Raw genomic sequence first — 72,089 nt, 5'->3', positions numbered from 1 at the left:
TTAAACTAAGCCTAAATAAAAATATCGGAAAATTCTTCTCCTGCATTAAAGATACTAAAAGTTTTCTTTAATGAATTAAATTGTTAAGGGGAAGATATTTACTATAATATTTTATAATGGTATAATATCGTTTGGATTAAGTTGCAAAAGAATATTATCTAAGCCCAAGTTTTTAAAAATTAATACTGTCAAAACTGCTATAATCATTATTAATAATACAAAAAGTACATTAAGAGAGTTGTCTGAGAAGTTTCCGTGCCCACCGTAAAAATGGCAGCACTCGTAAATAAAAGCTAGTCAAATTGAAAGTTACTCATCAAATTTTCAACCATTTTGGAAATGTAATTTGTTATGCAACAGTCGTTTGAGTAAGTTGATGTGAGTGTTTTTGTGATAAAAATGTCTTAACTATTTATTTTATTTTTCAACTTAGTCTCCTTGTAACTCTTCACACTTCTCCCAGCGAAGTTTCAAACAAGACAGGGTACAGAGATGGAAAAATTGCATTTTATAGTATCACTCTCACTGCAGATTCCAAGGGCCTCGTAAATTTGAGGCTGCTACGGATTTAATGTTGTTTAGGCAACCGGCGGTGCCCCAACTTCCTGGATATAAATTGAGGTGGTAGGAGTGGTCTTTGAAGATAACTTATCTGATGTATCTGATATCTTATTGAATAAGAAAATAATATAATAAATAAGATTGTTTCATTTCTATTAACGTTAAAACTATTAATTTTTGTGGAATAAATTAGGTTGTTGAGAGGGCCCTAAAAATTGATTTAACTAATAGAGGGGCATTTTATCTCATTTTGGGACACAGCAGTATCCGAGATGGCCCTAAATTTCGAAGTATAAATGTAATATTTTCTAGTCGAGGTTCAGTCAGTCGACGTTTTGACCTACTGCCCATATTTTGATGTTATAACATTTTGGTTATATTTTATGAATAGATTTAGATTGTGAGGTTAGATTCTAATCCATAAACATGCTATTATATAAGAAATAATTTATGTATTCGTTTATACAAGAAGAGAAAATGACTAACAAAGGGATAGAATACATCCGAGTTTATGAAAGCCCAGTTGTATGGAGGAGGAATAATTTCAATAAATTTTCCAATGTTTCCAAGTTAGCTTGTCAATACTTTGCTACTACAGGTACATCAGTATCAAGCGAAATAATTTTTTCGACAGCTAGCGATATTGTGACTGTTTATTGATCTTGTTTATTACCGGAAAATGTAGATAAGCTCATTTTTTTGCAAAAAAAAAACAACATAAATAGTTCTTTAGAGAAATTAATTATTAACCTTTCTCTATTTTTCCTCATGGTATGAGTATTTTGCTCCAAACGTGTTGCCGATAAATAAACATCTTACTTATCATAAATGAACAATGAAAGTATATCTGATTAAAATATATTAAAGCCTTGGTTTCATAAAACGAGATTTGAGTAGTACAAATGAAGAGAAACATCAAAATAAATGCGTGTAATACACGGTACTAAAGAGAATATTTATTTAATGGGAAGATGTTTGGAACAAAATAACTCATATTATGAAGCAAGTTAGAAAAAGGTTGGTTAATATTGATGAAAAGAATATGTTTCAATTACAATCATTAATAAAATCAAAGTCCTTTTACTTTATTCAAATCAACAGATTGAAAGAAACAACATCAAAATTTTCTTTTCTTCGCTTTTTTATTAATGTTCGAATCAAAAAGAGTCCATGAAGGAACTTTTTTAGAACGCCTTTTGGATTTTAGTTTGTAACCCACTCATCTGATGGATGCATATAATACATTATTTGATAGCTATGTGCCTAGGCTACAAAATACTCTGTACATTTTTTTTTTTTTTTTGATAAAAAAAAATTGCTTGACATGAACATATGTATATTTGACCTTAAATATCTCAAAGATTATATCCTCTTACTTTTATAAAAAATTAAATACAACAAGATCAAATTAATATCTCAAATTAAAAAAAAAGTTATTGTAGTAGGTCTATGAGCATGGAATATATGAAATTTTTAAGTGGGTGGAAAGAAGCTTGTGAGGGTAGAGAGGCCAATTTTGACACCAGTAATGAAAGAAACACACCTCCTCCTCTGTTGCAAGGGTCTTTTGAATGAGTCTTTTATAATCTTTTATGACATTTTGGGTCCCTTTACAGCCCTAACGTTATCCCCTCGACTGCACCTTTTTGGTCCTTGTCGGGGGAAAGGCCTTCAGTGCCCTTCATCCAAACACGAAGGCCCTCAAAGCCAATGTCAGCAAGCATTGGGACTCCATGACAGAGAACTGCATCTGCTGTGGGTGAAAGATCTTCCACAGCAGCCCGAAAGCCATAATTGGTCCTGAGGACGGCTATATTAATGATTAAGCGAGCTCAAACACACATATATTTATAGTATTAATTTAGTTGAAATTCTATAATTAATTAATAAATTATATATTGTTGAATTTTAAAATTAAAAGTGTTCAGATTTTAATGGACTACTCGGCAATGCCTATAAATTCATACAAAGCTTCCGATTGTTTAGCAAAAAATTCTAATTATTGAAAAATTCCCTAATGTTAGTGTTTTGTTTTTTTGTTTTATTAATAATAGATGTAATAAAAAGAAATGATTTATTTATAATCGATTTTTTTTTTTTTTTGGTTAATATTTATCTCATTCGCAATCAAAACAGTGCTTACGACATGGTCCATTATTTTATCCACATTTTCCTCAATCGACCTTCCAGGAGGTGGCGCATCTTTGACATTAAAATTACTAGAACGGAATTTAAGGAACCAAAATTGCGCGGCATTGGCTGTTAGAGTATAAACACCAAAGATGGGAGAATTGTCTGAATCCTTGTGAGTGCAAATTGAAAAGAAAAGTATGGGTTGGTCACTTTGATAAAGAACATATCTACTCAAAAAAAATCACACAATTAGTTATCCTTTCTCAAAAATACGTTTGAATTTTCAAAATAGGGAGAAATACTTCATAAGGTCACTAATATCTTGCAGATTATCAACAATTAATTTTAACATATCCCTAATCATGATCATAAATACAATTCACATTTTACACCACCTGACTTTTGTTTTGCCTAATTCAAAGAAAAACTGTAAAATATCTTGTATTTTCTCTTTGTTGGTGCCCAACATTGATGTGTGCTTTTTTTAAGTGAATGATCTTATCTTTCTAACACCATATAGCGTAAACCATTCCCACTTATATAACGCAAGATACATATTATCTATTTGAAAATTAATGGATATATCTTTACTACACTAAATGAGCAGTTAAACCATTGGTTTTAGTAAGGAAATATTCTACTTTAACCATTCGTAACAGCAAATATTAAACTTTAATCCATTCATCCTCTAATTAAAAGAGAAACTAATCAAACTATTTATCAATTGATATAAAGATACTTTTTATATCATAATAGGTAGGAGAAAAATTAATTTCGTATTATTTCAATGCTTTATATTAAATGTAACAATTGATGTGGGTTAAACCAAGTCTGCCCTGTTCAGTTCAATAACTTCTTGCCAACGAGAATCCAACTTCACAATGCCCTTCTCGTAAAAGTACTTGTCCCTAGTGGCAAAAAAACTCAGACAACCAATTTTCACTGGCCTCTATTGAGGCCAAATTTGTACCCCCAAGTGCGTTGGCCATAGACATAAACAGGTAGCAGTTACTTGGGGCGACGTTTGGACTGTAGGATGGATGCATAAGAACTTCCCATCCGAACTCCTGGAGCTTTTGATTCGTCATCAAAGATGTGTGGGGTCTAGCGTTATCCTTATGATGACTTATCGTCTTCTATTCACCAATGCTGCCCTCTTCTGTTCGGCCGCCGGCTTCAAACGGTCGAGTTGTTCACAGTAGAGGGCCGAATGGAGCGGGGGGAAAATCGTTCAAACCACTGTTTTGCAACACAAACCGAAAGAGTATCAGCGCCGCATACATCGCAAATTTTCTTGTTCGATTTGAGCGCATTTTCCCCTTTCAGATAGTAAAAATGTAAAATATGGCAAATTTCTTCATTTCAGACCTCCGTACTCCATACTGAACTGTCGAAGCACAAAACTACGTTGGTAGTATACATTCACACCTTTACAACGCCTTATTCTATGATCCGATATGACCAATAATGAACAAGATATACTTTGTTTAAAAAGAGCGGGAAATACGGAATTAACTTTTTCCCCAATCTCTTATTTATCCCAAATGTTTTCCTTAACCTTCACGATAAAATGTTTTATTTTTATAAAAATTGATTGTTTAGGTCCCTAGATGATCTACAACAAAAATACTTTTGTCAAGTGAAAAAACTATTTTAGAGTTTTAATTAACCTGTATATTCATATAATCAAACATTTTGAATAAAGAAGTGCGACTTTAAGGCCCAATTGCACCAAATTGACTTGAGTTTAAATTTGGAACTAATAACGTCAATACATTAGAGCTGTCCAAAATTTAAGCTCGGCTTAATGTTAAGTCAGGTTGCAATAGCCTGCTCTAAATGGATCTTTTAAATACTCAATCAGGTTCATTCCGATGATTAATAAGGAAATTGTGTTCTAGCTAAAAGGTTTTTCCACCAAAAAAAAGAACCAAAAAACAGGAATCTAGAGGGATTTTTGAAAAGTATTGGCAGGCCACTAATTAATACTCATAATTACCCCCAAGTAAACCTATTACTAGGTATCAGGAAATTACATTTTTCTTGTTCATAAAAATAATGTGGGAAATATCTTTGTATCTATTTAATCATTATAAATTATACATAAGGAAGTGAAAATTGCCTAAATCGTTGTTTTCTAAATAAACAAAAATATATATATTTTGCCTACCTTGAAAGACGACATATCCCTTTACATCGATCACTATCGTTGTAAATCATAAGTATTTTCGGTATTTAAAATAAAACAGAAAATTAACATGGTAACCCTGACAACTTGAAAGTGTTGGATAAGAGAGAAGCTTAGCAGTCATGACATTTCATGAAATTTGATGTGAGATGAAGGAAATAAACACAAGTCCCATTCCGTATCAAGCAAAGATATAGGTAGAAATTACTCCATTTCCGATCCTCAATTCTGCTCTGAGTCCAACAAGGCCTCATACTTATAAGCAGTAATGGTAATCGGGAGCATTTTGGAATGTTAAAAAAATGATAATCATAATGGTAACTCTGACAATCTCAAGAAAATTTTGGAAGACACTTTATTAGATTAGCTACAAGCAGTTGGGGGATGGGGAGATCATAGGCAAGAATGACTCCGATGTCGATCTTCAATTCTACTCTGATTCCAAGAAGGACTTACAATTATAACTACGTAACAAATCCTCAGGGTTGTTTTCCGTCTTTTATGAGTACGTGTCATGGAATTAAATTTTTGGGACTGTTTTATTTGTTTTATATTTGGTTAACAATATCAATGCTGTGAGTAATGAAGATGAAGTATGTGAGCTCATTCAGAGTCATTAAAAAAGATATATATTTATTATGGGGATCGCTCTACCCCTTTTTCCAAAAAGTTACAGGATGTGATCGGCCTCGTCTTAAAATATAACTTTTAGATTAACTCATCAAAACTTGGTGAAGATTGGACAATATCTTACGTCGTCACATTCGTATTAAGCATATTGGATTTTTTTCATTTTATTCCATAACGTAAACATAGGAGGGTCGTTTGAAAAGTAAATGCAAAGTCGAAGCACTACTGGTGCTTATCAATCTCATTATGTTAAATTGTTAACATTTCTTGGAATAACACAAACCAATTTTCAGCCAGATCGGTCTACTTCTTTCTCTTTGGCATTCGTTTAAACGAGGGTGTGGAGTAATTTTCAAAAAATTTCATGTTTTGATTAAACATTACTTTATGAAGGCAAAACGCCTCAGGAGACCAAAAAGAAGCTTAATAAACAGTTTGCACCTTCAATTAGAACCGTTATAAGGGGTTTCAAAATATTGAAAGTAGAAATATGGACACAATTGACGCTGAACGTTCTAGACGCCTTGTTGAGTCCACTACTCCAGAAATTATTGATAAAAGTTCGGTTTTCAAACACTCCAATAAGGATGAATAATAGGCACCTGTAATGGGTTTACCTTTTTCCAGATAGGTGATGAGGAATATTCCTAGAGAATCCAAAAGACAATCTCCATAATCTTTCCCGCCGATTCCTCGATTCAAACGAATGCCAAACATAAGGGGAAAACTAATCTACCTGAAAGTTGGTGTGTGCAAATCTGAATAATTTCGTTATTCTTTAAATATACGTTTTAATCACATACAGTGAAATACCATCATTTATTATCAAATTGTTTTTTTTGCTTGCCTGGTATGCGACCACGACAATTATCGACTACTTGTAGTATACTTGTATCTCATTTTTTGATTTGCCTGTATAAAAATTGTAAGGCTTCACTCCCCTCTCTGCGGTATCATTTACAACAGATAGAGTTTCCACGATAGGTTAAAAATTAATATAACTACTATTTGATTTTCATTTAGATACAGGTGTCTATAAAAAATCAGAATTGATATGAAATATTCGAAATAATGACCAAATATCTGGTCCAATGAATTCTGACAAGTCACTTTTATTTTTTTAAAGTACAAGTGTAAATTTTGCTTTTTCCAAACCAAGTTCCCCATGTCTGTTTTTAAGTATTTCCATGGGTTTTCTATTTGGATAAATTTGATCGTAATCCTCATTTTTGCCGCTTCATCGATTGACTCTCTTAACAATTCTAATAGAACCAATTCTTCTGTCAAATGCCACATATGCAACCCCATTACTTTAATAGCGACTCCTGACAAAGTTTGTAGTACATTTTGATATTCTAGGCTAGTATGAATCAGAATTAAATGATTTAATGAAGCAGAAGTTGAAGATTTAGCAGTCATCCACAAAGAAATATAAAAAATTATAGGCTGGAGCATAACTTAAATTTATTTCTATTAGGGCTGGGATTGGAAAATTATTCCTGACGGCAGATTCAACAACTTTGGGATTTTTAAGAAAATCAGGAAGCCAGAACCCTGTAGCTCCAGACTTAACCATTCGACGATGTTTTCGACCTTGGCAAATAGCATGTAAAATATAATTTGAAAGTTTCTTATAAAATGACGTCATCATTGGTGCGGCCTAAATAAATTTCGATACTAAAAACTTCACTATAATGGTCAAAAGTTATGATAAAGAGAAAACAAGGAAAATATGATTTTTGTGCGAAATACGTAACACTGATTAAGAATAATAAGTATGTGCCAACACTAGATATTAGAAAATATACATAAATTGGTGAGAATGCCTCTGTTGCTTTACAAGGGCAAGTTTTTCTGATTGAATTATTCGAATGATTACCTCAATGATTAAATTAAGTATTTTTGTGTCACTTCTTATTTATCTCACCTATTCAAATTTTAGGACCGGTCCTATCAGTGCTTAACACTGGTCCTTTGGACTTTCTGTACAAGATCTGATTTTAAAAAAATAGAATAAAGTTGATTGAAGTCATCCAGGACTGAACTCTAAAAGTTTTACACATTATATTCAGGACTTGAGCGGACCGAGACTGAACTGGAGGGGACTGCAGTCGGAGGAGGGAGGCCCCAAATCATGTTGTATGAAATAGGAATAATTATCCTCGAGGCATTGCTGCGCGGTTCTGACCTTATGGCTGGGGAAGAGTCCTGCTGAAACACATAGTTTCCCTATGGGTAGTTGGACTTCACACAGGGCAAGAATACTCCCTTGAAGACTTCCTGGTAATTCTTGGACCCAATTTTCGGGCATTTCAGGAAATAATACGGGGGTATCCTAATTCTTTTCTAATGCCACGATTCACAGAATCATTGTGGATGCTGGTTCTGTTCCTATTTCTTATTCGTTAAACGTTCAGTCATTAATTATGTTCCGTTGCGCGTTCTGATCCTAAGGTTGTACGACCGCTACCTCTCCTACGCAGTCGATGATATGTAGCGGACGTACAAGCTTAAGATCAGAACGCGGAACGGAACACAGAACGGAACAGAATTAATGACTGAAAGTTTAACGAATAAGAAATATGAACAGAACGCCAAAATAGTGGAGCGCTAACAACCCTGGTATTTATTTGTACATATATATAAGATAAGTCATCCATTACGTCATAAAATACTTTCTATTAATATGTTTTTCAGTTTTTCTAATCCTTTATATTCGTTTATCTGTTACAAACCACAATGGACCTTAAATACTAGTTTTTAAAATATCCCAATTCCGAAAAAAAAATTATATGATTCGTTTGGTGTGTGTAGCTATGTCTGTAATGACAACTAATATATTTGTTTATTTTCCTTGTTCCATCCTTTGTTAGTATATTATAAAGGCTCTTTAAGTAAAATGTTGTGCGCCGAATACCTTTTTCTAAAGCTTTTGATTTTATGAAGTATATGCGTAACTAGAAGATAAATCTAAACCCTTTACAATTAGATGAACTATTCAAGATAATTTAAAAACAATTTTGTATTGATTTATCACTCACTCTAATTTGGCCTTTATAATAAACCTTTTGGAATCATGAAACTCGCTTTATGTTTCATAGACTAATGTTCTATTTTTTTTATATATATAAATAACTAATAAGTCATTTATGTTGGTGTAGATTGAAGGGGCTCTCTGTGTTATCATTTCACTAATACAATATATGGATTCATTAGGTTGGAAACCTTATCTCCGATTGGACTTGTAAATAATTAATTGATTTATCCTGCGTAAGTCCCTTAATGGTGAATGAATGGTTCTCTATTATTGAGTGACTAACAATTTATTAATTTGTCATCATCAAATCCAATTTATGATAATTTATAACTATAGTTTTTAATATATTTCGTCACTATTATTTGAATAAAATGTCAAATAACTTCTTGATTAATTGATAAATATTATGTATATTCCTGCTCCGGTTTTTTACTTAGATTATATTTCCAAGTAAAAACTATATTTGCTTTACATAATATGTTAAAGTAAAATATATGTTATTAATCAAATAATAGTCAATAGATTTGGTTTTTACATTTACTGCATATTTTGATATCTTATATTTACAAAAATGAATGTATATTATGTAATATATATATACCAAAGTATACACTCAAATTTACAATATGATTATACAAGGTGGACCTGGAATAATGTAAAAAAATCTTAAACTTATAAATCTAACTCATCAAAGTTTTTATATATCATTATAAAAATTTCCGTGGAAAATATCTGATCAATTGTCAATAAAGTGTTTAGAAAGCATTTTGTTTGTAATCTTACATTTATGAGGAGGAAGGCAAACTTCATCAAGCTTAACAACTCCAGGAAGAGCAAGCCAGAGATTTTTAAGACCTCAAAGGTTATGAAGTTTCACAAAGCCTTCATTAAAAGTACTGTAAACAGATACAAGGAGACAAATAGTGGTAAATATCGTCTTCGAAGTAGTTGACCATGAACAGTACGGACTACAAAGAATATACAAGAGGATTTTGGCGAAATCCTCCACAAAATAGACATGGATCTAGGCTTAGACCACACAACAATGAACAAACTTGGGAAAAAGGAGCTTGATATCTTATTAATGCCAGTGATTAGGCTTTTGCATTTAGGAATAATTCTTCATTTCTTGAGTTACTTCTTTATTTTACTATATACACAAGGTTAATATATATGTCACAGTAGAGATTGAAATCCAGTAGAATGGTTGATTCTCCTAGTAGAGATTACAATCCTATTCTCTCCCTGGACAAATTACAATTTTACTGAGGGAAATAGTAGCATTGAATATTTGAAAAAGTTGAATATTTTCGAAAATATAACGAAAAGTCATACCTTCTATGGTACCGTGCCCGGTAATTTCCTTCCCATTAAATTCAGTCCTTGTCTTTTCATTCGTAGTAATTTAATTCCCGATAAGTTCATTCCCATACCTTTCATTCCCACTTTGAAGAGGGATATTTAGTGGCGTAATGCGGTTTATGTTTCTACACTAGTTAGTAGTATTTGTGTAGAGCTGTAGAGAGAGGGCTTGGCACTGGGCATTACACACTGGAGATGAGTGATTAAGGATGATTAGTGATGGGTGGGAGACGGCTACGAATGATTTATGGTATTTATGGATCATAAATGACATCGTGATAAATCTTGTATAGTGAGTAGAAATGGAATCCCAATCCGTTGATATTATTTAAACCTTACGAAATTGAAGTAAAGTAAATGCCATCATTGCTCTTCCTCTTCTTCGACGTCTATTATTACTCACTCCTACTCCTTTTCATCCATCATCAATCATCAATTTCATCATCCTCTTTTCTCTTCCCTTCCTCTTTTCACAATTCACTATAAGCAAATTTCTCGGGCCCTAACTCCCTCCTCCAGGATCACTTACTCTCCCCTACTTCAAGCTCAACTCTGGATTAAACCCTACAAGTTACAACAATAATAAAATTTTGAATAATAATTTTTATTTCACTATCAAATTTACTGTTAATTATGAAATTATAAGGAACTTCATTCTGAAAGAGCGAATCCAAATAGATTATGTATATTAATTCTTGCTTTTGTAAATATAAATGATAAAAATATACATAAAGTCGTGATTTTATATAAACTATAATTATCTTAACGTGTGTACTAGAGTATCTCATATTTTGGATGATCTATTGGATATGGATGAAAAAAAGATGTCTGAAAAGTTTCAGTCTTCAAAAACCGTTTCTGTGACCTATCTAGTTATTTGAAAATGAAATTTATCAAATTGAATTTACTATTAGTTAAGGGATTGAGATGTTTTAATTTTAAAGTTATAATGCTGAATTTTAAAAGTTTCATTAAAGTTCCTTCCGCAAGTTGTACAAAAGAATATAATCCTTAATTTCCATTTTGAGGAAAACAAATTGTTGCACAAAGAACTCTTTCGGATACATAAGTGATCACAAACCCTGTACTGACCACCAAATTGAATCAAATAAGTATTTGTGTAGGTGCATAACATACATGGATAGGCTGTCAGAAACCTCTTTCTATTTTATAATGCTGAAAAATTGTGATATGTTAAACCTTTACTTCTACATATTAAAAGAAGCTGTATTATTATTTAGTTATATATTATATATAATAAATTGCTCAATAAATAATTTTATAAATATTTCATTATTTCTATTAAAAAACTTGGGGCATGACTCAGAATCATTTATTGATTCCACTTTGTTTTTTATTCAACTCTCCATTTCCAGAAAAAAGAATGAATCAAATTGATAATTAAAAAACCTGTATTGAATCAATATAGACAATTCTTAAAAATTTAATTGCAAAGTATTAAATATACATTTAAAAATATGGTGCATCATTGATTACTACACTACGGTATTAATTTGTATCAAACTGCATTGAATCTAAATTGGTATTAAGGAATACAAGCTTACTTTGTTTAGGCTCAATTCAACATTCCTTATATCCTAAAACTTCCATATTGCATACATAATGATATCACATCTTTAACTTGTCCTCTACTTAATCCAATATCCATATAAGCCTTTATTTAAGTTAATAACTGATTTACTATTAGTAAATAGTAAAGAAAACCTGCACAACCGGTCGCCCGGGATGTATTTTCGATATTATATGGAATTTATGATGCTCAGCTGTAGAAGATTGTTTTCATTCAATAGTAAGAGTAGACTTAATTGAACTGCTACCTAAATGTACGAATATTCTGTAAAGGGTTCAGTTCTTTTGATGATTCAGTTATTTTAGTGAATACTGTTCTTTTGTTAAAACAGTTTATTAGGTGGGTTGGTGGCTATACAATTGTTCGTGTGTGCAAATTAGAGTTTACTCAAAGTAACAAGCTAATGAACTACCATGCAATACACAAATATATGCTTCTTCACTTCAATATATTGATAATAACTTAATAAAAAAGTCAATGTGGATATAAATATTTCATTGAGGCTAAGTGATATATTCAATATATGGGAAACTTACGGTAGAAACGAAAGAATCATTCATGCAACTAAGTCCGTTCAGTACGTTCACTAAAAAGAATCGTCGAAAGAAACGAATTCATTGCGAACGACACAACACTAGTCAAATACTACTAGAAGAAATGCAATAGTAAATAAAATCAAAGAGGCAAATATGATGTAAATGATTAACTATTACTAGCACGAATAAACTATTTTAAAGATGAAAAATGGAAAGGATTTATTTATTTTTAGCTTATTTCTGTTAAAATTCTTAACCTAAACGATTTACTATTAACTATAATTATATAATAGGTAAGTTAGAGAAGATTACTTTGCGTCATATTTTCGAAAACACACAAATTATTCAAATATTCAATCTCACTATTAATATATATACGAAAAGTAGCTATTCATAAAATGTAACGCAACTTAACATACATAATTAAACACGCAACTCCTCAGAGCTAAAAATGTTCCCTTACCGTCTCCTTACGGACTAAAACAAAGATAAGAAAGTCAATCGAAGAAAAAAAATCCTCAGTCTGTTCAAGTTGGACATAGCTCCTAACATAATCTTTAGCGAAGACAAAGTTTTTTCTGTTGAGGCTACCTGAAACTCCAAAAATTATCATGTTTTGTCTTTAAAAGGATTTGATACGTCCTGTATAATCTTTAGGACACAATAACCACTTTCAGTGATTCTCTAGTGACCCGTCAGTAGATCTGGTAAAGTACCTCTAGTCTTTGTACCCTCAGGAGTCAAAATCAACATTTCAGAGTACGTAAACACCATCCTAGTGAAAGGTCTTCCATGGGCAAATTATCACTTCAAAGAAGAGACTTAGACCTCAGAATAAGATGGTGCTCCTTAATACATCTAATATGACGTAGGGGTTGTCCAAGCCTCATCTCTGTATCTTTGGAGCCGTTACTTTTGGACAATATCCAGTCCGGATTTGAACCCGATGGATTTTGGAAAACGGTCCCTTTTGGAATATCGGGTCTGGAAGAAACTTTATTCCAAATTTTTTACATTGATTCGAGGATGGGACAACATTACCATGAAAATGGCCCATGCCTACTGCGATGCTTTCCTTAACAGACTGAAGGCTGTAATTTCGGTATAAGGAGAACATTTTGAATAGTTTTTTTGTCACTTATTTGTAAGATAGTCGGTAATATTCATGTAAAATTTTATGTATGTAACTATATAATAATATAAACAAAATTGTTACATCAAATTATTCCTTTTACAGTACTTAGCGTCCACCTAGTTTTTGTTTTTCAAATATATGGTTAAGCACGAATCTTAGAACTCGATGCTAAGAAGAGTTATAAAGTTAGTATATTTCTTTTTCTTGGTGTTGGGATTCAAAAGGACAAAATAAGGTTTCATATTACTCGATACAGTAACCATGAAATAGTAGAACTATTGTCACTCATCTTTGTACCTTTTTTTAGAATTTCCAAGAAATGTTAAATTAATTAATATTGATTTATTATTAACTAGTAGTAGTAAACGACATTGACCAAAGTTATTAGGCGTTGACAAACATACAAATTTAGCTTTAATAATATAGAAGATAACTCCCCAAGAATTCCTTGGTGTTACTTTCCGTTTCTATGATCACACTCTTACTTAGTTACTGAATTTAAGGATGTGCTCTCTTCAATCATAATAGCATGATATGAATAGAATGACCTGGGGAGTTCTTTAGATTGTTGCTGAACCTCATATAAAGTCCTATATTGTTATAAAGTACTGCCCTTTTTTTCTTCGTTAATATCAGTTGAACCTGTGAAATTTCATTTATTTTTACATACCAGCGTTTCATATTTTATGTAGCTCTTAACACATACTGCAAATATAAATGTATATTAATTAGGATTTACATAGAGTTGAAATGTTTGTAACGAAAAAACTACGTTTAAAAATTGTATCGTTGAAAATAATTTTTTTTTAAATAAATAACTTTTACTTTTGGTTTAATTTACACAAGGGATAAAGATTTTGGATATTACCTTGACCCAGGATAATGCAGCCAATTTTAAACTTGCTATCCAAATAATGAGTAAGTTACATATTCCCTACATTGTCTATTTAACTCATTTGGCGGTGAGTCAGGGTTCAAGAAGAGCAGTTTCAACCAAGCAAAATATGGAGAAACTAAAGAAAATGGTCATTGCAATTAAAAACAGTCTTTTAAAATCCTTTAAATCAGAAAAAATATAGGAAAAGGAATACATAAATAACTACAGATTAGTTTCGTGGGTAGAAACAAGTTGGGACTCAGGTTGCTACATGGCAGAAAGTGCACTAAAACAGAAAAGTGTAATTTATATACTCTGTTTTGAGAGATGATTTTTTAATGTTTCTTTAATTAATCAGATATAGTTGCACTCATTAAGTATAAACAAACATTATCATATTGCAATTACCATTTGACTTAGGAATCGTCTTTGAAGTCCATATACATAAGTTATACTTCCTTCACTAGGAACGACCATGAATCGAACTTTTGCACATTGAATTCAAGATAAATCATATATACATATTCGTCATATTTAAGTTTACACTTAAAGAAATGCTCACAGGTCGAGTTTTGAAAGTAATTTTTACAAAAGTGGGGTTTTGTTATATTCTAATAATCATTTATATTTGTTTTTAGCCGTATCTTCAAAAACGACAACATGGAAGCCAAAAGAGTTCTTTTGATGAAAATGTGCAAGAAGACCAAAGCTGAGACTGGCAATGACCTATTCCTAAAAATCCAGTGATGATAATTAGCAATATGGCCAAAAAGATTCATGTGAGTGAGGTTACGCTCCAAAGATAATTCAAAAAATATTTGGGAGCAAAATTAAGAGTGATGAGGAAGAAACATCTTATTATGACAGCCACAAGGGGGAAGAAATTGTATAGAGCCAAGCTTTTTTTTTTTTTTTTTTAATGTATCCTAGAACATGTGGCCTCCTAGCTCCCCTGATCTTAGCCGTTTGGATTATTCCATGTATCCAAAGATCGGTGGAGCAACAACCCTGTTTGAGATCTTTGATGTCTGGCATCTGTGCCGAATGGGATGACTTGTCAGAAGAGTACATCCGTAAGGTTTGGTCAAGATGTGTATCCTGTCAAGGAAACAACATGTGTAAAATTTTAGACTTGTGAAGTAGCGAGGACCCGTTTGGGAGTCCCTCAAAATTTGGCCCCCTTCAAAACATATTGGAACTTGAGTAAGCCATAACTCCATTTATACCGATTTCATTTATTTTTCCCTGAAAATATTTTTAAGAATACTTGCTTCAATTCCTATCTTATAAAAAAGTTGCATATGTGTATAAATATTATGAAAATATTATTGCAAAATATATAAAATGACGCCCCAGCCATGCTTCATAATTGATTGTAAGAAGTTTGACTCCCTCATATTCTATAGTCGTGCAAAAAATGAGAGCGGGATCTCAATGGGATCACCTTCATTCAGGCCTATAACTGGAAAAAGGTATAATCGCCATAATATTAAGTTCCGTCTTTTTATTTAAAAACATATGTAACTCTGTGTTATTCTTACTTTCTATCCCCTCTAACTTTTAAATATTCATATTCTTGTCATCTATGTAATTTGTATCATTTATCATATTTATCAAAATAAAATGTTTTATTATTTCAAAGGACTTAAATATAAGTTTTGCTAATTGTATAAAATTATGTAAAGCAGATTTTTGATTTTAATTCTCCAGAGTAGTATCCTGTATGAACCACTTACTCCACTCTTGACTCAGCTGCATCGTTGTTCTCCCTGAACTCTAAGGGATTTATCTGTTTCAGATATAAATCCATGAAGTTTCTGGGTACCTGATATGGTTTTCGCACTGTTCAACCTCTTCATTAAAAAAAACTGCTCAGTTTTGTAGTCAGCATGTTTACAAAATTCACACTTCATTGATTTGATTCTCGTATGGGCGGCGAAGGCCCTCCGACTCCATCCGCTGGCCCTTTGCCATGACTAGTGGCGAAAAATCCCACTCAGCAGGGATATAAAAATCCTTACTCCTTATTAAGAGCATCAAAAAAGATTCCCCCCCCCCATTATTTATGCTTGTATAACAGCATACTATTATCATTAAGGATACCCACAATATCTAATTATAATGCACCCACTGCAACTACCCCCTTTTGTGACCATTTAAGCAGTTGTTTTTGCCTTTTATGAGTTTTCTGACCACCTTTTCTTGGAGCTTATCAACCATAGCTAATCCTTAAGTGATAAAAAAGTAATATTTATTGACTATGTAATATTGGAAAACCTAATGATCACGCCGAAGCTACTACCCCCGTTGCTGTGACCAATTAAGAAGTTGTTTTTGCCATTTAATGAGTTGTGTATTATAATTCTTGATATTTTTACCTAACATTGAATCATATTTTATGGTTAGGTTTTTAAAAAAATGAATACTTAATGTTAGATAATACAAAATTCAGACTTCCATTTCGAAATTCATAAATATTTTATACTTTTTACTGATAACTTTAATAGAAATTTGGTGTGGATGACTCTAAACATGCTGAAAATTCTCTCAACTTCACAACTTACGATGGGGATATTTCCATAAATTTTTTGAACGTAGAATGATTTGAAATGGATTAGGGTATATTGCAAGTAATAAGGATCTTTGTGAGATCAGAGTGAAAGTCTGACGTGATCTATTCATCATTAACTTGATTTGTTAAATGAATATCCCTGCTCTTGATATGAGATGAGGATAATGAGTGACGTTTAATTCTAGACGGGGAACAAAGGCACATTTGTATCGACAAATCCGACAAGCCATCTCTATGTGTTTCCAAATTCCTGGGCCTCCATTTCCAGAAATCCATACAGAAGGCGACGTTATTTTAGGCATTTCATTCAGTTTTCTATCGACTATCAGTGTCTAATATTATATTAATATTGAATAATAAAGGTGGGATTTGATAACGTTCTTGATAGAGGAAAATGTTTATTATTTTAGTCAATCGAGAATGATACCATAAGTATTTCTTCCCTTGTCCTCGCACGCTTTTGTGTTCTGACCAAATTTATCAACCTTAGATATACGTCTCAAGAACAGATTGAATGGAAACTTTACAAGATACTATATAAATAAATGTTTTAAAGTCCATTATAATTTATATTTAATCCATGAAACCCAATTTGCAAATTTTGAATGCTATCTTGAGATAATTTATTTTCCAGCAAATGGCCCAATTCAACCAAGCAATGAAAAACTAAAAAAATTTAGACTGGGTGAAATATTAAGAATTTATGTACATTAAATATAAGTGACATGAATTTGACTTCTCCCATTTAAGTAATGAATGGGAATCCCCAAAACACTTCTTTACTTCCGTGTACGCCTCTTGCAACTTTTTTTCTCTCCGTAAATCGACATATTGAAACATGCCTACTTTATTCACTCTATCTTTGGGGAAGGTATTACGTTATATAATTTACACTTACATATATAGAGATTTTCGTCGTGAACTCCAATCCAAGGTAATTAATTTACTGGAGCTCCAAAACACTATGAAATTAAACCGTCATATATTTGGGAAGTTACCCACCAATAATTATTTAATAAACTTAGAGAGAAACATATGTTTTTAAGGCCCAGTTGCTTACACAGCTTGATGAATGGGCTTAGTAAGCCGTGGAGGATTTATTATTGTAATATTAAACTCAAATCATTTGTCTTAAACTATAATTTGAAGTTGCAAATCTTTGAGTACCTACATAATTATATTCGATTTTATAGCTTTATCTTCGAGTTAGTTAGTTTAGCTACTCATTTGTAGACCTTAGGCAAAGTCAGTTGAAAAAAAAGCGAATGGATGACGTTTGACGCTTCTCCCTACTCTTGTTTTTTTTTTTTTTGTAGTTCAACTTCATTTATATGGTATTATGATCAACCCTTCAATCAAACAGGGCCAATCCGAATCAATTTGGCCCCCTATGCAAAATATTAGCCAAAAATATGTATATTCAATATTATACTGTTACACAAATCTGAATATACTAACTGCATTAGACATTAATGCCAATGAAAATATAAAGCTAAAAATCCTCTCACACGGCAAGCCCACCCACCCCCTTCTCCACCCTAAAGTCTTGCATTAATTTTCTCTAACAATAAATAGTAATAATAAAAACAGAACCCACCTGTCTGGAGATGTTGATACTATAGACAAACTAGGACCACTTAGGGAATATCAGAGATGAACTCACAGGAGAAATTTAGAACCTCTTTAAAAAATCGTAAAGTATGTAATTAAAAACCAAACAGAGGCCTCTCCAAATAAAAATCCGCCCGAAAGTAAAAAAAATGAAACACGACTGGGTCTTTAAAGACCAACTAAACCCTAGTTTCATGGGTGCAACTTGGTCCAACTACTTATAATGTTGGAAAAATTAAGCTCGGCCCAAAAGTTGGGCTAGATTCGGGATCACTTTTTTTTTTTTTTTTTTTTTTTCACACGCATTATGGTACCCCTGAATGAACCGAATACGTAGTATTTGCCAATTTTGTCTATGCTACGGGTCAACCTTTCCACTAAATAAGGTAACTCAAAAAAAAATTGTCGGTTCAGCTATTTTATAAAGGAGGGAGGCTGTTGATATAAATTGGAGGTTGCCTTGAATTAAAGTAATGCCTCTATTTTGAGGATATTAAAAAAAAAACAATTTGAAGAAATTTGACACCATTTTATAGAAATTGAAGGTATCATTTTAGGACCCCTAGGATTGTCTGTTATGCTTTTAGTAAGCTACACCCTTGAGGCTCATTTTTATGTATTATCAAACAAAAAGGGATCTACATATTAATGAGTATTTTTTAAGGTTGTACTTTTTATAATAGATAAATATTAAATGAATAAATAAAAATTCAAAAATGAACGATTGAACGGAAAAAGAGTAAATGGGTACAAGCCTGATTTCATATGCTTTAAATGAATACCTTTTGTTCTTAAACCGATAAAAAACTGAATTTTTATTCATACCCATACAAATTTTTGTATTAGGTATTACAAAAAAAAAACATTTAAAATATCTCAAATAAAACAATTATGAGTAAAAGAAAAATTAAAGTCATGGCCTTGCATTTTTTCTTTGGCTCAAGTACTTTTAACGCTAAAACAGGGCCTGGATTCAGTTTAAGATACTTAAACATAGGGATTTCATTTATCATTGTTTTCTACTATAAAAGAAGATCAATTTAATTTATATTAATTCCTGCGTTGAGTGTACGATGGCGGGCGATATGTATTCTCTTATATTTGTAAGATTTATATTTATTACGTCAGAAAATCGGGCGTGTTCTCAAGTTTCTTTTTCATGCTAACATTGTTTCTGATAAGTAGGACTGGGCAAAAAGTAAAGATAAATAATATCTGAATAATGAATTCCCGTCTACTTTTGGTATATTTATGTTGTTCAATGCTTAACAAGACAATAATATATATCTTCAAATATTATTTTCCAATATTTTCCCGGGAATAATGCTAATATAAATGTTGATGCTTATCCTTTCTATAGCAGTAGATGAAAATCAAAAGGCAACAGAGGCCTTTCAATGCATCATCTTCACTTCTGTTGGCGATATAAACTAAATATCAACATAAATAACGAATTATGATCTAGTTGTCAGTTTATTTTTTCCCATGAGCGTTTCATGTTAAGAAGACATAATATCCCTAATTGTTAATACATATAATTGATTTCTTTACTATAATGATTGTTTTTTATTATAAAACTATGCCTAATATTAAGATAATGGTGGAGATCCCTATCTAAAGAAAATTGAAAAATATTCACAAATGAGTACATGCAGTTGTGAAACGTTACAACTACAAAGCAACAAATAGTAATAGTTGTCTACTGTGTTATATTCATAAACCTACTTTTTTTCATACCTACAAGGGTAATTAATGAAAATAAAATGTAATTACCTTTATATAGTGCCAGGCCCAGTTTGCAAGTAGTAAATCTTACATTTTGAGTTGGATTCTTTGTAATCTTAGAGCAAAATACAAGTACGGTCCAGCGTTTTCCACACATATATGACGTCATTAAAATTAGGTTGCTTACTTCAGCCCAATTATAAAAGTCGTTAGTGAAACACCTTTATTATCTACTAGCATGGTTATAAGTGTCTTAAAGTAGAATTGAGATTTGAAATTAGAGTAATTCCAACCCTTTTTCGGAATTGGTAATCTGGGGAATGAATATTATTTTCCTCAGCTGATATAATTATGATTAAACTTCTGAGTGTACGAGAGTAAACCTGAGGATTTGTTGTAGAGTTATAATTGTAACCCTATAGCCCCCACTAATATTCAAATTCCAAAAAAATTAATTCTTCAAAAAAAAAAATCATTTTTTTTTCTAAAAATTTAATTTTCTATGAATAGCTATGAATTTTGGAAGTTTTATTGTAATCATTTTAGTACGCTCATTTTTCACAACTTTCGACGTGTCAAAACGTTGAATTGATGGATATTCCGCCATACAACCCTGACTTGGCACCCAATGACTTATTTTTATTCGGTACATCAAGAAAAAAGATGCGTGGCCAACGATTTTGGTTGCCAGAAAATGCAGTTGAAGCATTCAAAAACCATGTTTTGGAGGTGTCTCAACTCATCGGAGTGGAAAAATTGCTTCGGAAATTGGTTTGAACGCATGTAAAATTGTAGATCTAAATCTTGCTGGAGAATAGTTTGAAAAACAATAAAATCATTTTTGATAATCAATATTCGCATTTTCATTATTCGGCCAGAAATGTATATAGCAGCCTACGTATACGTTATAATACTTTAATTTATAAATTTACTAGTAATTAATTTTTTTTTTTAAACCATTTATTGCTACACTTCATATAAAACATACAATCAGTACGGGCACATGTCAAAATAACTTTAACTTTTGGTGCAATAGTTTGCCGGATTAGGTATCCAACTGCAGTCCGTTCTGAAGGTATTCTAGGGATGAGGCATTTGTTTAGCCAGCCCCGATATTAGAATTCATTAAAAAAAAATAGAGAGGCTGGAGGCGGAATGTTTAAATGTACTAGTAATCTACTACTATGGATCAAGTGATCATCATAAGTTTCATAAGTAAAGGGTTCCAGTGGCACATAGCCCTGGGAGGAAAATCTAGGGGGTAAAAGAACGGGATGTATGTGTCTTGTTCCCATATCCAATGTCGGGTATAACATTTAGTTATATTTAACTTTAAAAAGTTGTTTTATTGCACAAAAAATAACTAAAAGAGTTTTGCAAGTTAATAATTTAAAGCTTATAGTACATATTTATAAAAAATTTGTTTGACTGGGAGAGTATTATAAAATGCTTCTAAACACAGGTCTATGATACATTGTTTCTGGAGCTTATGAATTCATAATGATAAAATAGAAATAGGAAAGGCAATTTTTAAATATTAATATTTACCTATCTTTTTGGAGGAGAACTGTTTTATGCTTTCACAAGTTTCAAAACTGCCATTAAATTATAATTAAACGAAAACCTTCTTCTGTTTTAGGTATCCAAGGATGTCCGCCGGATCATATTTTGAGGAGGGCTTGGTTCTTGGAATTTTTTTGAAAAAAAATCAAATATTACATTTTTGAAAATAAGTATAAAAAATCTATAGCTATAACTACGAAATATCTTAGATCCCTTTAAATTTATTCATAATTACCGAAATATGTGTGTGAAGTGTGTATGTCAAAAATTGTACAAAAAATATAATTTAATATTTTATAATAGGCATATACATATATCCCAATTCATTTTTAATTTATATTTCAAATCAAAGGTAATGAGGAATTAAATTGCATATCCGAATTACCTATATGTATGCATATGTTTTAGATTAATCTTGATTACTTAGACATTTTTTGTTATATAGCCTATGGCAACCTGTCTCGACTTATACAGGGGGGGGAAGGTAGTGTAAATCTTACTGTCTCTATAACATTTTCAATTCAAAATAAGAATAGCCAAGTACAAAATAAGAATATTTAAACAAGAGATGTATTGGTGACATAATTTTCATGTCCGTCCAGTCTCGTCCTAAATCTGAACGACATTTTGGACGCAAAAGCTGTCCCATGGCATCGGTGTTATAATGTATTTGCAAGTAACAAATTATGTAATAATTAGAAAAGGGTTACTAGGCATTGCTCGGGCCAAGAGTGGAGCAGGAAATCACATTGTCAATGTTCCATATTATTTCTTCTCAATGTTTACTCCCCTTCAGTGTGGCGAGCATTGTAATTTATAATCATACATGTAAATCCGTAGTGTTTTTTAACCGGCCCGTTAATTTGTAATTGATATTATAAAGAAGGAATTTTCTTTTCCTTAGTAGATGTCATTATTATTTAATTCCTGAGTAGTGAACATCCTTTCCTAAATATATTCAATTATATTCAAAACCTGATGGAACGTTCGTGGAGACGGAGAATACCCCTGAGGATTTGTTGCAGAGTTATAATTGCAAGTCCTTGTTGGACTTAAAGTAGAATTAGGGATTAAAATCGGAGTAATTCTAGGAAATGACCTATTTTACATTCTTTTTTCCTTCCTTTCTTGTCACAGCTGATTGTAGCTGATCTAATGACACGTCATGAGTATTATTCTTTCTCTCCTCCAAATTGATAGGGTTACCATGTTGATTTTCGGTTTCTTTTTTTGATATATATGCCCATTCCACACCGGATTAACACCTTTGCATAGGTATAACTAGCAAGAATTCCCGGTGTTGTTTGGGCCAAGGAGGGAGCGGGTAATCCCATTGACAATGTTTCATATTTTTTCTTCTTAATGTTTAGAACCCTTCAGTGCGGGCGAGCATTATAATATATGTATAACCAGCAAAGGATTATCCAGCATTTTTCCGGAACAAAGGGCGGAGCGGGAAATCACAATGACAATGTTTGATGTTATTTCTTCTTAATATTTACTCTCGGTGCGTGTGAGCATTATAAAATAAATATAATTTTATTGTTTTCTTCATTTCTACTACTCAATTCTAATTATTTTATTATGAATATCTAATATATTTTTATCATATATAATTTTATTGTTTCTTTATGTCAAATAAGAAATCCTACAACAGATATTTATAATTTTGTACCACAAATACTATTTACTAAGAAACACGGTATTTTATTTATCATTTCTTCGTTTCTATGGTTGTTGTTTTTTTCTTAAATACATGCATATCTTTATATTCTAAAAAAATGACATTTTCCCATTATTAAAAACGGAAACTTTTTTTTCCTTTTTGATTACAACATTCAGCAGCAAAAGTGGGTTAAGAACAACATATAATTTACTTAATTGAATAATTTCTTCTCATTCCAAATATTGCCTTTTTTTCTTAACTAGCTTCATTTCAACTTGAAAAACGCAATAAAATTTTGTTATTTTTGTCTATTTTAAGATTCAAAGCTTTTTTTTAAGCGCTTCTTGTAGAAGATAGGAATAAAAATATTTCAAAGCCTAATATTAAAAAATTCCAAAACTATTTTTGAAATGTGTTTATGATGTTTATAATCCAAAATATATTTGTTTAAAGTTGAAAATGGATCTTTTTATATTCAGAGGCTCAGAGCTTCTTGAAGAATACCTTTAGAAAGTTATAAAATATCTCATTTGATAGCTGAAAGTCTGAACTTTTTTTTAACACGCAAAATTGTTAAAGGGAATCCTCGGAGCAGACTCCAGCCATGAGCAGTTCAGTGGAGATTTCATTGCAATGAATTTCTTCTTACACATGTACCCTTTTCCGTTGATGAACACCGATCCTAAAGTTGGGATCCCACGCTCAAGAGCAATTTAAATTTTAATTCGACAGTTATTGAGCTTGACTGTGTTCTTTCGCTTTCTTTCTTTCTTTCAATTTATTCCACTTTTCTTCAATTGTTCCTAGCAATGGAACTCAAATATATGGACTTTTCTTATAAGATCGATTCAAAAATGAATTTTATGCTTGAAATATTGCGGTTACCTTACCTCAGATTGACTACTATATAAAGCATTTTTGAGGAGACTTTTATTCAATAAATATCCTGTATCTCAATTTAACTCAATAATTTTTAAGGAACAATTTTTCAAAAAATTTTTTTCGACATGTGACAGATTTTCAAATCAAAACGCTTCCATGAAGGACATTTGATGATGATAATTTTCTTATATATATTGATAAAATTCAAAATTAAAAAGATCATGTAATACCAATTCCTAATTTTTGTCATTAAAATATCCTCTAATGTACTTAAATAATGGGAAATAAATCACATAAATTACAGCAGCATATTTTTAAATATATATAAACGTTCTAACAAAATATCCTTCGGCAAAATTAAGGCGAAATGCTTAAAGGCAAAATGGCCTGAGGCAAAATTGTTTAAGGCAAAACTACCGGACATTTGCTATAAGAAACTCATTTTTGAGTACAGATAGCTGACTGATCTAAGAAATAACAATACAAATGAGCCTACACAATTTATTTATAAAAAACAATATTTGGATAGAATTGTACAAAAAAAATGTAAAAATGAATGAAATCTCGCAAGTATTTAGGTCAATTTACAGTAAAAAAGATGAAAAAATGGGAAGTATTTTAATTCAATAATAATTTTAAAAAATGTAACTTCAAATGAGATTTAGCAAACTAAAGTACTCCCTGGTGGCTCATCACATCTTATTAAATTTGTTTTCAGAAGATGTTCATTTTATTCTTTCATTTTTGTGTGGATAATATCTAAGTATTGAGTAACTACGAGTGGACGTGCTCATAAAAACGGAAAGTAACAGTGATTATTTATGGGGGAGTTATTATTTATATTTTTAAAGCAAAGTTAGTCTGTTTGTCGACCAATAAAAACTTCAGTTACTACTGCTAGTTGTCCAACAAATATGATACTGGACATATGTGGTATTTTTAAGAGGAATTAAGTAGTTAGAAGTGTCATTATATATTATTTAAAACATTTTAAAATTAATTTTTAGTGTAATACTAATAGAAAAGTGGGACTTTATGTATTGAAACTATTTAAAAATATTTCTAAAACCAAAAAAATTTCCTTTGTAAAAATTGTTAAATATTTATTAATTAAAAACTTTTTTTATTTTTAGAGGGCCGCGGACAGACCCCCTGATTCTCAACAGTTATTTCATGTACATGTATATATTATATATTTTGCATGAAAATAGATAAAAATTGCCCTGTCCTAGAACAAATTTCAAACTCCGCCTATGCCCAGTCGGCATTTCTAAATGATATACGTACAGTGAAAGAACATTCATTAGGGACACCATATTTTGATTTTCTAAGCAATTATCATCAGTGTCGATTGTCAGTATTAGAGGTTCATATTTTGAAATAAGTAAAATTTAGATCAGTGTTTCTCAACAAATGTGTCGCGATCCAGAAGTAACTTAAAAAATATTATGAAACTAGTAAAATTTAAGATTTTTTTTAAATTTTTGTTTAATATGTTAGTTTTTTATATGCACTTTTTTGATTTTGATCTTTCATTATTTTAAAAATTACTGTTACTATTTTAAAATCGTCTTAACCCATAAACATAACATTTAATTTACATGTAGCTATAATTTTTGAAAAGTCCCCGGGCTCACAAGATATAAAAAGAGGGGATGTTCGAGCAAAAGGGGCGATGGATAGTGTTGTGTCAGTCCTTATTTATTCGGTCCAGTCCTAGGACCCGTCCTATCAGTCCTCAGAAACAGTCTTTAAGACAGTCATTATTTTTTTTAAATGAAGAAATAAAGATTGACGTCATCAAGGATTGAATCTTATAACAGTTTATGACTTATATACAGGATAACAAATCCTAAATAATAATAACCTTAGCATTTATATAGGAACAAAGGCATGAAAAGTTAAAGAGAAGATAGAAATCACTTTTTATGGTTTAACGTTATCCTGATCAAAGAGAAATAGTGTAATCATTCACAGAAAACTATGTTCAAAAAATAAAAAATCAAATCACGCTCAAACGCCTTCATGACACGCCTTGTTTCATCATGGCAAAGGCATTAATTTGAATCAAACCCAAATACAAGGATTTTGTAGGCCTATTCTATTTAAGTATGTTGTAGTATCATAAATATTATTTAAATATACATATCTAAGATAAAAATCAGACTTCAATCCACTTGATCTAGTTGTATAAAATTAAAAGTGGAATCTTAAAATATGTATACATATTGCGTAAGGGTCTGTAGTTGGTATACATAATCATGCATTATTAACGAAAAAAGGAGGAGAGCTTTAAGTATCTAGGGCTTTAAAAATACACACACATTGAGATTATAGTTACTTGATAGGCGTCCTGAAGTTTGTTACTTAGTAAGAGAAGTTTATTGTTGCTTAACAAAGTTGGCATACGCAGGAACGTAAAAATATAGAAAGACTCGCCTGAAAAGTTTAAAAAAAAAAAAAAATAGGTAAATAACAACAAAATTAAATAAGGTAAGTGAGTATGTGCTGAAAATATCCTTGAGACCTTCGATGTTTTTTGTTGTTATTGTTTCTTCATGTACGTGTGAACATGTTTAGTGACGTGAAATAATCAAATTCGAATAATATATAGATATGGCACAGAAAGTAGCAGTCATTTTATCTGGATGTGGACACCTAGATGGATCTGATGCAGCTGAAGTGTCTCCAATATGTGTTGCACTTAGTAGAGCTGGAATGACTCCGGTTTTCTATGCTCCTTACGTAACAATGACAATGGGAGTGAATCATGTCAATGGAGTAACCTGTGATACTGATAGAAATGTCCTTATTGAATCTGCTAGGCTTGTGAGAGATCCAGTTCAAAATTTGCAGGCAAGAGGCCATCCAGGGTATTTTTTTTACTTAGATTTATTATATGTATCCTTTTTTTTTTATCAAAGTGATGACCTGAAACCTTTAGATTTTTTTTTTTTTTTTAACCCGTACACTGCATTGATTTAATCCTTCTTTTATATAAATAACTAATAAGGATCTCAGTGCTGAAGACGAAGATATAATAGCATTAATTATGCCTGGTGGTAGTGGAGTATTGAATAATTTAAGCAATTTTGCTACGTCGATGAAATCACCTACTGTTCAAGAAGATGTTGTTAGAGTTATTAGTGAATTTAAATCTGCAAATAAGCCAATCGGATGTACTTCTTATGCTAATGTACTTATTTCATTAGTTATTCCAGAAATCGAAATAACATTAGGAGGAGATGGTTAGTACGTTATTCATGACTTCACATAATATGCTTAATTAATGGATAACATTTTTGTGTTGAAATGTTTATATTTTTACAGATGAAGAGGACTACCCTAATACACCACTTCTGATTGATAATTTGACTGCAAGAGGAACTACCATCACATCCACTGAATTTGGAGACATTTGCGTTGATTCAGAGAATAAAATTGCTTCAATTGCTTCCTTCCTATATGTTCCTGCCAAATATGATGAAGTGGCAGATTCAATAAGTCGCTTAGTTGATGAGGTGTTAGATCTAGCCAACCAATAAGTATTAATAGTAAATTTTAATGAAAAAGACTTTAAATTATATAAAATAACTATTGATTTAATTATTCTACTTAATATTACAATAATCATTTTGAAATAGTAACATTTCAACTCCTTCATATTATACATTTTAATGGATGTGAAAGTTACTATAAATTAAGTGTTGTGTTTTAATATTCTTTAATAAAATATAATATGAATCTCTACATATAACCTTAACTTAGAACAATCTAATTTTTTTTAATTTTACATTACTTACTTAAAGTCAAATGATACGGAACAGGTGAACACTTACATGAGATTAAGAATTTAAGGGAAAAATACATTTTTTTTTCTAATTTTATTCAATAATTAGCACATTTTATACTCCAGAACAGAATGTATTTTCATAATTTATAGACAAGACCCAATTTATCATGATTAACAAAAAAAGATATGACTCCTAAATTGCTTCTGGTATACCATGTACATCTTGATAGCTTAATCTACTTCATATTTACGTGTTTGTGTAGAATTTGTACACTCAGAATATTTATCCGTGAGATGGCTCCTAATTTCACCATGGTCAACAAACATTTGAATCATTCGCTGAAAAAGATAATTACATAAGTTAAGAATTCGGCAATCATTTTTTGATATATCTTACTTCCTTATTCCTTTGATATGGCTCATTTCGTTTTAAATGAGTTTCCCAACCAGGAAGTCGAGTATAAAATGGGGCTGGAGTTGGCCTATAGTAGGGCATATGTCCTTCAAATGAGATCTAAGGAAATATCAAATTGGAATATTAGTGTAAACAAACAATATTGAGCCTTACCATTTCAAAATCCAAAATTTCATTTGGGAGAATTTCCGCTTTAGTCCTTACAGAGGATCCCTCTGGTGTTGCGACTAACTAAATTTCATTATAAAAAATAACTTAATGATTTAAAATGTTAAGATATTAAAATAAATTACTCTAGGAAAATTTTCATTTTCTTCACGAAACTCAACTAAATGCAATCTTTTTTCATTTGCCAAGTCCTGGTGGGTCCTTTGACGAATTAACCCGATGAAAAAAGCTTTAACAATATGCTGTGGATTTATACTTCCCTCAATTTTAGCATACAAGTCCTTAATTCCAACAACTTCACATATAGCCTTTATAATTCTTTGAGATTTAATTCCATGGCCAGGTGGCTTTTGTTTAACAAAAATTTTTGTTGCACCAAATCTAGTAAAAAAGTCATGATACACAGTTCTATCCTCGTACCTGGGAATATAAGTGAGCTTTTTGCCAGCTTTATCCACTGCCCTTTGAACAGCATTTACACTTTTATTCAATGCCGGTATCTTGTACAAAGCAAAGCCAGCAAGGCCATCCTTGTTTCCGGTTACAACAAGAGTTGATGAGTTTCTAAACCGGCCATGAAGTTTTGTCATATGTTGAATATATTTACTTTCCAGAATGATACTTTCGAAGTTATCCAGAGGAGTGCCATCTTGAGTAAGTGGTGGTCCAACTTTCTTACCTTGGTTGCTTCCTCCCGTCCAACCTCTTTGAAGAGGCGAAACTCTTTTTCGTTTCCTACCAGAGGTCATCTGCAATCTTTTTTCTTTGAGCTTTTCCTTATATTCACTAAATATGAGGAAGTAAAAATGAGTTATTGAATTTAAAAAAAGGAAGCACAAACGAGAGTAGAAAAAAAAAAGAATTACTCATAAGCCCCTTCCGACATTTCCTTGATTGTATTCTTGGATCTCAGATTTGTATCTGAACTACGTTGAGTTATATCCGAAGTAAGACCCGGCCAATCCATGCCTAATTTTCCATATCCTATCTGTTGATAGACATTCAGATTTTTACGTCGAGGAAGCCCCTTCGCACGTCCTCTTTTTTGTCCTTGGGTAGAAACACTCGTGTTCGTTTTCCATAGAGTATTCTGATCCACTAAAAATGGAAAAACAAAAAAATAACCTCAGAAAAATGCCCTATTCAACTTGTTACGTGTCCGAAAATAGGATTTAGACCGAGTGGTTGTCAAGGAAATTTGGGATATCCATGGGGATTTAGTACCAATCGAAAAAACTCCCCGGATCAAAGCAGCCATTTCGTAAAGATGACGTCAGACGCTATATTTAGTTATTTACTTTATTTGATGACGTCATTACGCATGTACAAATATTATTAATAACAAAATGGGTAAAAATATGTCAATAACTAGCTGAAAATAATGATTACTTATCACTTCCTCATCATGAATTATGAGCGATCATTTAAAGGAAAGATGTTGTATTGGCTTTATAGCGTGATCAATATTAAATAGTAAACAAGGTTTAAAAGGCAAAATTATGGGATTAATATATATTACAATTAAGGACATATGAACCACTAGAGAAAATATAACTATAAGATACATTTACGTATATTTCCCTTAATGCATGTCAGGCCCTACGCATAGTGCTAAATTATTAGTCATATTAAAAGGCTGATTACCTGTTTACAAAATAAGGAGGAGTCATCCTTTGATTTTAATCAAGAATGTATTATTATGTTTATATATTTCAAAAATTAAGTAACAATTTTAAAATCAAATTTTTAAATAATTATAGCACGAAGTTAAATTAATTATAATTGTCTGATGTTAATCCAAATGTTGTAGAGGTGGTGGGAAGGAGAACAAATATTCGCTTTAAACACACCCACAAGTAAAATAAGATTGTAGGATACTAAATTAGTTGAGCTTTAATTAACCCCAAGTATGATTTACTAGATAAAAAAATCCATTTCAATTATTATATTTAATTTAAAAGGCAATCTAGATTTATGAAACTGAAAAAAAAACAGTGTAATTTATGTTGGTATACATCAATTATTAAGAATTTAGTAAACTTATAATTTAAAAAAAAAAAATAGCAACCATATCGCATATACATGAGATCGTGTGCCCTTAAAATGTTATAACGGAATGGATTCATAATGTTTTCTCCTGCTATTTCAAATACTTATAAATAAAAAAAAAGATGCAAATCAAGATATGAGTGATCTCGAAGGGTTGTTGGAACATAGTAGGTTTGAATAAAATTGTGAATATATTAAAAAACAAATAAAGAATAATAAGTGTTGCATATCTCAAAATCTTCTGCCATAATAAAGCCGCACGAAATAAAAAAAACGGAAATAAAAATAAAATGTGACATACAAAATTTAAATTGTTAACGATGAAATGAGAAACATAAAACTCCTTTTTTCAAATTTCTAAAGAGTAATAATAGTAATTTGACAGTTTTTTTTTTGTTTTTGCTTGTTTTAAAAGAAGGTACTGTGATACAAAAACACCATTCCCTTAAGTAAACCCGAATAAAAATCAAGACTAGTTAAGTTAATAAATTGAAAAACAATCAAAATGTTTATGATAGCATATTTCCTCGAAAACATAAATAAAAAAATAATTTTTACAGATTCTCTCAGGGTGATTTCCTCTTTGTTATTAAAAATTTAAAACAAATGAATTTACTTAAAAGAATGGCAATGATTTATCCATACTTAAGTTTGCTGTGATTTAGGTTGAAGCTCTATATAGTCGTTTGCATAAGTATAATATTTATATATATATCATCTCATCTCATTATTTTATTAACATTTTTTTTCCTAGTATTATCTTGATAAAGTCTTTTTTATTGTTGTTGTTGTAACCAGCTACTTCTTGATAAAAGGAAGTGGGATTGTATATGATTTTGCTTCCCTTCAAATAATCCATTTTCCAATGATGAATCCAATAAGAAACATAATAAGCGCTAAATAGATATAAGTTGTTGTCAAGGAATTTTGCTCAGGACTTTCAGACCTAACAACAAATGATGACGGAGTGGATGATTCAACTTCATTATTAGAAGCCAGACGTTTCTGTCGCATCATCTCCTCCTACAAAAATGCAGAAATAAATAACATAGTAGGATAACACATAGACCTTTCATACCTTAACGCAAATATTTTCTTGTCTAATAGAGCTTATTTCTTCTTGTAATTTTTTGATCTCATCGACTGATCTCTTTAATTCATTATCATTAGACTGAAAGGAAAGTTACTTAACTATTATTTCAAGTATTAAACAAATGAATGTTTGATATATCAAATTACGATAGCCAAACTTAATATAAATTAAAAAACAATACTACATACTTTTGCAGAGCTGACAGAAGAAGATGAGACCACTTTTTCTGTGGGAAGTGCTTCCGGTAACTTTTCTGATGAAGTAACTGAGTCCGGTTCCGTTGGGCATGTAAATAAGCATCTTAATTTAGAATCCATTAAGTTATTTCCATTAGCCTCCTTCCACTAAAAATATATGTTGTTGCATTATTGCAAATAATATTAAGTATACATACCAAATCTTCCATGTTGAAATATCCATCAGGAGCAAACATGGATTGAACCATAAACTTATGTTTATTTCTTTCCGATGGATCATAATCAAATGGCTGTAGACCAACTGTAATGTGAATAAATACGTGTAAATACAAAGAGATGTTGATACATCAAAGTAGTTAGCTATATGAAAATGTAAAGAGATATTATCTTCCAGTGAAGAATAATACTTTATATACTTTGATACGAGTACATACGTATCTATCTATAAACATATCCTACAATGTAATCAAATACACTCATTTGAATAAAAGGATAATACTCTCTAAAAAAGAATTTGAGTAAGGTACTTAAAAACATTAAATTTCTGAAGGCTCTATTTTGTAGACTATATCAGCGTTTCTCTAAGAGGGTGCCGTGGTACCCAAGGGTGTTCTCTGACCGTTTAAGGGGTGTAGCCAAAAAAAAAACAAAAAAAAAACGGTATTTTGAGATATAATTTAAAAAAAGTGTCATTTTATATAAAATAAGTGCTGAGTTAGTCCATATTAGGAATGAAGACTGTAGTCCCGTCCAGTTCAGTCCTAGAAACATATAAATTTCGGTCCTTAATGATATTACTCAACTGAATTTCTTCTATTTGTAATCAGTTCTAGTACTGAAAGTCCGAAGGACCGGTCCTAAGACTACTCGACTGAACAAATACGGACCGCCACAACCCTTTATGTAATGTATATTACACATGAAAGGATAATATTTTGAACTCAATTATATAAATATAAAGATGAATAATAAAAATAGGTCTTATGTACACAGTGTCAATAGTCCACAAAGGTCAGGATGACTGTAATGTCCATCATTTTGTTTATCATTTAATCGAGAAAATTGATTTCACAGAGAGCAAGGAAAAACATCAAAGGATATTTTTCTAAACCACAAAAACTGGACATGATTGGCTTTGAAATTGAGCCTCAGCTTACCCCATGAACTCGATTTGAGTTATCCTGATTTTATAGTTGGGTTCTTGTGTTACTGCAAGTGCTCAATCAAGGATGTAAACCCGTGTAATTAAAGGTTAAAGTTATAATTATTATTATTGACAGTTCGTACTATTGTCTGTTGATTAATATCTCGTCTAAATAAATAGAAAATTAACCTTTAGGCTATGTAGCGCCATTTTGAATCATATATTAGTTACACTGGGGTGCCGTGAGATTTTTTGCACTTTTGAAAGGTGCCAGTAAAGAAGTGAAATAAAAACATTTAAGAAACGCTCGAGTTAAGTATCCTATGGATCATTTTTGGGAAGGAAACTTACCAGAAATACTAACACATTTTTTAGGATCTACGATACCGGAGTTCGGCTTCACGCAATATTTTTTAGGAGCAGTTGTTTTAATTTTGAAACAGACTCTACTATCCGTTGGATTCGTTAAGGACATCACCCTGGTTACAGGACGGTTGAAGGGCCCTACTGGGACGAAAAAAATGGAAGAGAGGATTAAGGAAGTGACAATAGAAGTGTAATCCCAAATACTTACCCACGAATTCGAGCTCATTACTGGGTTGGATGATGAGGACTTGTTCTGGCTTTGGGGGTTTATCGAACTTTTCCATCTTGTTCTGTTTTCGATTAACTAGGGATCACAAAAGTAATGGATTTAGCGTTAGTGGCGGCCTAGGAATCGAGAATAGAGACACACTTCTTAGTCTTTACCTATCGATGAGGAAACAATAATGATAATAATAACAATAATAAAATCTCAATTCCCCCCGACGTGGTCCTTCCTCTCCGCCTTACGACAAATTATTTCCACTTCTAATTCTACTTCTCTCTCTCTCTTTCTTTCATTACCTCTCTCTCTCTCTCTCGCTCCTCTTCTCTCTCTCTACCTCTATCAGTATCTACTTCTCCTCTTCTCTCTCGCTCCCACTCTTTCCTTTTCTTCTTCTTTCTCTCTCCCTTTTTATTTAGTTAACATTTATTATGTATTGGTATATTTATGTTCTGTACAAGTTGGGATTTTGTACAAGCAAATTTTACAAGTTGCAACCAAAAAATGAATTGAATAATGTTAAATGAAGGATTTACAGTATTTGGCATGAAGAATGAGGATCATGCAATGATTGAATATTCCATGGATGATCCATATATTAATGGTGCCGTGTATTTAAAAATAACTAAACTATAGGTATACTGAGGCACATTATAAAGTTTACATACACAAGGTTATATTACTCATATATACATAATAACCAGGTAACTTTGAGGGATCGTAATGATATTATAGTATCAATGTATAGTTGGTAGTTAAATTGATTAATGTTATAATGAAATATTGCACTTTAAGACGAAGAAAATATTGAAACATGTACAATTTGCTTATACAAGTTGTAACTTGTACAGACATCGCAACTTTGTACAAAACATATATATGTTCATTCTCTTTCTAGAGTTGCTGCACAAACAGCCCTAATATAATAACAGCTGATATTACAACAATAATTCCTAGGAGAGGCTTCATTTGCTTTTCAATATGTATTATTAATTATTATTTATTATAATTTCTGGAGATTTTTTTTTCTTTTCTTGTTTGACAGATTAGAGCTAATTAAATGTCCTTTTCCTTTGCTATAAATAATAATATAATATAATAATGAATCTACAAGAATATTGTTAGACTTTCTGTTCTCAGGAACCGCGAAAAAATAACTAATATGATAATATTGGGTATTAAAGAAAGTATCCCTGTGAAGTAGGAGCGGTTATTCAAAATAAACTAATAAAAAGCTTTCATCTGCTAAATACAAATGATAAATTGGAATATGAAATGAGCGCGGGAAAAATAAAACTTACACTAATAGAATGTCTATTCATTTTAAAATGAGTTACTTTGTTCGACTTGCTCTGGTTTATATTATTTATTGTGTTTGGTGTAGCTAATCAATGATTACGACTCCAGAAAATGTTTCAATGAATCCTTAGACAACAAATTATTCGTTGTTTAGTAAAATAACAAAATTAATTCCTTCAATAATGATTATATTGTTAGAAAATAAAATTTAAATCAATGTTGTTTGCAATAAAAACTCGAATTGGCAATCGGTAGAGCGCAAATCCTCTGTCTAAAATCAAATAGAGTTATTTATCTCAAATTGTTCAAAGTTATGGTCGATCATGTATTTTCTACTTTTTGTGTTACCTAGATCTTGACCTTCCAAAGTTTAATGGCCTTTAACTGCGACCATATATAATCTTGGTACTAAGTTTGATCAAAATTGATATTATAGAGACGGAAGTGATCGGCGCAAATTTATTGTAGATCAAAGTCGGATAGATAACCCATATTATGGGAACAGTCACATTCCTTTCAAGTAGGTAATTTCAATAATATCCTATAAATGAATCATTTTCACATTCCAAGAGTGTTTTTAACTGATCAAATGACTTCTTGGGTTCCTTTTATTTGAATATACGTGTACACAAAAATGTATTTGTGATAAAAAGTGTTGACTCAAAACGTGATTGATTTATCATTATTAAATACGTCATGATAGTTGACTATAAAATTGTGTTAAACAAAAGTAGGATAGAAATTAAAAATAGTTTCTTTGATTTAAAAAAATTATAATGAAACACATTAGTATAAAAAATATTTTTTTATGCAACAAATGATAATTCATTAAAAATGAACGTTAACTTATATTAACTTCATCAACTATAATTGATGAAATTACTATAAGTTAACATTCTCTTAATGATTAGTGATCATACAAGTCATTATTTTGAATATGAAGCATCTATAAACTTGTTTTAATCCAACTAAATTATTAATTATTTTAGTATAAATTATAATAAACGATTCAATTTTTTTCCCCTTGAATATTATTGTCATCTATATTCACGCTGCCTAACTAGCTTATTATATTTAAATTTCATAATGAATATAAATTAACCAAAAATCAATCAAAATCGACCTTTCTTAAAAACTATTTTTTTTAAATTGAATTATAATGTCTATTTTCTAACTTCAGCTAGAATATAAAGCATTTGAAGAAAAATTAAAAAATATACTAGCTTCTAAGTAAAGTCCTTCATTTTACCCCCTTTTTTGGTGGCGCAATACATTTTTATTAATTGTAATTAAGATTAAATAATAAATAGTTCATTTTTTAAATCCCGAAATGTTTCCCAAATTTGTCACTGAATCGTAGTTATATCCTAAAACTTGATTTAAAAAAGACTTTAAAGGACAAACCTGAAAAGGTTGAAATTTTTAATGGTCTTTTTATGTTCTACGGGTTAAATAACAATAATAAATGAGGGTTTCAGACTGCAGGGGCTCCCACACCTACATTTGGTTGCTTGGTAATTCACAATGATTAATTATTTATGTTTTAAATTAGGTAGTTCTTTTGTTATAGAAATAGTGAAAAACCAAATTTTTATTCATATCAGAACAAAACTATAAAAAAACATTGATTTTTATACTTCTCATTATATTTTCCCTGGATGGGATGATCACACATAAACTATGAAACATTTTTGAAATAAGTATTAAATTTGTCGATATTATGTAGTAAAAATATCAACTATAAGCCCCCAAGATGGCTTCGCCTTCAAATATGATTCGATTTATGGCGTTAGTGAAAACGCTACATAGCCAATCACTCTTTCCAATCTCCTTCATCCTCTTAATAATACAAGAAATTAGTTATAATCAAAGGTGAAAATCCAGTGTGAAATGGTAATGTTAAAAAACGAAACCGAAAATCAACATGGTAACCCTAACAATTGAAGAATGTTATGGAGGCGAGAAAGAATAATGCTCATGCAAAGAATATATAATTTATATATAATCTTTGTACTCATGACGTTTCATTAGATCAGCTACAATCAGCTGTCACAAGAGAAGAAGGAAAAAAAGGATATAAACAAACAAATTTGCATTAATCTTGATTAAGATTCATCAAGTGGATGGATGAATAAAATAAGACTAAACACTTTCATTGAATATTACTTGATGACAAGCTCGGATCCTCTGTATTGTTGGAAAAATATTTATTTGCTACGTCTTGATGAATTATAATATCCTTGGTAGTGTTCGACTCATACGTTAGCATTCCATACCATAAATCACGATGAGCAGCACCCCATGAAAGTGAGATTTTCTCGACTGATCTGTTTGATAAAATAGTACCTATCATCCGAAGCATGTATAGAGGAGTACCTGATACAGTAAATCTCCATTTCAGGAGGGGATTTTTCGTTATGTCAATAAAAATCTTCTGGTATATCTTGGGATAATAGAAGATAGTAGAGATAGCCCACCTCCTACATGTTTTTTTGACCTTTTGAGAGATGGAGGTACTTTGAATAAAAAAGGGTCTTCAGCCACGATTTTTCTTCATTAATTGCCTTCTCAGCTAAAAGAGTCAGATAATGTGCTATATGTAAAACCAGGAGAACTATTTTAGCACCATACAATTCAACTCGTGTCAGGAGATTGTATTTCCTTAATTCTCTTACTTTTTTAATATACTAAATTACACAGTGTTGTCCAATTTGTGTAAGTTTCACTGTGTCTTTGCCATACTATACCTAAAATTTCAACCCTATTTTTGACATTACAATCTAAAAGTGTAGGCGAAGAGTGTGGCTTCCAACTCCCTGCTGGGAGAACAGCAGTTTTACTTTTATTAATTATCAAGCCAGACCTGTGGGAATATTTTTCAAAATACTTAAGAATGCCTTCAATTCTTCTAACTAAATGACGTTCAGTGTTGGCTTCGAATATATTTAATTTTTATCTACAATATGGAAATAAGATTGTATAACGATGTTATAACATATTACGGTCAAATATATAATAAAGCTAGGCAACAGTGGGGTATACACACTTGTTTGGTATTGACTTTTTATCCACACCTGTTGTCATAAGTGTCAAAATGACCCGCTATTTAAAATATCCAATATAAATCTTATTTACATGTAAAAATATACGCTACTATAATTTATTCAACGAATAGTATTAAAATGAGCTTCCATTCTCTGCGTCCCTATGATTATATTTTGCCTTAAGTCATCAGTAGATCTATGGACACCTTTCAATATTAACAGCTCAATGTATCTTGGAGGCCAGTGATATACTGAGTTTTCAAATTCTAACCATATCTGCAATAAACCTCCGAAATTGTCATTTTCAATCTTAAGAATGATTGATAATAAAAACAACAACGTTGAAAGATCTAATGGTCCATGAAATATTTTGTGGGGCCAGTTGTAGTTCTGAGAAGCAGTTCATTTTGTTTTCATTTCGTGTCAATAAGGACCTTTATATCTTGAATATCCATCAGGTCTCCTTATAATATGAATAAATTCTAGGGCTATATTCTTTGACATCCTTTTCTTCAGGTCCATCCTCGATGAATTTTTGATCTTGTATGGGCTGCATTTAAGTATTTAAAAGAAATTTTTAGAATATTTGACACCGAAGAGCTATTAACCGAAAACTAATATACACCCTTTTCCCTCCACATTCCTCCATATAAAGACAGTGATATATCAAAAAGTGAAATTTAAAACTAGGTAAAAGTATGACAAGCTTAGTTTATTACAATTTGGTATGTATGAAAGTATGGGTCATTATGTAGTATTTTCTACCTTGTATAGTTGCAATGAATTTATTTTTATCTAGAGAGGGGAAATGTGTAAAGAAAAAAAATAAGTACTGCAATTAGGAGAGGAAAAACGGTTGATGCATTGCTGTTTCTTCTTTTCTTTTCATTATAAAACAGAGAAACATGCAATATAAGTTTTTTGTTTTAATTTTTATATACATATTATATACAAATTCAGTCAATTTGATCGGGCGGTATTTGTAATTGAATTGAATTTTGAGTCGAATACAATATCAAACCACTGAAAAATAGTATAACAAGTTATTAATTTGATTGATATTTGTTTAAACTTTTACATAAACTTATTATATAAGTTCAGTCAATTTGATCGTGCGGTATTTGAAATTTAAATCAAATTTTGATATCATCAATATAATCAATTTCAGTTGGTGATGTATGTTCGTAACCAGCTAATCCTTTACTTCTTTTCTTTATTCTCGCAACGTGAATACTCATAAAATTTTCACGTCATGACGTCTCAGTATCTTTTATTATCAATGTTACCAAATAACCGATTTTATTTTTATCAGGTTTAATTAACCATAAAAACCCATGCTCCTAAGGACTTTGTTACTTTTTTGAATTAATAGAAATTATAGGGCTCATGTCAATAGATACGTTTATCATACTGTCGCAATATTGAGAAAAAGAATCCCAGAAGCTTACTTTTATGTTATTGCCACATATTTAATAATTATTAGTGATGAAAACCGTGTTTATTATGGGCATGTCAAAAAAACAAACATAAATAACCGAAAATTGACAAATTGAAGATTGTTTTGAAGGAGATCAGCTACAATCAACTGTGACAAAAGAGGAGTGGAGAAGGAAATAAACAAAGCCATGAGCAAGAATTAATCCAATGTTGATCTCCAATTCTACTCTGAGTTCAATGAGGACTTACAATTATAGCTCCGTATCCTAATTCTATGGGTTATACTCCGTCATTTATGAGCTCACACGAATGTTCAATCAGGTTTTGAATCTATTTAAGAAAGGATGTTCACTACTTACGAACTAAATAATAATCACAACGGCTATTAGGAAAATAAAATGCATTCTTCAGATTACCAATTTAAAAAAATGGGGCAGCTAAAAATTCACACGATTTACATCACTATTTATAAGTCGTGGTGTTATAAGATCTCCCTCTAATAGAAGAAGTTTTCTTTGTTGTAAATTGATTTAAAAATAGATAATAAGATAAATAAATATAGATTGAAATAAAGTTATAATATTTTGCTTGTACTAATGCTATTTAAAATGAAGAATGCTTCTATTTATGGCAGTAATTCATTCCCCCAAAAAAAAAAAAATTATATAACAAAGACCTGATGCTAACAAGAGTCTTAATTTAATAATACCATAAGTCTTGCTCCCGCCTTCTCCTCGCGCTCTTACACAAATTCCATATCTAGTTATTATATCCCATGCCTAAGGGTGATAATTTTGGTTAGAATAGAAAAGCGTGCGAGGAGAAGAGAAGAAATACTTATGGCATCATTGATTAAATAGTATACATCTTCTTCTATCAATCAAGAACGTTATCATTCCCGCCTTTATTATTCAATATTAATATAATATTAGATGATGATAGTCGATAGATAACTGAATAAAATGCCTAAAATAACATAGCCTTCTGTCTGGATTTCTGAAAATGGAGGCCTGGGAATTTGGAAAATACTTACCGGATGAAAAACAGATGGTTTGTCGGATTTGTCGAAATAAATGTGCCTTTAGTCTTCTATCTAGAATTACACACCACTCATTATCCTCATCTCATATCAAGAGCATGGATAGTCATCTAAAAAATCAAGTTAATGATGAATACATCAAGTCAGACTTTAACTTTGATCTCACAACGATGCTTATTGCATGTAATATAACCTTATCCATTGCTAATCATCTACGTTCAAAAAATTTATGGAGAAATACAAGGGTAAACATATCCCTTCCCGAGGAACCATCATTAAATTAATGGAGGATGTTGTTACTGATGTCATTTATAGAAATACATATAAAAATGTTTTGAGTCATCCACACCAAATGACGATCAAGTTATCAGTAAAAAGTATAAAATATTTACTAATTTCGAAATGGAACTCTGAATTTTGTACTATCTAACAGTAAGTATTCGATTTTTTTTTAAATCTAACCCTAAAAAATGATTCTATTTTAGCTAAACATATCAAAAATTATGATACACAACTCATTAAATAGTAAAAACAACTGCTTAAATGGTCACAACAACGGGGGTAGTAGCTTTGGATGGTTCGCAACTAGTTTGTCTGAGACTAGTTTCTTCACTTAATGACTTGGGTATGATAATTAGGTTTTCCAATATTACATAGTCAATAAATATTACTTTTTTTATCACTTAAGGCTTAGCTATGGTTGATAGGCTCCAAGAAATGGTGTTCAGAAAACACATAAAAGGCAAAAACAACTACTTAAATGGTCACAACAACGGGGTTAGTTACTTTGGGCGTTTCATTATAATTAGCAATTGTGTAAATCCTTCATGATAATAGTATGTTGTTATATAAGCATACAAAACTAGGAAAATATTTTTTTTGATGCTCTTAATAAGGAGTAATATCGCCGGACATTACTACATAATTAGCTTTTGCTCTAAATCTTTAAGATGGATTTATTTCTAACATTTTTGATTAGTATATTTATTGTCTAATTTTATGATTTTGACATTTACTTTATTATTAATAATTAGTTAGATCTCATCGGTAGAGATATATCTATCCTGTGCACAATTGTATATAGCAACTTCCACATGAAGAAGAGGGGGGATTATCTTTTTGATTATACTCCACGTCTCGCTTGTGTTTTGCAACCTAAAGTTATGACATATTTAACTGGATTCCGGTGTCAGAACAAGAAAATATTATTTGGATCAATCTATAATTTCAATATTCTATATATATAATTTATTGTTATTAGTCATATGATTCCAATTGTTTAATTTTGTATATTTAACATAAATGTATGATGGTATATTTTTTATTATGTAGATTATGTTTAATTAAAACCTTCTTTTTTAAATCTGGAACTTCAAATATATTTCGAAATACTCTACTTTATCGTTTCATTAGCTATTATTCTGAGAATAAGGTTCATAATGATTTACAATTTTATGGAGTGTGACGTTTTCAAATCTTTGTAATATAAAAATGTCTAAGTCAATTATACGTAGTATATCTTCATTAAACATTTTGCTAATAAATACTTTCGTTATACCCTCAAAAATCATAATAAAGCAGGCAGATGATAATCACATCAGTATTTTAAACAATGATACCATATGTATTTTTTCACCCCTTCTCCTTGCACGCGTTTTTCTCTACAATATTATCAACTTTACCCATGCCTTAAGACAAAAATAAATACTTAAAATACTCTTCTATGTATCCACAAAAGAAACATTGCATAATAGATATATTATATTAAAATACGTCTTTATAATTTGAAATAATAATTATAATTCTCGTAAATGAAGTAATACTAATTATATATTTAGGTATATATATATGTATTAAAATAACACATGTTATATCTATCATTTTACACTTAAATCCGTTGTCACATACTATTTACTGTTTTCCGATCATTTACAAAACTTATACATAGTACCATATAAGAACAACATTTTTCAATCCAACATATTTTGTTTGTTTATTAATAGTCGGGCTTGGAGATTGAACCGGAAATGAACGGCGTTCATACTTTCCATTCATTTTTGAACCAATGTCCGATGAACGGGGAAAAATGGACGTCGTTCATTTTGTTGTTCATATTTAAGTTAGGACCAAGAAGGGGGTAATAAATAGGGTTTCCAAATTTTCAAATAATTTTATACATTATTTTTGGTTCCTTTACTTGCGATCGTATTAACTTGCTGATTAAAAGGCTGATTTTTTTTTAAACAAGAGAGCCTCAACATGTTAAAAAGTATAAGTTACGGTAATGTTTCCTCTTTAGTAATTGTAATAATTAGTATTTACATAAGTGCCATATTATCAGGGGAGTAATACCATTTCAGTAAACATATCATATAAATGTAAACTAAATGAACAGAACCCTCACCTTGAAAAGCCCCATAACGCAAATATATCTATTTTTAGGGAAACCTATAACAAGGGTTCTATCTTTGATTTTAATACCATCTAAATTAAAATCAAGAAAAGTTTGTGCGTCTCTCTGACTGTGGAGGACACATTTTAACGAAAATATGTTGCTAAGCTCCGTGTTCATATCAAAAGAATAGGGAAGTACATATTTGAAGCGTCAACATAAAGATAATCTTGAAGAAAAATCATGAAAAGGAAAACAGTAACTATTTATCTTCTTACATCATATATATACACAGACCAATATTTCATAGACATATTTGAGTCAATTATAGACATTGTATTCAAATTTGTGAAATGAGTTAAAATACCCAATAATTTGAACTATGAACGAGAAACGGAAACTAATCAGAAAATGAACGAAAGAATGGAAAAATTGTGAAAAGGTCACAGCCTGTTAATCTTTAATGGAATCTTCACTTTATTATCTAATTAAATACGCCATGTCTTATGTTTTACTGACGTCAAACGTAGAGTGTGTTTAGGCATATTCATACTATTGGTCGTATCCGACATTGCACGGAGTAATTAGGCGACGGCTATAAAACATATATTACTTTAACATTATAGAACATAATTCCCAAGAAATCGTCGTTGGTACTCTCTGTTTTTCAAGAGCAGAATTAGAAATAACTTCTCAATATTTATATCAATTCATATGATTGTGTGTTCAAGAATGAAAGAATAAAAAAACACTAGTTTGAGAAAAAAAATGTTATATGACATGTATGATTCTTACCGTTCCACAGACGCATGGGGGATTCTAATGAAAGAGTAATGTGATGTCAATAAACTAACCTACAGCTAAAAAATTATTGAACAGATTGAATTTTCATAAATGTTCATCATAGACGAATTTACTGGCTAATACAACATCCCCTTCCCTTCTAATTTTGAATAGTAGAGTGAAGAGCAAAAACTGTTGCTAGGCAGAAAAAAAACGGAGGAGGAGGAAGATTCAAAAGCTTATTTTTGTATATGTAAGACTAGTTTGAGCCTGACCGTTCTACGGACGCACAGGGGATGAAAATCAAAATTGTGATGTAATGTCAATGAGCTAAACTACTCCTAAATTGCCTAAAGCAAGGACTCCTGAAATCAGGACAGGACACTACGCTCACGGGTTTCCAATATGGGTTTTAGTTATTCTATATGGAATGTCTCTCTTAAAGTGTTTTGCTACAAAATAAATCTGGTTACAAATTAGTCAAAATGAGCTCAGCTTTTACAAGATCTTCATCCAGCAGAGCTTTAATTTCTGAAGTAGTCATACCTGAAAATTTAAAAAATAAAATATTGTAATGATGTTATTATATTGTAAAAATAAGTAATACCTAAATAAAGAAGCTTACTATTAACAAATATCTTATTTACCTGAGAATTTGACAAGACACCGAATACGAATCTTTTTCTCTGCTTTCAGGATCTTTCTCACGCTGATACAGTAGATACCTCCCCTAAGTTGTCTGTACCAGCCGAGCCTTCTTTCGATGGGATCAGACTGGAACATGCAGAAGAGTACATAGGATAAGTATTCATCTAGGAGAAGATACTCTGCCAGATCTGCTGCGGCAAGGTACGTCTGCTTTGTTGTTAGGAAGGTTTCTACTATGAGGCCAGGTGCTTTACTGTTTTGCTACTCGATGAGAAAGTCGACAAAATCTCTCAAGAAGGAGAGGCCAAGTTTGGTCTTCTCAGAGATTGGTTCCCAAAACTCATCTCTCTTTTCGTAGCCAACTCCAGGTGTCTTGACGTTTAGGATATTTCACATAGTTCTGACAAACTCTGAAAATTCGGCTGTGTCTTTAAACTCCGGTCTGTTGTCTTCTTTGGAGTAGTACTTAAGTGCTCCAATTGATGATTCGTGAAACTCAGTATCAACTAATTTCACATTAGTCTTCTCCAGGTTTATAGGGTTCAATGCTTAGAAGGTCAATATGTGGGCCTGTTTGAGTTTGAAGTGAGACTCCTTGAAGTGAATCTCCCTGTGGTCGGCAAAATTTGGTCTGAAAGTCTCCGATGTTCTAAGTGTTCATGGGTACTCGAGCACCTCCTCCCCCTAGAAGCAGTTGTAGATGTTTTTGAAGTTGTGCATTGATTCAAACAGCAAGTGAATTTTCTTTGTTTCTTCCTGAGGATGAGCAATGGAAGTCTTCAGTCGTCATTGCAAAGCAGTTTCTCCTAGAACTTGCTGTTGGCGGTATGGTTATCTACTGAGAGTACCACTGCCGTGAATCCCACTTCCCAGAGTGCACAGATTAAATTAGAGTCGTTGAAATGCAGGGAACACAGCTTTGTACTTTTGGATGGTGCCTAATCTGTCTTCTTCAGATCTGTTTCTCTTGCAATAATTCTCAGCCGGGCGGTATGAAGTCTGGAGTTTCTCTCTTTGTTTGCCCACAGATGGATCGTAACACCAGACTGATGTTGGTCGTTGTCATAGCCTGTTCTACACCCTGGAGCACAACACTTAGTGGGCATGATTGGAATTACAAAACACAATAAAGATGGCATCCACAAAGTAACTAATAGTTATTCGTTATTACTTATTATCTTACCAAACACGTTGCATTGTTTTTTTTTTCTTCAATAGGCCCATGTTGCACGTGTATTTGAATTCATGCTTGCACGTGCACGGTCCTGCTTACAGGAGTCCTTGCCTAAAGTGAAGATCGCTTAATACATGCACCAACTACAAAACAACTTTAAAATTACTTTACTTCCAAATAAATTAGTATCCTGCGTAATATCCAATGCTTCAATAGAATGCTCATAAGTATTCATTTGAATTGCAGCAATCGAAGACGAAATAACTGGTTAATGCAATCTCCCGATCATGTTACTACCTAAAAAATATTGAACAGATTGAATTCTCTTAAGTGTTAATCCAAGACGAATTAACTGGCTAATACAATCTCCCCTTCTGAACTAATTTTTAATAGCAGAATGAAGAACAAAAACTATAGCTAGGCAGTAAAAAAAACGTAGGAGGAGGAAGATTCAAAAGTTTATTTAAATATTAGATGTGATAACTGGTGAGTAGTGATGAAAATCGTCTATATAATCGACATGTAAAAAAAGTAACCGAAAATCAAGATAGTAACCCTGATAATTTGAGGATTTTTTTTGAGGAGATCACCTAGAATCAGCTGTGAAAAGGGAACACGATATGAAATCTAGTGAGGGATTTGTAATGTCTACTATGCATGTATACATTGTAAATAATCTTCCTCGAGGCCTATATCTGCTCCCCGATTGCCTTCTGGACAATTCCATGCGGAGGATTTATGCTATCTCAATCCTCTGCTCGTAGTGTGTGATCATAGTGGCAACTAGGACAATGTTTTTCTTATCATGTGTTCTGTAACATTGCTAATTGGAAAATGATACAAAAATGACTCTTAACGTCTCAAAATGTGTATAATAGATATGAGTAAATAATAACGGTTGACTCAGTATGTACCCATCTTCTAAATGCGTTTACTTATTATTGAATATAGTTTAATTTGAAATCACAAATTAGTTACATTTCCTAGAAAAATAGTGACACGGCGCAGGAGAAAATTCTATCTGTGGGAGAAGATACAGATGTTCTTATGTTCTGCTCTAAGAGGCATTAGTAAAAAAGTTTAGAGAATACTTAAATACCTATCAACATGTTAAAATTAACAAATAATATATATCGATTTGTGGCGTTGTAAAGATAGTAAATTTGGCCTAAATTAACATATATATATCTCATAAATGCTTCAAAATCAGTTGTAAAACTGATATACTCTTGATAGCATTAAATATTAAAAACTTCTTAGTTCTTAATCCATATTCTACAATCAATCGTATATAAAAGGTCACCAACGTCACTTAAATTTGAAGTAAAAAAATAGGACATCACTACATTTAAATAGTCTTAAATTTGAGCTTGTGTTAATTTTAAATCGAGTTTGTGCGACCAGTTCTCATTGTGTTAGAATATTTTCAGCTCTATAATGAGTTTATTAATATTTGATTTTGGATTACACACCACGTCTAAATAGATATATTGTCTGCACAAAGTCTCATATCATATTACAATTTTAGTATAAGACTTACATATAGGCCAGAATTGTTAGCCTTCATTATTGGGAAGAGGGGGATCCCAAAAAAGGCGCTAGCCACGCCATTGCTACATATATACATTTATTACAAAATGCTAGATAGTTGTCATCCAACCCATATAAAATATCAAATTGTGAGTTTGCAACAAAAGATTATATCAATGATAAGTATTTCATTAATTATTATTATAATCTACATAATTACTTTTAAAACTATCCCACCATCACCTAAAAATTGGTTTCGGGGCTGTTGTTCCTGTCTTTAAAATTTCAGTAAAAAAATAATTAACATATTTTATTTCCTATAGTCTTTTTGTGAAATTGAAAGGAAATCTAGGACATACAAGTACAAGGTAAATGTGTTATCTATTATGGAAGTACTATTTCAGATGATAAAAAAATAGACATAACTAAGAATTTAAACTGTGATATAATTAAAGTCCAATAAAATTAGAGCAATCGATTGAGGTCACAATGAATTAAAACTATAGTTACTTTTAAAAATAACAAGTCGAATATTATTTTACTAACATAGAAAATATTTTATTTCACGGAAGTTTTCATTTACTTTACGCAACCTTTTTACTTAATTTTGATTGGAGAAAGGTTTAAAAAAAAATTCTAATTTCCAATTCGTAGTATATTGATTTAGGATTTTTGAGTGATTTTTTAACCAAAATGAGCAACAAATAAGTTCTAAAATTTTGAAAAAGGAGCATCCAGAATGTCACAGTTGAGCAATTTTTATTTACAGAAAAGATAAAGTTTTATAAGGAGGATTTAAAGCAATTAGATTTGTTTTATTTTTATCATAATTTATTCATAAAAGTAAAAGTACTAAAAACTATTCAACTTCCACATTAGTAGTTGGAACAAATTTGAAGTTGGCGAGATTTTGAGGAATCTTGTTAAATAAGAGACATCTAATCCTCACCACCACTGAAAATATCTAAACTTCTCAATTTGGAGTAAAAATATTTCGCCTTTGGTACAAGATTCAAGGGGGATTATTCAACAGTCAATTTCGTTCTAAATTTCCCCTCCCTCTAATTGGCTGTTGTCAGGATCGGGGCATACGATCATGTAAGCATAACCCTGATGGTATCATACAAATAGAAAGGTTTCTTTCCAAAAAGAGAGCCTAATGACGGAGGGTTTTTGAAAATTGGATTTTCCCTAAAAATTGCCAATAAAAAATATCATCAAAAATTGTTCCGTAATCTAACTATGTAGAATCCCAATTTTGTCTATATATTTGTTACCAATTTGGAAAAATGACAAATTTTTTCACGAAAAAGAGAAAATGAGCAATTTTTTCCAAAAAAGGTAAAAGTGAGCAATTTTTAAAATGATTTAGCAATCACTTGCAAATCCTAAATCTGCTCATATTATTTATATTTCTTTTGTTCAAAAATTAATGTTAAGGCGCTTATTTCTTTATTTTTTCCGTTCATTCGTTCCTAATTTAAAAAAGGAGTAGAAACGCTGATAACGTGATCAATTTGGAGCAAGTTTAGTTGGGCCCGTGAATTTAATTAAAAGAGAGAAGATTGTGTAGTGAGTTATAGGGAAATTCATGAAAGCCCTTTAAACATTATGAAGAAATAATATTTACCTTTGTTAATGTAATTCCCGCTCCTTCCATCGTCCTATAAACGGCGGGGATACAGGTGTTATATTATTATGCATGTAACAACGCCGGGAAACCCTTTTCTAGTGTCAAATAAAGTAATTTGTGTCACATACATAACAGATTTTAGCATGAGCGAGGTCTGGGATAATAGAAATAATGTATGGTTCCTTTCTTTCTTTGTTTTAATTACTTTTTCCGACAATAAAATGCAGGGTCCTTTTTTTCAAATGAATCTTGTTTTAGGGAAAAAATCATTCTTGTGCAAGCTTTTTTTAGAAATGATTTGTAGTCTATTTTAAAATTTAAAATAAAATAAACATAGTGTGGGCTCTAATCCAGAGTGCCCCTATAACTGGTAATAATTACATGTAGAAGTTTTTTGAAGTATTGGTTATCGAAAAAGGCTCAATTATGGCGATTCCACTGACACCTGTGCTTGCTTTATTATATTCATTAATTATAATTAAGCAAACAAATCTAATTTTATTATTTCAAATATTCAACCAATAAAAAGATGTGAGAATAATAGTATAGACTAACCTATGTTTAATGTTTATCTGTAGTGCCCGGATTTTACTATATCTTATTATATTATTCAATTTTTATTCTAACATATAATAGGTGCAAAAATGTGCATGTGTGTGGGGGGGGGGGGTCGCCATTACAAAATTCAGGTCTATCTATTGAAAATGAAAGTCAATTCAGTAGTAGGGAAATATATAAGGCAAATAATGTGTGTTTGTTATTTTTGAACTTGCCTCAAGATACACCATTGGGAAACCACTGCCCATTAGTACTAAATATTATCTGATTTGCTTGTGTTAATGTTAATTCTATCAATTTAATAATTGTTCATAATAGTAATTTGAATATTGGGCAGAATTACCGTTATATCAAATCAAGCACAAATGTTCCTTACTGATGTATGCATACATTTGTCTGAATAGTAGATAATAATGCAATTTATTTATTATCGTTGTAAGGTTAGAAAATATTTTACAAAACTGATATTAGAATAAAATATTATTCAAGTGTTATCTCTCTTGATTTTTAGACGTATTTTCCATGAACATCCTTAGCTATTGGGAAGAAAAGCAACTATACAACTTATACATTTATATGTATGAGTATGTATCGCATGCATTCTCCATCACTTTTTACAAATTTAAATATATATAATATGGTTATATCAATTTGTGAATAAAGGAGACAATCAATTAAAATGGTTGTACACCAATTCATCAGAAAAAACAAATACAAGAATATCCTTTCTCAAGGATGCCAACAAAATCATCTAGACTGTTCTATTGTACCAATGAAGTAATTTGTAAAAAGAAAAGAATAATTACCAATTAATAGGCTCAAATTCAACTAAAGCCGTAACAGAAAAAATGCAGTCATATATATTATGGATAATTATTCTTCCCTATCATAAAGTACTTCATTAATAGAACAGATCAATCTAAAACAAAATGAAAGGAGGGTGTGATCGATTTTAACATTAATGACACACCCTTAGCGAAAAAAACTAATTATTATGTTGCACTTCTGAGAAAGTACACTCGTCTATAAAGTTAAATTTATGTATTAATTAGAAATAATTAGAGGACATTTTGATAAAAGCGTGATAAAACCTTTCGAAAATGGAAGCAGGAAAATAATATTTGAAATGTGATTGAAAATTGGATCCATATTGCTCTTTTTTACGTGTTGAAAAAAAAAAAAAAGTTTTAAATTTCGTTGTGAATTTGGAAAATGTGGGAAAGAGGTAACTGCGACTGAAAGATCGAAATTCAATTTACGATGTCATTTTTTGTCTCGCCATGGTGCAGAAGTCATTGAAAAATTTGAAAAAATCATTCAACTCGATAAAGAGACGAAAAAGTTGTAGGTATTTTAACAATCCAATCTTTTTTTTAAACTAAAGGTTCAAGGTCTGGAGCTCACATTTCTCAAAACTATTTAAATTCGTTAATTAAAGAATTTATCATTATTTGTAAGTCATCTCAGACGTCAACTTTAGTGAGGGATGAAGGCTTAAAGGTCCTTTCTTACGAAGCTCTAATAAAAAAATATTGATCATCAATTTATTGACATGAAAGAAAAAATGAAACAAACTTTCTCAAATATTAACTGTTTCTGTTTGACAGCAGATTGTTGATCAGCTGCAAAGTGTGGCTATATTGGTGTAACTTGCCATGGGATAAAACCAGTTTTGCACTTTGTCAAGCAATATTAGCATGCTCTAGAATAAAAGGCAGCCACACTCACGATAAAATTACCGAAGCCTTAAAAACTATTATTTTCGACTATGGCTTGCAAAATAAGTGTGATGGAGGAAACATTACCGACAATGCAAAAAATTTCATTATGGAATCCAAGATGATAAAAAAGAAGAAGAATATTATTTTCTGGATGAAAATATTCAATTTTTTGAATTAACATCTGTCTTTATAAAAGATTCAGAATTTCGCTTACTAAATCATTTCAGATGTGCTGCTCCCTGTATGAATTTGATTGTACAGAAAGATATAGATGTAGCTTTCAAAGATCCTGTGTTTAAAGAATTATTTTACAAAACTTTCGGAAAATGTCAATCACTTGGAACCAACAAAGTTGCAGTATTACTGCAGCTGAAACTATTAAAGATAATGTAAGGAAACTTCTGAGAGTCCAAAATGAGACAAAGTGGAATGGAAAATTTGATGGTGTTTTGGACATTTCCAGAGGAACAACTAGGATCCTCTTGCTCATGCAGCTAATTCACCTGGCGACCTTCCGATTATTACTTGTTTGCATCTATGGGCCACGCACTCAATGATTGACGCTTCGATTCTCACGCTGAAGCCCAAAAATGAATATATTGTTGGATTGCAGGCAAAGACGAACAATTTTTGGAGAAAGGCATCCATAAATTTCCTGAAAGATGGGGAAAATGTGGAGCTAGGGAAGGCGCAAACTTTCAAAATTAAATTTTTATAACCACTTTTTCACAAGAAACGTTCAAATTAAAAAAAAAAAGTATCATTCATAGGCGTTTACATGGCATATAACAAATGTCGTAAAAGGAACTCTCAATAGCGTATATCATTTCACGCAGAACTGTCTTAGCCACTTTGCCACTATCCCTCAACCCTAATATCTTCCCTCCAGAAAATTCAACTCTCTGAGTACAATATACTTTATCAGGAAGGAAAAAAATCCTAATTGTCCCGCACTTTTCTAATGGGATTAATCCTTTTTCTTTGCCTAGTCGGATAAGGTGGGAGACGATGAGAAAAACTTCTGGTGGTTTTATCCAATCCGGTTGGCCAATGACGAAGCCAGAAGCAATACATGTGTAAGGCATAATTATGAATCACTAATGTGTAATGATAAATACGTGTAGAAGGGCTCGTGAAAATAATGACAAATTAAATCAAACTGAGGATGCACGCTGCTTAGAATAAAGTATTATAGCATTAAGGCAAAAAAAAAAAATGATTCTTCCTTTTTTGGCTACTATAATTGTAGATCCATTAAAAGGAAAAAAAGGACGACTATTCCATGTATCTAGCCATCCTCGATATTTAAATAAGTCGAATTCAAGAGCAAACAGAGCTCAGTTCCATATTAACAATTGTATCTGATAAGGATCATTCTTTTGTAGAATTATTTCGATACATGTGTGGTGATAACATAAAAGCAAGCTGGGATTTTTTTTTTATGAAACTGAGAAAAAAACGTTATAAGTTTTTATTTCAATGAAAAATGAAAGAGGATTTTTAAAGAGTCAAATACAATATCAAACCACTGAAAAATAGTATAACAAGTGATTAACTTGATTGATATTTTTTTTAATTTTTACATGAACTTATTATATAAGTTCAGTCAATTTGATCGTGCGGTATTTGAAATTTAAATCAAATTTTATTATCATCAATATAATCAGTTGGTGAGGCATGCTCTGAATAAGCTAATTCCGTTCTTATTTCCGCTATTCTCGCAACGTGAATAATTGTATACTCTTCTCTAATATTAATTTTCACATCAAGACGTCTCAGTATCTTTTATGATCAGTGTTACCAATTATTTTATTTTTATCAGGTTCAGTTAACCTTAAAAACTGGGGTTTCTGACTTAATCACTTTTTCGAATTAATATAAATTATATTAATTATATCAAGGGATACTTTTATCAAACTGTCGCAATATTGAGAAAAAGTATTACAGCTTGCTTTTATGTTATCGCCACACACATATCGAATAGAAATTCTATGTTACAAGTATATCGTAGACGTTTAAAATATATATCCATACGAACGATGGAAAGAGTCTTCGGGCTAGAAGCCACCCAATCGCAACTTCTTCGGACGCAAGAGCATTGAATATATCTGCACGCATGTTTCCTCTACTAAATTCAGGATTAGAATGAGACTATGGGGAATTATGAGTTTAGTAATGACCCAGTTATTATGGTAACAATTATCATGTTATATTCATGTATTGTATGCACCTGCATCTATTTTTTCTTGGTATAGAACGAGGAGCGAAAAAAGGAAGAATAATTAGTGGTGATGGTAGATTTTAATTTTAGAAACTTTTGAAAATATTTTCACTTCAGTGGAATGTAACAAAGAAAATAACACACACTTTCAAAATTAGTAACCCCTTCAAACCCTAAAGTAAAAGATGGTTTGCTACAGTTCAAATACAAGCGAAAAAATTTTTTGAGCGGAGCTGACACTCACGAGTGGTGATTAGTAACTATATTTATGTCTTTTCTCGTCAAACTTTAATTCATAAAAAGTTAAGCATAAAAAAAGTAAATCATTTTGTTATTTTTTTTTATATAATTCCTCAACAAATATGATCGTAGTTTGAAAATTTGACCTTTAATATCTATGCTTCAGAAGAAATTTTCTAAATTCGGAATTTTCGAGACAAATAGATGTAGATGAGATGATGATAAAGTATTTTGGAAAAAATTCATTCAAGCAATTTATACGAGGGAAACCGATAAGGTTTGGATATAAATTATGGGCACCATCAACGCAGACCATCTGGCTATTGCTACAATTTTGACCTCTATTGTGGAAAACATGAGAATAAAAAAGTGTGAAAGCTCTTTTAGGATATAGAGTTGTTCCAAAAATGCTGAAAGTAGTGATAATCCATGAGCAGCTCTTTGTATAGTTTTACAATTTTTTCACATCCGTTCATCTGCTAATTCATTTACGAGATGCAAATATTATTATTATTAATACAGAAAAATAGAAATACAAGCATTCCTCTCATAGAAGATAAATCTTTGAAGAAAAAAGCAAGACAATCCTGCGATTTTAGATTTCAGTCAAATAAAGAAATTCTAATAGCAAAATGAAAAGATAGTAGTGATGTTACATTCGGAACTAACTTTGATAATACAAATTGAGTCCTTATCAAATGTTAATAGATGGTTAGCTTAAGAAGGCAAGAAATAACACATTATTTTAAATACATTGGAGGAGTCGATTTCTATAATTCTCTGCCTGGAAAATATCCCACTTCCCTCCAAGTGAAAAAATGGTACTGGTCCTTGATGATTCGAATGATTGATATGGCAGTAAAGAATGCTTGGATTATTTACAGATGATAAAAAGGATTGTCCACCATTAAAGGATTTTTGAAGACAAAAACCTTAGTCTATTTGAATGGAGACTAAAAAAAAACTTTAGTAAAACCAACAACTCTCCTCGAAGATATTCGTTATGACCAGTTATCTTATTATAACCAATAATAAGAAGAACAAAGGTGGTGTGGTATGAAATCTTGTGTAGCAAACCTAGAAGATATTGTGAAAAATGTAACGTTACATTTTGTATTAAATGTTTATAGACGTATTACATGAAATAATATATGCATATATTTTGATCTATTATGCCCCTACTTTAACCAAATTTCCTCATATGAGGACAGGCTTAATGGGAATAGATACACTTTTAAACTATTTTTTGCTTTTTATCAACTGTTTAACTCTGCGTATAAATTTCATGCAATATATATCACTAACATAGAGCCGGCGTTAACCGGTTAAGATACATCCAAATCACAATTAATTACTTTACACGCATTTTAACATTAATATTTGACTAATAACTTAATAAGTAGTTTTATTATAATACTAATAGCTATTATAAAAAGTCGTCTGTAGTATGACGTGTTTTTATTAGAATACAAACATCAACAGCTGACATTATCATATATTTGTGCAAATGCTCAAAGGCGTGTAACGACTTAATGTGTTTATGTGCAAGTCCACTTAATTGGGCGTGCTTTTTTTCGCATATATCTTTTGAGCAAGCCTCTTTTCAGCGCGGATAATTTCAGCTTGCTTCTACTTGGCGCAGTATCATTTTGACGTATTATATATATTTATATTAGAATTACCTTCAATCAAAAATAAGGAATTTTATTATCCCTTAATAGTCGAATAACAACAATAAATATCAACATGTTGTTGCTAAGCAGTAAGCATTTTTTAATTTCTATTCTTGATGGGACATTGGATCCGTTCTGTTTACTTCCTGTACGCAGTATGTCTGTTTTTAGCCTTGAAATAGAGTCTCATTTTATGCCGGAGGAGTCTTACTCCTCAAGCAACGTAATGGGTCATGGGGGATTATCTCTTAAGGGTTCGAAGAAAGAGGTTAGGAACTATTTATCACTGGTCTAAACCAACGTGTTGGAAAAGCGGAAGAAGCTCTTGCTCTTCCAATGTCTTTGACTGAAGTTTACTCTCCCATATCGGCTTAAGCGGAGAAAGGGAGTGCAAGGTGAGATGATGGAAAGTTATTGGATCGAGGGGGGTTAGAGGTTAGAAACTGGCGTGGAAGAGTATTTCGATCACTATTTTGGAAGGACTATGGATGCAAACTGAGGATTTTGAAGATCAGGCCCTACTTAACATGAAAATAGTGGAAGGAGGAGTACTGTATTAACCTTAGTCAAATGGCCGAGGGAATATTGCCGCATAACCAAGAATTCTAACTTTTCAAATGAATAGTCTTATGTATTTATTGTTGTTTCTATATCAAGCTTCTTCGCTTGAATTTGGTAAATCACCTAGTGAGGTGTTGAAGGGATGAGAACAGCGGATAAGGCTAGATGGTCAACTCCGTAGACTAAGAAGATCCCTGTCGTCTTCTACTCTTATCTAAATCTAGTTGATCTATATTTTATTAGAATAAAGTGCTTTATTATTTAGTATACTTTTTGTACTCCGCCTCTATGGGATGATACAGATCAAAAATGAGAACCCGTACTTCATTACTTAACTTTAGTCTTAAACTATCAGTCAACATAATAAGGAAAATTTTTGATGGCGCTGAAAAGAGCTTGCGGAACGGACACACGCTTAAAAGTAGCTTTGCTCTAAAAAGCGTACCCAAAAGAGCCCTGCTAAAAGGAATCACGCTGAAACGTATGACCACCTTCATTGCGATGTGTGTTCAGTTTGTGTTTTTAACTCTCTTTCTGCACAGTTTTTGTGCATATTTCAATAATAAATAATTTTTTGACAATATTGTATAAAATTATAAGACTAAAGACATATATTTAAACGGTATTTTCCTGTATCTGTAAATCTTAAAAAGGTAATAAATAATAGCACATCAGAGTTGAAATAATCTGATTGCAAATTACACTTATTTTCCCCGATTAAAAAAAAACAACATCGTCCCATCATTAGTTTTTAGTATAATTATTTGAAAAAGTTGCCAAATTAAAAAATTAAAAAGTACTAGCAATGCTACCAAAATTTGGATGATTCATACAATCCTTAACTATGAACGAGGCTTTCCATGATTATTAACTTTGATAGCTCGCTTATTTTTTTTCTTCCTTTTTAATAAAGCCTACCTTGATCCTCTGCAATAGACATGCTCAACATTTATACATACATACATACTTAGAATTAAGATTTGTATCTTACGAAAAAATTATGAAACATAATCTCTGATAGAGAAAAAGATTTTAAGCGATGGGCTACCTATAATCCAAGTAAACCCTTTAGAAAAATCTTAATGTGTCTTCTAAACAATTTCATCATCATATCTCAGTACCTCTGCTGACAAATTATTATGATCTATGGATTACATAATTTTATAAAAATTTAAATTTTCTATGAAGTTGTTTTGCAACAAAACAATTTGAAGAGTTTTTATGCCTGAATTTTAATGGTTATTTTATATTTGTTTCTATATATATGTAGATCCTCGAAAACGGAGATCTAAGATTAAATTTTTACTTTGTTCAACTTTTTATAATAATAATTATTATTAAACTTTGCCGAAATATCTTTTTGTGTAGTATAAAACAATTAAGGATCTATTAAATCCATGACCTAAAAAGTTAATAATAGCTATTGAGACCAGAAATGCCTCACCTTGGATGTATCCCAAGATTTTGAGATATTGACGTTAAGTTAGGGATGATTTTCATCAAAATATTGAATTCTTGGAATTTTATACATGCAACAATAATTATTGATGACTTTCATTTGATAATATATTAATTATATCTTCAAACTTTTTTTTTTTTTTTTAAGCTTAAGAGTTTATTACTCGTTTAGTCGTATTCAAATCGTTCTTCTTTCGTCTGATTTTAACTGCAGTTAAACAATATTTTGCAAAAGAACGGTGGACCATATTCGAACTGGCAACCTCCAATAGCATTAGTAACGAAACTTGCACAGGGAATTATCATCAATGATAGGCTTAAAATGCATAGATAAAATGATTTTGTACACATATCAGTAGATTATAGGTGAAGCAAGGAATATAAAATGCAACTTATTCAAGGTTAATGTCAAATTGTATTGATATTCCATAAACTATTAATATTTTCTTGGGATTTCAGTCGTGATTCGTTGGATTTTTAAGGGTTGAATCTAAGTAACATCCTAATTAAAGTGAAATTATGAAAATTATTAACCCTTTTCGACGTTATCTAAAGAGAGCTATAAGTGAAATATGAAAAAAATATTTGAAACACATTGAAAACATTTATAGGACCAGAAGTTTATTTTACTACCCATCCAATCTTGTACAATATTAGCAGTATTCGAACAAGTCTATGGACCAAAAAGTTCTGAATTAGTTGCACTCTGAGCATGTTCTACCATCTTATCTCTATCAACCTCTATGTAAGAAGATAGACAATTCGGGATATCAAAAATGAGAGACATAAGAGGTGGAAGTGATTTGGGGGATATCAGTGTTCGGCCATACTGTTCACCTAATCTCAATCGTAATGATACTTCCATTATAAATATGAAGTATTGGAACAACGCCACTGGACCTTTTATCACAGTAGTTATTCCTCAAAGTCAACTGACTCGTTTTATCGAGAGAAAAAGAAGAAATTAAATATTCATAATAAATGAAAAATAAAAAACTTATAGAATATAAAAATAAAATATGCTTTAATAAAAAAATCAACCTCAGAAATTAAGGAATAATAAATAAAAGGAATTTTTTTAAAGAGTTATTTGACAGTTTTCGTAGTCCCGAATTATAAATTGGAAAAAAAAAAAGAGCATAAAATAAATGCGCGTAATACGCGGTACCAGAAGAGAGTATTTATTTATTTGAAGTAGGGTTGGAACTAAAATACTCATGCCATGAGGCCAGTTAAATAAAGGATAAAACAATTATTTATTATGTGGTTTTTAAAATAGATCAATATCTTCAATCACTTTAATGTGAGTCTTTCTAGATAAAAAAAAATCTAGTATTTGTTTTCCTTTTATATTGAGAAATTTATTCAAACTCGCAACGTCATTTCTTTATATTAAAACTTTTTTTTTTTAATTATTAATTCAAGTAGAATAAAATACATACCTATAATATACAATTTGTGCAAAAGTAGCTTTCAAACTAAGAGTGTCATTTACAAAAATGTATTTTTTTGTCAGCTGTTGATTACACATTTATTAGCTCTTATATTAGTGGTCTGATTGTTGATCGACGTAACTCTTAATTATATCTTGTGATGATGTGAACAAGTCCTTAATACCAGCTATATAGAGTATAGCCTAACAGTTGAGAAGAATTATCTAATGGATCAACATATTTTGGGTCTTTTTTATTTTCCTATTTGAAGGAAAGGTTGAGATATGTTATGAAAATTTCCATGTGATATCATTAGGGTCAAAAATTATAAGATGAGACTTAATTATAAAATATGTCCGAAACAACAGCTGTACTGTTATCAAGGCAATTAGATACTTAAACTATTAATTAAAAGATTATATTTATACAAGACATTCTGTTGTTGTCATAATTAGTGTTGTGTTGGTCCTGATTAAGGACTGAATATTTTTTCTGTCCCGTCCAGTTAAGTGTCACTTCTTTGCAGTTTAGTCCTGCATATTAGTCTTAAAATATGTATAGTTCAGTCCTAGATGACGTAACTCAGCTTTATTTCTTTTCTTTTAAATCATTTCTAGTACTGACAGTCTGAAAAACCAGTCCCAACACTTGATTTTGCCGAATTAAATAAGGACTGACACATCCATAGTAATAATGTCCGGATAAAATAATTAAACCTCAACTATTCAATTTTAAAGTCTTTTTAATCAAGTTTATCTCTATGCTTTCTCCTTTATTGGGTGTATCACCTATATATGTTAGTTTCCTTCCCATATTGGTTAACCAGTTAACTCAATTTATCCTTAAACATAATGGATAAAAAAGATTAGAGAGTTTGTTCCATACTCCTGTACTTTTGGGAGTATCCAATCTATGAATTACTTTATCTCTGAGCATCATAATGAGATCTACAAGTTGGAGACTTTAAATCAGAGGAATTTAATGAGAATCTATATTGCAATTGACTTCCCACAACTAATCCAGCAATTCACAAATATTTTCCTCTTACATATGGGGGTCCACAGTGAAGTCAATAACTCAAATCAAACAGCTCCAGCTTCAACCACTGCCCCTGAGGAACTTTTTGTCCATATTGACCACTCCCTTGAGAATGGAAGCCAACTACGAATCAACAGTGTTATGTGCACGTTTATTGAACTCCCTATTCAAGACTCGCCAAACATAGTATTCTCCGGGGCTCCGATCCGGCGAGCTTAGAAGCAATATTTCCTTTTACCCAAACATAAATATCTGAAAAATGTGTGTCTTTTCTAAATAAATCGTGTTCCAATTACCCAATTCCGACAAACTGCATGTGACGGTATCTGTTAACATCAATTTGAACTCTCTAGCATCATTGTCTATGGAGTTATTAGCGTCCTTTGGCGCGAGCCCGACAAGGAGGCACACAATAATCACCACACGGCGTTCGTCTTCCTAGGATATCTAAGGATTTTGTATTTTATCCGGGGTTTTCTGGGTTGCCAAGATATTAAGGTATAAACTTGTTCCGATTTAAAAACCCCACCCTGTATATAGTATGACTCAGCTGAATTTTTTTTAAGTCAATGAGAAGGTGTATTAAAACTAGTGATTAAATTTGTGTAAGAGTGCGAGGAGAACGCAGGAGCTAGAAATATGGTACTACTGAATTAAGGACGTTGTTAATATCAAGTACTTGTTAATTGATTTTGGGGAAGAAGAAAATGAATTATTGCTAGAAAGAGGAGAGCTTCCACAATTAAAATAGCATTAGTGGAGGTAAAATATCGTAATTATATTTAAGTACTTACATATTTGTTTTCTTATGCATTTGTAAATTAATTTATTTTCAATATAGGGTAGGGTTTTTCATTTAGATGGACATGTTAACACCTAAGAAAGAGCACGTGGATCAACCGTTTTTTTTTTTTTTTTAATGTGTGAACCATTTTTTTCTTTACAGAAATCCCTTCTCTAGTCACAACTCATTTTCAATTTAAAAGAAAGTTTGAACACCTTTGGCATAATATATTTGGTGAAAATTAAGCTCAATCCTTTCTCTAGGTAAAACATTTTGTATTCGAAATGACTTGAAAGTTAAAAGTTGTCAAATTTTATTCCAAAAATGAAATGTGTTAATTTAAGAAAAAAATTAAATGATAAAATAATGTTCAAAAATTGTTTATTTATTAAAAGCTAGAATGAGAAATATACAAGCAATTTTGATAGAGTATAATTATAACAAAATGTGCGGTACGCTACAAAAGTTTATATTTGGTGTTTCATTTAATGAAATTAATCATTCTATAAAAATAAACAAATATAATTGCTAATATATTCAAAAGTTTGAAAAGAATAGAAATACGATAATTGTAAAAATTGTACCTATACAGTAAATGATTATTAAAATAAAAATATTAATTTCTAATTAGAAAAAAAAGAATCCTATTAACACATTGTAACTACACCCTCAAAATATCTAAAAAGTTCTTAAAAATAAAACATACATGAAGGTTCTTGTATAATATATATAATTTGTACCAATACATTTTTTAATTGTATCAAGCTTAGGCAGAAACGAGCTAGGGGTCAAAATATATTTTTCTCCATTAAAAATTATCAATTGAATCTATTCGGTTTAGAGCCTATTCGATGTCTATGAAGAAAAATACCCGATGAAACAAATTTGTGAGTTTACACGTTTCAGCATTAGATAGTAAGGAAGTGAATTCTAAATATAATTAGAGTTGCCATTTTTGTAAAGAAAAAATGCGAACGGGGAAAAAGCAGGGGCAAGAGAAATGGTATTTCTGAATTAAAAGTATTTTTACTATCAACTGCCTGTATGAATATATGATTTTGAGATGCTTTAAAAAGAGCCCCCTTCACATTTAAAATAGCCTTAATTGCAGGGAAACTATTGTAATTGTATTTAAATTGATATACTTTTATTTTATTATGCATTTTTAATATAATTTACACCTAAGATAGGATAGAATACTTACTTCATATTAGTGTTTTGTCGGTCCTTTTAGGATCCTTCTTAAAATAATTAAAGAAGGGATCTGTGTAAAGAAAAAACTAACTTTAAAAATTAGAAAAGGAAAATCGGGTTTCGTCGTATTAGTATTTCCCTCTGAAAGAAGATCTCTTGGATATTTTTGCTGTAAATTGCTTTATAAATACAAAATTAAATCGATATGTAATATTTTCACTCTACATATGCTACTCTAAAGGTAGAAGAATCTTCTCTTTACAGTAGTAATCCATTTTCTCCCTCAATAATCATTTAAAAGACAGCTGATTTTAACATGGGGCTGGATTCAGCTATACCATGAATCTTGTCACCGCCTTCTCCTCGCGCTCTTACAATTATATTTCAATTTTTTGAGTCTATTATGTGCATGAAGCAGTTTAAAGACATTTTGCCAAATACAATATTGCCAAAAGCTACTTTTCCGAATGCCATTTTGCTTAACAGACACGATGCCAAATGTCATTTTGCTTAACGGACACGTTGTGTAATAACCATTTGTCGAGTGGAAATATTGCCTAAAAACAAACTATTAATAAATTGGAGGATGATTCATGTTGCAATACTATGTCATTATCTATTAGACTACCCCAAGATTAATAGTTGACTCTCCACCATCACAAGGGTTTTTCAAGCTACTTTTTTGATATATCTCTGTAAAGTCTGGTGTGAAACCCCGAGATCTCTACATGGCCCTTTATGGATTTGAGGGGTAGTTTGATCCAGTTTGTTCTTTTTGGTAGATCCTTTCTTCCTTTCTACCATTCCGGACTTACTGACGGCGTAGGCAGTGACTCTTGAGACGCCAAACTCCTTGGAGTGCACGAATGGAAATTCGCTGATCATGTTCAAGTGTCATTTTTTCAACTTGTACGAAAGCTAGAGATCTTTGGTTTGTTTTGTATCTAGAAGTTAATGCTTTTAAATATCTATTGATATATCTATTATATATTGAATTAGTAATTGTTTAGACATTAATGGCCCATCCAGTAAAAGTAAGCTGTAGAAAATTACAATTACTCCATCTGACCTAGAAATGGTTTCGGAAGTCCATAGACGTTAAGTATACTTTCTTCTCTAGAAACGAACGGGGGTGCGAACCTTCGGACATTGAGTTCAAGAATATAATTTCTTCCGAGCACGTTGTCCATTGAGTTGCGTCGTTCCATTACAGGAGTTTCATATTATTTGAATCTCTGGGAACAACTGTCCTTCTAGTTATAATGAGGTAGTGATCAGTTATGACTATCACTATGTATGTGTAAGCCCCGGAGAAATCCCTAAAAAAACTGGATCTTGAGATCCCAGGTTAGAAAATTTTCATCACGGTTAGATTAATTCTAGGAGGGATTGGGATGCTCAACCTGGTTCTGGAAACTATTTTTAAGTTTTTTTTAAATTTATAAATTACAAATTTGACAGAAAAAAGTCTTTTTATGGAGACCATTTTTTTTTTTAACTTTAGATTTAAAAATTTCCAGAGTAGACTAAATTTGAATGAATGACAATTTAAAAAAAATAATATTTTTTTTGAAAATGATGACATTTAAAATGTTATAGACAAGATGGGTTTTTAAATTTTTTTTTGATAACTATAAAATTCTACAAAAGTGGCGGTAGGGCAACGTCCACTAGGTATACATAGTTCTGACGCCACTATATGTAGATTAGTTACTCCGCTAAATGTAGCTGTTGCTTTATGTTTCCAGCAATTGCAGAGTTTAAATCTAATTAATTAGGTATGTTATATGGTTAAAGGACCTGCATGAAATAATAAGACAATTTTCCTTATTATGGCAAGAGAACATAAGATATACATACATATTATAAAAATGATGAGTAGTTTATATTTATACATATTTTTTTGATGAAAAAGTAAATTAAAATCTATGTATATACATATGTATAAACATAAGTAGAAAGCACTGTTCATTAAAATACCAAACTATGTATACTGAGGTTTAATCAAATAATCATAATAACGAATAATATCTTGTATATTCTTAATTAGGAGAATTATATATTATAAATTATATTATACATACATAATTTATTGGAAATATACCAGAAAAATAAATAAATGGTTTGAGATGAGGGTACACATTGTGCACATATTATTAGTAGTATTGATGAGGAAAGAGGGGTGTAGAGGTTTAGAATACTAGGTTTATTTACTTTTAATTCTGGAATACATAAGATAGACCGATGAATAAATAATGAGAGAAGATATATTTCTACTTAAGGTAGGTAGTAGTTATAGTAAATATGGGTTCTTTGTAAGAGCACGAGGAAAGGGCGGGAGCAAGAATTATGGTATTACTAAATTAAGACATATGTTTATATTAGCTGGCTGTAGGGGCGTCCACAGGCGGTGGGATGGAGGGGCTGTTGCCTTCCTTCCCCCAAAATAAGGAGTTTTGCATTTTACTAGAAAATTTAATATTTGAAATTTAATTCAATTTTTCCAATTTTTTTTCAAAAAATTTAATTTTTTTTCATGAACAGCTATGGATTTTATGAAATTTTTTTTAAATACCTTAAACAATTTTGCCTTAACACATTTTACCTTAAAGCCACCTTGCCTTAAGGATATTTTGCTGTAATATATAAATATAAAATTTTGTTTATACGTCATTATTGTTAATTTTTGGTTGAAACTGATGTTACTTTTGAATTTTCTAAATCAATGTATGTAATATTTATTTCCATAAAACCCATTAAATGTTTATTTTCTGTTGGAACAATGATGGAATTATGCTCTTGCTTCATATCATGCTTGCCAATCCATGAGTCTTTTTTAGTATGAACAATCGATCATGTCTAATGATAATTATTAATGTAGAAGTGATTAGCCATTCTTTTATTCGAATCGTTGCAGTGTTCATTCATTTTTGTTGTTCTGATTATACTAATTTTATTACCTACCTTATCTTTGGTTTAAATTCGTTATATAGTGAGATTTTGTTAGTGTATGCATTGAAATTTTGGGCCAAGATTCCATCACTTTTCTATCTGATAACAATCATTTATTGTGTTTTATAGTAACCCATAGAATATATTTTTATTAAAAAATTCTAAGGGAACATCAATTTTTACTAAAAATGACATATAAATATAATTTATTTGTATAATAAAGTGAAATACCCTTTAAGTAAAATGGCTTTAGAGCGAAATGCTTTATGGTCAAATGTCCTGAGGCAAAATAACATAGAGCCATTTAAAATAGCATTAGTGCAGGGAAAATATTATAATTTTATTTAGATTCCTATACATCTATTTTATTATAAAAACATTTCACTCCTAAGGTTTTGTACTCATAAAAGACGGAGAGGATTTATTGCAAAGTTATAATTGTAAGTCCGTGTTGAACTACATTTCGAATTGAGGATTGATATCAGAGTAATTCTTGCCAATGTCCATGCTTATATCTTTTTCTGCTTCTTCCTCTTGTCACAAGTGATTGTAATTCATCTATTGAACTGTCATAAGCATGATTCTTTCTCTTTTTCAAATGTTTATTTCCGGATTTATTTTTATTTAACATCCCCATTCTACACTGAATTTTCACCACTGTTGAGAGTTATGCTTTAGAGACTTGGATTGATTTATATATATCTAATTAGGAGTTTCAAGTGTTGATCTCCTCCGAAACATTGTTCAAACTGGCATGCTTACCATGTTGGTTTTTGGGGTTCTCTTTTTTTTAGACATACAATAAACAAACAATTTTCATCACAATTTTAACTACATGTACAATTTCCTCAAAGGGTTTAAAAGAATAATTTGTTTATAGAAATAAACGACTATTTGCCAATCCATACTCAATTTAGATAAATATATTCTAGCTTGCTTTTATGTTGACAGGACACATGTACATATGTACATTTATGATCATGTTCATTTAGCTAAGAGAGTGAAACAAACTTACATACATACAATTTATGAAAAAAATCAAAAAGATTTAATTAAAATCCATACTGACTAAATGACTTCCTTACTACATCCAAACATAATTTGCTAAATATATTTATGTACTCGTTGTAGTAGGTTGAAAGGCTTTCTTATGCATTATTTTATTATTATTATTTTTATTTTTACAACAGAGATTTAATTAAATATTGTTGTTGTATTTTCATCATTTTGTTTTAAATATATATATGTACCTATATGAACGGAGCTGGAGGAAATGATTAAAAAAATCTAAAATAATATATTCGTTAATTTGTATGTATATTCGTATTTTGGTAGAATACATGAATATATATCTCTCTATTTGCATAAGAAAGAAAGTAGAGGGGAGTATTTTACCCCTTGTTTCCATATGGTTTACCTATTTTTAGAAAGATTATACTTAATTATTGAGTAGGTATCTGTAGTAATGTTGAAATGATGAAATACAAACATATTTCTAAAAAAATACTACCAAATCATAAATACCTTAAAATGGTCTTTAAAAAATGAAAGTGTACTTTTTTTGTATATAGGGCTGTTCCAACATGGGAAGGGGGTGATACCCTACTTGGAGTCAGAAAAAATAGGATGACACTCAAATTTCTTGACTATTGTCGTAGTGACTCCAAATAAATTGAAATGAAGGCCTTCTGACAAAAATAAAATTTACCTTTTTCCAGAATTATGACTTTTTAGAAATAGATATCAATATTACTTTCAAAAAAATACTCATTAAACTAAATCGCAGCTCTCAAGTATCACACAATTGGTGTAAATACACATTTCTTCTTGTACGTGGTGCATGTCCTTGATGCAATGCGTGAAAGGGAAAAAATTTCTTCAAGTAAGTTATTTTGAACTACTCTATAAGAGTATGTTTCGTGTACCGTATCCGTGGAGTCAATCAAAAACAATTCATCCAGGAGGGATTCAGCCACGCTCACGGATGCCTATAAGTAAAGTATGGGGGGGGGGGTTATTCCTGCAAGTATTTAAAAATGTGGCTTTTCCATTGTCTTTTAGCGCAAGTTTCTTGGTTCTTCTAAATATTGCTTAACACATTTTTAAGCAAAATTCATTTTTCAATTGTTTTTGATTGAAAATGAGCAACAAAATATAAAGATCTGTGATGAAAGTTACGAGAAGTTGTTTGAGTTAGTAAGGACTCATTATTGTATTTATGATGTAACCGTTCTAGATCACAAAGATGTTAACCTGATTACAAACGTCTGGGACAGTATTGATAGGAAGTTGAATGTTAGCGAGATGTAAATCAATGAAATACCTGTATATTGTTAAATGGGATTAAAATATAAGTAATTTATGCTCAAATATTAAACAAACAATTTTCTCTTGTCTGCTATCGCAACGTCAAAGAATTTTCCTTAAAAGAAACTATTAAATTTTCGAATTTTAAAAAATATGCTGTAAATAACTATGTAATTTTTAAATTTATCCCCTAAAATTTTTTTTAGTTTAAAATTTTTGATTTTTTTGCAAAAATATTAATTTTCTGTTGATCTTTGAAAAAAAAAATTCCAAAAAATTATTTTTTTGAAAAATAGTGAATTTTTGAAATTTTATTATGAAAAGTTAAATTTTTTGTGAATAGCTGTGGATTTTTGATTTTTTTTTTGTAAATAGCTATAGATTTTTGAAATTTTGTTTTAAAACTTTAATTTTTTTGAGGACAACTGTGGAGTTTGAAATTTGTTTCCAAAAGTTAAATTTTTTTTGTGAATAACCATTGATTTTTGAAATTTCTTTCAACAAATTCAATTTTTTGTGAATAGTTGTGGATTTTGCAAAACATTTAATTATCAAATTATATATTTGAATATTTTTTTCAAAAATTTAATGCTTGAAATTTAACTTTAGACATTTTTTTCAAAAATTTAATTTTCTGTGAATGACCATAACAATGGTGGCGAAAAAGATATCCCTTTGATGCCATATCTCAAGAAGAGTATGGGCTACTTGTGGTCGGTGAATTTAATTTTAAAGAAGTCCTTAGCCAGGAAAAGTAATAAATATGTTTACTAGTCACTAGTGTGGTATGATATTGTTAATATAAACAAATTATTTTTTAAATATTAATTTACTCGGAACATTTCTAAAAATCGACAAAACCTCAAATCTATGAATTGTAGTTTCAAATATTTTATTATTCCTAGTTTGGTTTTTATTTTGTTTAACGGAATTTAATTATTTTATGTGTGTACATTATTGAGTGTATACGTTGCATTATTCTCCAATAATCATTGATCAGTGATATTGGTGTCAAATATAAACTATACATTTTTGAAATTTTTCTACTTAAAATTTAATTTTTTGTAAATAGCTATTTTAAAATCGTTTTTCAAAAATTTAATTTTTTTCCACCAAATATTTATTTTGGGAAATATTTTCTAAAAGATTTACTTTTCTGTGTATAACTATATATTTTTGAATTTATGACAATAGTCATGGGTTTTTCAATTTTTTTTTCCCAAAAACATACAAACTTTTTACTTACAGTAAAACCCAGTATAGTTAAAGTAAAACCATTCTTTATCAATTTATGGAAAAAAGAAAGAGTCGTTAATGACTATTTTTTTAATTTTTCGGATTCGTAACTGGACTGAAGACATACAGTATAAACAATACTCTTCTCCTGATAATTTTTTGTTAACTCCCACTTTGTTAGAACCAAATTAAATTGTAGAGCCACAAAAGTTTTCAGCGATAGAATTACACACACAAATTATAATTCAATGACATAATGATGACCGTTAATTCTCCATTTTACATATGAATTTGAAACACAAGCACTCCTCATGAAAAATATACGTACATATATTTGTTATGTAGCTAAATATGTAAAATAATATCAAAGGGTATCTTCAAAGAAAAACCATGAATAATATATTGGTATATAGATATACACAGCTTAATCTAATAAAATTTATTTTGTTCCATATCCTCAAATATGAGGTTTAACATTTCATATAAAAATGATTATGGTTACAGCAAAAACAATAATAAAAACAAAAACCATCAGCTATTTATTCAACTTTTGTGACAGTTTTTATTATCCTCCACAGAGAGAGAGAGAGTCCATCAAGAATTTTATGTGGATATAATAATATGTAAAACTATGAATTATCATAATATACCCACATATGTAGAAATGTTGAACTATGAAGGAATAAGTAGAGACATTCAGTAAGTTGATTCCATATCTAGATACATACATATGCAAATAGTGTTGTATATTCATTCAGATACTATCAAGTTGATTGATTCTAAAGGACTATGCAAGCAATAATCTCTCATGGATACAGATGGGATTTGTGTAACAGAGGAGAAATTAACAAATTAATATATGCACCAAAGATAGGCAAGAATTCTCATTAATAGAGAGATGTTAACAAAGCCACGACTGATTGAATAATGAAGAAAGAACACTTTCAACCGTTTTTCCTCTTCTAACCGTAATACTAATTGTTTTTTAAAATACACGTCCTATCTTTATTCATGGGTAAAACTGAGCAAAAGTATGGTTAAATTACTGTTTTGCAAAATTAGAAACAAAAAAGACTATTGTTGCGTGTGGTGGTTTTTTCTCTGCCAACAAAGTTGAATGGAGGTTATGTTTTTCCCTGTTTGATTCTTAGTTAGTTTGTTTGTTCGTTCGTCACCAGGATTACAGCAAAAGTTACGGATCGATTTGGATAAAACTTGGTACGAAGATTATATATTGTCACAGTAAGATGCCATAAAATTTTGAAAGTTCAAAGTAAGATAAAATGTAAAAAATCACATGTTCGACAATAACTTTTGGAACAAATTGATTTTAGGGGAAGGTTTAGAGCTTTATTAATTAGCCATTCTAAATGTCCGTTCATTGTTGTAAATTTAGTGTTATGTCGGTTCATATTTAGAACCAAAGATCGCAATCCAGTCAATCCCCACTTGTCGGTCCTTAAAGGAAATACGTCCTTTTTTTTAACTATTCCTTTATATAATGGAATACCAAATAATATGTTCAAATAATATAACACTATAATGACAACTTGAACATTTTTTTACAAGTTATGTGCAGTACTCGGAATATACATATCCTATATCTTATTTGGCTTAATAAACCATTGACATTTTGAGTAAAAATTTCAAGGATGGATATTTTTAGGGGAAAATCCAAGAATTGACAGTCCTAGCAAACGACAATGCAGTTCATAAGGCTAGACTGGACCAAATAAATAAGGACCAATCAAACACTAGTTGTGATACCAACTCTCTTTACTAATTTCTAATTTGCCGCCTAACTTTGTGCAGTAGAATATTTCAGGAACACTTCATATTCTATCCTCCAATATTATAACATACTAGGCAGCTCATATAATTTAAAAAAAACAAAAACTTTAATCATTATGTCTCACTCCCACCCGGTTACCAAGCCTTATTAATGGGTAGAGATGGAAATTTTGTAACAGTACAAGGAAACGTTTTAATAAAAAAAACTCTGTGATAAAATGGTAATTAAATGCTATTGCAAATTTTAGGTTCCCACTCTGTATATTGTAAAAAATAATAAATGGAACGGACTGCTGTCTTAAATTAGGTTAATCACAACACTACACTTTATTCAACGAATGGAAAGAGAAAATATGTACGTACAAAAATTTATGATGAAAAAGACATCAAACACCCTCCCATCTCAAAATACTCAAGAGAATGATACAACCATTGACAAACTGCCTTGAGACACTTTAAAGAGAGCAGCAATAAGTAGAACTGAATGTACATTGTCCTGTTTAAAAAAAAAATACATAAAAAATTGATTTATAAAAGAAAAATAAATAATAAATACAAAAAGTGCCTTAAGGAAATTAAAAAAAAAAAGTTTCTTTATGACTCAAATAACGATGAGAATGATGACAATTTCTTTCTTTCTCAATCTTATTGTTATTATTCTTATTTTTACCTACTATTCTTATCAATATGACTGACAATATTCTGTAGTTGGTAGTACGTACATACGCGGCTCCATTATATCAATGTATGTTATATATGTGCAAAAGAAAGGAGAAAGGAAGGGGTCGACAGAAAAGGATGGAAATGATTATGTTTCGTTTTGGTTATTGATTTAAAAGATGTTTGACAGGGTTTTACAAATTTTTATTTTATTTTGTGTTTCATGTATTCAAATATATGTACATAATAGATACACACCCTAGAAATGTATTACGTCCAACTGATGGAGGTGCAAGGAAGGGATTATGTTTGTAACCAAAGGATTTTGACGAAAAACTTTTCAACTTAATTTCATATTCACATTTGAAGATATAAGTAGAGTAGAGTTGTTTGATTTTCAACTTTTTTCGAATTTCGATTACGGTTAGTGTGGAAAAGTTTACATATGCTATGAAAATTACCTAAGCATAATGGCATTGTCCTAGAAGGTCATCTTTAGGGAGCACATCTCGATCAAATTATTAAAAAAAAGCAACAACAGCTCTTTACGTACTGAATATATAAAGTAGGAACACATTTGTAGTTATTTTGCATAAATTAGTTTTGATAGACATTTTTTCCCACCTATAAAAAGTATTTAAAAAGTGTTTTTTCTCAAATTGTATTACTGTGTAAAAAAATACACCTTTGTAAGAAGATTGATTATGTTCAAAGTAAGAAGCCAATAAACTTTGAGAGATCAAGTTCAAGTCAACACAACAACGTAATAAATGTATAATCGAGCATAGCTTTGGAACAAATTCAGATACATATCCCAATTTGATTTCAAGCCGAGTTTTTGGACTCTACCGAGTGCCCATTCTAGTCATTATTCTGCTATTCTTGAGGAGGGAGCATATGAGTAAACAGTGTATGACCTCATGAGTAACGGAGAGCAACACTGATCATTTGTTCGGGATTTATAAGTATAAGTCCTTGTTGGACTCAAAATAGAATTGACATCAGAGTAGTTCCTGCCTATATTCTTGCTTGATATGGAGTGGGGCTTGTGTTTATTTCCTTCACATCACAACGCTTAGATTTCATACAATGAAATGTCTCATTTTCTTCCAACCGAACATTCATCAAATTGTTAGGGTGACAACGTTCTTTTTCGATGATTTTTTTAGCATTATGACAACATATTATTCACATAGCAGTCGCTTAGATTTCATTCAATGAAATGTCATCGTAGCTAAGCTATTCTTCAACCGAACATTCATCAAATTGTTCTTGAAATTATTTACATTTTTTTCTGAATATACGAATTTTATTACATATTTTGTGTCTGGTTCGAACTTGTTACATAATGAGATTTCGATAGTATATATGTATACATTGAAATTTCGGGGCATAATTATATCATTATTCTAACAGAAAATAACCATTGAATCCATTTTACAATAATAAATATAACATATTTTGATTAGAAAGTTAAAAGAAAACATCCATTCCCACCGAAAATAAACAATAACGATGTATAAACCTAATTCATTTAAATATTACGGCGAAACATCCGTGAGGTAAAATGACTTTAAAGTGAAATCCCCTGAGGCAAAATTTCCTGATGCAAAATAGTTCAAGCCAGAAGTATCAAGCACCATAATGGTCCTTTTTTTATTTTTATGAAGACATCTTATATATCATATACAAATGTATAGATACACTTAGTGGATTGTCTGTCCTAATTTAGAATCTCCAGTTCAGTCCTTAAAACTTATAAAATT

At 30.9% G+C, this 72,089-nt stretch overlaps 3 protein-coding genes and 2 long non-coding RNA genes across 15 annotated transcripts; 2 read left to right on the top strand and 3 right to left on the bottom strand.

Moving 5' to 3' along the window:
- Window positions 1-26,422: 26,422 nt before the first annotated feature.
- LOC121117125 (glutamine amidotransferase-like class 1 domain-containing protein 3, mitochondrial) lies at window positions 26,423-27,832 on the top strand. Of its 2 annotated transcripts, none has more exons than XM_071888220.1 (4): window positions 26,423-26,562; window positions 26,684-26,925; window positions 27,083-27,317; window positions 27,400-27,832. In XM_071888220.1, the coding sequence occupies exons 2-4, from the start codon at window positions 26,686-26,688 to the stop codon at window positions 27,612-27,614; spliced, it is 690 nt and encodes a 229-aa protein (XP_071744321.1). In that variant the 5' UTR covers window positions 26,423-26,562; window positions 26,684-26,685; the 3' UTR covers window positions 27,615-27,832. The 2 variants fall into 2 exon arrangements, with proteins under 2 accessions (XP_071744321.1, XP_071744320.1); XM_071888219.1 differs by lacking the exon at window positions 26,423-26,562 and adding an exon at window positions 26,585-26,629.
- Window positions 27,833-27,934: 102 nt separating this feature from the next.
- LOC121117122 (small ribosomal subunit protein uS5m) lies at window positions 27,935-29,744 on the bottom strand. Its single transcript, XM_040711425.2, has 6 exons — window positions 29,601-29,744; window positions 29,312-29,543; window positions 28,571-29,231; window positions 28,431-28,508; window positions 28,260-28,376; window positions 27,935-28,201 (listed from the first exon to the last, which is right to left on the bottom strand). Exons 1-6 carry the CDS (start codon window positions 29,701-29,703, stop codon window positions 28,094-28,096), a joined length of 1,299 nt encoding a protein of 432 aa, XP_040567359.1. The 5' UTR covers window positions 29,704-29,744; the 3' UTR covers window positions 27,935-28,093.
- Window positions 29,745-30,137: 393 nt separating this feature from the next.
- On the bottom strand, window positions 30,138-34,429 carry LOC121117123 (vesicle-associated membrane protein-associated protein B). Of its 10 annotated transcripts, none has more exons than XR_011779973.1 (8): window positions 33,665-33,868; window positions 33,503-33,598; window positions 33,280-33,432; window positions 31,982-32,085; window positions 31,776-31,931; window positions 31,573-31,665; window positions 31,140-31,517; window positions 30,138-30,915 (listed from the first exon to the last, which is right to left on the bottom strand). XR_011779973.1 is itself a non-coding variant. In XM_040711428.2 (7 exons), the coding sequence occupies exons 2-7, from the start codon at window positions 33,576-33,578 to the stop codon at window positions 31,341-31,343; spliced, it is 759 nt and encodes a 252-aa protein (XP_040567362.1). In that variant the 5' UTR covers window positions 33,579-33,598; window positions 33,665-34,429; the 3' UTR covers window positions 30,138-31,340. The 10 variants fall into 10 exon arrangements, 4 of the variants coding, with proteins under 4 accessions (XP_040567362.1, XP_040567363.1, XP_040567360.1 ...); XR_011779974.1 differs by having other exon boundaries at window positions 30,138-30,735; window positions 31,235-31,517; XR_011779975.1 differs by having other exon boundaries at window positions 33,679-33,847.
- Window positions 34,430-39,946: 5,517 nt separating this feature from the next.
- LOC139905317 (uncharacterized) lies at window positions 39,947-41,732 on the top strand. The gene is made up of 3 exons (XR_011779972.1): window positions 39,947-40,768; window positions 40,822-40,961; window positions 41,025-41,732. It is a non-coding gene; the product is annotated as an uncharacterized lncRNA (long non-coding RNA).
- Window positions 41,733-42,076: 344 nt separating this feature from the next.
- Window positions 42,077-45,253, bottom strand: LOC139905543 (uncharacterized). The gene is made up of 2 exons (XR_011780409.1): window positions 44,159-45,253; window positions 42,077-44,057 (listed from the first exon to the last, which is right to left on the bottom strand). It is a non-coding gene; the product is annotated as an uncharacterized lncRNA (long non-coding RNA).
- Window positions 45,254-72,089: the final 26,836 nt, after the last annotated feature.

This window comes from Lepeophtheirus salmonis, chromosome 5 (genome assembly GCF_016086655.4).
Source record: "Lepeophtheirus salmonis chromosome 5, UVic_Lsal_1.4, whole genome shotgun sequence".
NCBI classification, from domain to species: Eukaryota; Metazoa; Arthropoda; class Copepoda; order Siphonostomatoida; family Caligidae; genus Lepeophtheirus; species Lepeophtheirus salmonis.
The sequence above is the reverse complement of the archived record's forward strand: the minus strand, read 5'-3'. Positions and strand labels throughout refer to the sequence as shown.

What these genes read in the sequence shown, in the direction of transcription:
- LOC121117123 (XM_040711426.2), bottom strand. Translation starts at nt 33,578, where the DNA reads ATGGAAAAGTTCGATAAACCCCCAAAGCCAGAACAAGTCCTCATCATC. An exon ending in TAATGAGCTCGAATTCGTGG is followed by an intron (nt 33,436 to 33,502) that starts GTAAGTATTTGG and finishes TTTTCGTCCCAG; the next exon opens with TAGGGCCCTTCAACCGTCCT. An exon ending in CTTCTGTCAGCTCTGCAAAA is followed by an intron (nt 31,666 to 31,775) that starts GTATGTAGTATT and finishes CTTTCCTTTCAG; the next exon opens with TCTAATGATAATGAATTAAA.
- LOC121117125 (XM_071888219.1), top strand. Translation starts at nt 26,602, where the DNA reads ATGTTTTTTGTTGTTATTGTTTCTTCAT. An exon ending in TGTTGTTATTGTTTCTTCAT is followed by an intron (nt 26,630 to 26,683) that starts GTACGTGTGAAC and finishes AATAATATATAG; the next exon opens with ATATGGCACAGAAAGTAGCA. An exon ending in ATCCAGTTCAAAATTTGCAG is followed by an intron (nt 26,926 to 27,082) that starts GCAAGAGGCCAT and finishes ATAACTAATAAG; the next exon opens with GATCTCAGTGCTGAAGACGA.
- LOC121117122 (XM_040711425.2), bottom strand. Translation starts at nt 29,703, where the DNA reads ATGGCTGCTTTGATCCGGGGAGTTTTTTCGATTGGTACTAAATCCCCA. An exon ending in AAAATGAAAATTTTCCTAGA is followed by an intron (nt 28,509 to 28,570) that starts GTAATTTATTTT and finishes AATGAAATTTAG; the next exon opens with TTAGTCGCAACACCAGAGGG. An exon ending in CATATCAAAGGAATAAGGAA is followed by an intron (nt 28,202 to 28,259) that starts GTAAGATATATC and finishes TATCTTTTTCAG; the next exon opens with CGAATGATTCAAATGTTTGT.